Source organism: Tubulanus polymorphus, chromosome 3 (assembly GCF_964204645.1).
Source record: "Tubulanus polymorphus chromosome 3, tnTubPoly1.2, whole genome shotgun sequence".
NCBI classification, from domain to species: Eukaryota; Metazoa; Nemertea; class Palaeonemertea; order Tubulaniformes; family Tubulanidae; genus Tubulanus; species Tubulanus polymorphus.
Window position 1 is genome coordinate 15,143,906 of NC_134027.1, and position 72,089 is coordinate 15,215,994.

General features: G+C 35.4%; 3 protein-coding genes and 1 long non-coding RNA gene across 5 annotated transcripts; 2 read left to right on the plus strand and 2 right to left on the minus strand.

Annotated features, from left to right (window-relative positions):
* The first annotated feature begins 3,194 nt into the window (after positions 1-3,194).
* Positions 3,195-21,026, plus strand: LOC141902297 (uncharacterized). Its single transcript, XM_074789957.1, has 2 exons — positions 3,195-3,239; positions 19,152-21,026. The coding sequence occupies exons 1-2, from the start codon at positions 3,227-3,229 to the stop codon at positions 20,639-20,641; spliced, it is 1,503 nt and encodes a 500-aa protein (XP_074646058.1). The 5' UTR covers positions 3,195-3,226; the 3' UTR covers positions 20,642-21,026.
* Positions 21,027-29,171: 8,145 nt separating this feature from the next.
* LOC141902303 (uncharacterized) lies at positions 29,172-30,222 on the minus strand. The gene is made up of 3 exons (XR_012618888.1): positions 29,977-30,222; positions 29,585-29,685; positions 29,172-29,433 (listed from the first exon to the last, which is right to left on the minus strand). It is a non-coding gene; the product is annotated as an uncharacterized LOC141902303 (long non-coding RNA).
* A 32,952-nt stretch (positions 30,223-63,174) lies between these two features.
* On the plus strand, positions 63,175-64,256 carry LOC141902119 (uncharacterized). Its single transcript, XM_074789759.1, has 2 exons — positions 63,175-63,434; positions 63,836-64,256. The coding sequence occupies exons 1-2, from the start codon at positions 63,175-63,177 to the stop codon at positions 64,254-64,256; spliced, it is 681 nt and encodes a 226-aa protein (XP_074645860.1).
* A 63-nt stretch (positions 64,257-64,319) lies between these two features.
* On the minus strand, positions 64,320-69,535 carry LOC141902298 (uncharacterized). Of its 2 annotated transcripts, none has more exons than XM_074789959.1 (9): positions 69,267-69,535; positions 68,829-69,114; positions 68,526-68,706; positions 68,051-68,223; positions 67,746-67,914; positions 67,260-67,417; positions 65,689-65,860; positions 65,402-65,547; positions 64,320-64,980 (listed from the first exon to the last, which is right to left on the minus strand). In XM_074789959.1, exons 6-9 carry the CDS (start codon positions 67,357-67,359, stop codon positions 64,685-64,687), a joined length of 714 nt encoding a protein of 237 aa, XP_074646060.1. In that variant the 5' UTR covers positions 67,360-67,417; positions 67,746-67,914; positions 68,051-68,223; positions 68,526-68,706; positions 68,829-69,114; positions 69,267-69,535; the 3' UTR covers positions 64,320-64,684. The 2 variants fall into 2 exon arrangements, with proteins under 2 accessions (XP_074646060.1, XP_074646059.1); XM_074789958.1 differs by having other exon boundaries at positions 68,459-68,706.
* Between the last annotated feature and the right edge of the window lie 2,554 nt (positions 69,536-72,089).

Here is a 72,089-nt window from a genome sequence, read left to right on the forward strand (position 1 = left end):
TCACAAAGATTTAAAATCTCTAGAATTTCTGGTCAATAGGGAATTATCAAATTTAGATCTGTGGTTTAAAGTTAATAGACTTTCGTTAAATTTGAAAAAAACTCATTATATGGTTTTCAGTCGAGTAAAAAAGAAAAGTTAATTGAAAATATCTATATGTGGAATTAATATTGAAAGAGTTTGTAGTACAAATTTTTTAGGTGTTCAGATTGATGAAAATCTCAACTGGAAGGAACATATAATGACTATTTCTAACAAGATCTCAAAAAACATTGGTATTATTCGAAGAATTTCATATTTTATTCCCTCAAAACAATTGTTACAACTATATTATAGTTTGATTCACCCATATCTGGATTACTGTAACATAATTTGGACAAGCACTTACCAGACCTATCTTAATAATTCGTTTTTACTACAAAAGAAAATTGTAAGAATTATTTCTAGAAAAAGCTACTTTGATCATACTTCTCTACTGTTTAAATCCCTAAAAATATTGAAATTATCTGATATGTCAAAATATTCAATTGGTCAGTTTATGTATCTTTACTGCAATTCCAAACTACCCAATATTTTTATAAATTTCTTTAAAAGAAGTTATGATTTACATAACCGAAATTTACGTTCTGCGAAGCAAATTGCTATCGGAAGATTTAATACTGTATTAAAATCACAATCTTGGAACAATCTAGATAAAACAACTCAAACTTCTAAATCATTAAACATTTTTAAAAGAAAATACAAATCTTACTTACTTTCATCTTATTAAAAATAATGAACCTGTATGATTCAACTTTATTTGGATATGCATTTATATTCAAACATGCATTTATACGTATGAGAGATTTTGATGTGATTGTGTTGTGTGATTGTGTTGTGTGAATATGTTGTGTGATTGTTGTATGGCTGTGAAAACTGGGGTTCGGGATGGGTTTAGGGGCCAGTTTCTTACAAGCCTCGGCTTTTTACTGCTCCCTCCTCTCTATTTCTGTTATATATACTGTGAAATAAATCCATTTATTTATTCATTTATTCATTCACTTATATTGAAATATCTATTCGTGTATATCTGTGTATTACCGGTAATAATGATTTTGCATTATATGTAACTGAAATTGTAAAGGAAAATAAAGATGATGATGATGATAGTAACACCGAGAAAATTAATTGTTGTCAATGAAACTGGAAAGAAACTCAGATTAACTTACTCTTAAAGTCTATCAATTTTATTTCGATATTGAAATTGTTCTGTAGATTTGGGCCCCGAGCACAGGGACTTACTAAAGGATTTTGACCCCAGTATCCTAGGTTCCATTTGAGTTCTATGGAATAGTTTAACAATCAACCGCGTTGATCGAACGATTGGAAAATAGCTGAAATTCCCTTAGCAACGGGAGCGAATTCATAATAACATTAACCATAGAAGTGTACACTTCTATGCGTTAACAAACGCGGCCGCCGCGCGTGCGGCGCGCAGGTTCGAATCCCGGAGAATTACGCTTTCGCGAGCGTAGTCAAATCCCAGCCGCAGCACTGAAATGCGTTTTTTTTTATCAAATTTAATGACCCTACAAACTGCGGCGAGAGTCGCGTTAGAGGTATAAACATTTCACGGCAGCGCGGTGGATCGGCACGGCGTCTCCTCTCGCTCGAGTACTGGAGCAACATCGCGTGAAAATGCGTGCCGCTGAAATCGTTTTCACGTAGGTGGAAAAAGCCGCAGGAAAAAGCTAGCTGGAAACCGCTCGTGAAAACCAGCCTTTCGGCAAAAACATTTGTCCCCGCCCCTTATTCACCAAAAAAGGAATTTGGTACCGCTGGCCCCGTGCACTGCTTATTTTGAACCGTAGATTCCCGGTACTCCCGATACTGCTAATTCATTTTTTTCTAGCAGAACATAATTTTCCGATTGATATGCGTTTCAACGCGTATTCGTTTTTTTTTCTCGTAGAAGGTAATTAAGAAATGCATTGTAATCTTCTCGTCTTCCTTTTATTTCAAAATGGAGCTAATTTCTAAATTAACCACCAGATCAAAATTCTTCAATATTGCAAAAACCTCTCTCAGTTTCCACCATAAAAATGTCATTGGTTACATTATGGTTTCACAAAGAGTTTAAAACCATTAGAAAATTCTTGACACTTTATCTATACCGAAATATACATCTTTTAAGCAGATAATGGCACCGAGACCTAGTTTATAAGAAGTTTATTTCTCGCAAAAAGTAAAAAATTAAATTTCATTTGATCCGTTTCCTCATCATTTTCTAATCTTATAAGCCCACATTTCAGAAATGAATCAAACCTTAGAGTTACAGATTCATCTTCTTTCCGCCGACCCCTTGTGGCATTAATTTTCAATTTTCCAAGTTTTAACTAAGAATTGATTTAATTTCTTCATTTATCTAAGACTTTTGGTCCAAATCTACAGTACAATTTCAATATGAAATGAAATTGGAGCTGATTCTCTTTCAGTTTCATTGACAACATTTAATGTGTTCCTTGTCGCTGACAATATTTTGAGTGTTTTCGTTACCCCTTACTTGAGGTTGTTTTCAAATAGCTATGATTGCTTATACTAACTATGAAAAATCTAGTCAAGCTGTGATAAGGCGTCTGTCACTTAGATTTCATATATTACATCCTTATACAGAGGCTTTAATCTTAATCTTTAATGACTTTATTTAAGATTAAGATTAAAGCCTCTGTATAAGGATAATATTTCCTTGTAGAAATATACCTTGTCTTATCTAAAGGCGTTTTTATTTAAGCAACTCGAACCAACACGGATCGAATCGTCCATTTATCTAAGCAACGCGTCTACAACGATTTGCCTAACAACGTCCATTTATTTAACCAAATCGCCAACGCGAGTACCCAACGCGGCCAAATCGCTCATCGAAGCGCTTTGATTCGATTCGCTACGACAGTGGAGCGTTCGGTGATAGATCAAAAACAAAATGGCGGCTTTTTCAATCGCAGAAAATTTAGGTTCCGGTTGTGGAGAGTAGGGTCATATATTTAAGGCGATTCGATTTGTACCACGTGACAGTAATCGACAGAGCAAAGCGATTTTATACGAGTTGCTTAAATAAAAACGCCTTAAATGTACTACGTTACAGAGCAATAAAAATTTGAATTGAATTGCATTACCCTTCGGGTGGTCTACGGGTGCTCGAGAATTTATCAAAATGGAGGATGCAGGATAGGGCCGAATTTCCAGTTTTATGATAAGATATGGTGAGTTCGTTATTTTGACAATCGTTTCTCCGAAGAAGAGACGATGGAGGTATTGTGTAAATGTTGCCGACCTATATCAATTAATCATTCGACGTTTTATTACCAACGAAACCGAATGTGGATGTTCCCAACACTGACACACACACCATCTCACTCACAAGACGCGGCTTGTCTCGCTCTTGTACTTGCAGTAGTAGGCCTACTGTCTGTCACACCTACTCTCCGTGCGACGTTTTGGTCCGTAATTTCGTTAATAATCGGTTTATCTACCTTTATTATGCATCAATTTGTTCAGTGAGGAATTTGCATTCAGAAATAAACAACAATTTTCACTTAAGTTGTTTTTGTTTTCATTTATGAGCGATAGTTTACTCAGCATACGCTCGCGTAATGCTGAAAAATCCGCTCCGCGGACGCTCGGAAACGTTACAGTGACGTCATCACCTGCTCATTAGCATATCAAAATACAGTAGGTGGCGCCACGTGACGGGCCATAAAAGCCGTTTTTCAGCATTACGCGAGCGTATGCTAGGTAAACTATCGCTGATAGAAGGAAACACAAACAAATTTATGCCAGTTCATGATTTATTTCTGAATGCAAATTCCTTACTGAACAAATTGATGCATAATATTTACAGATCAACCGATTATTAACGAAATTACGAACCAAAACGTCGCACGAAGAGCATGTGTGACAGACAGTAGTCTATAATATGTAATAGATGAAATCTAAGTGACGGACGCTTCGTCACTGCAGCTTGATTTAATTTTTCATACTAAGATTCACACGTATGGAGTGTAAGAAAAAACACTCAAAATAGCGTCAGTGACTAAAGGAACACCGAGAAAATTAATTGTTGTCAATGAAACTGGAAAGAAACTCTTACTAACTCTTACTAACTCTTAAAGTCTATCAATTTTATTTCGATATCGAAATTGTTCTGTAGATTTGGGCCCTGAGCATTAAATTATTGAAGAAATTAAATCAATTCTTATAGTTAAGGTTGGAAAAATGAAAACTAATGGCATATATATTTAAGTGGAGGGGGAAAGAAGATGAAACTTCAACTTTAAGGTTCGATTAATTTCTGTTATTAAAAATTTTGGCTTATATTTTGATTAGGAAAATTATGACGAACCTGTTCATTTGATCTGTAGATCAAATGAAATTCAATTTTCTATGAAAAAAACTTGACCCATTTCTTAACTAAATATAAACTGGTCTATTTGGCTACCCGGGGTAGGTCGGTTTACCACTGCAAAAAAGATTACTATTTCGATTTAGATTGTATCAGGAATTTTTTAATGGTTTAAACCACTTTGTAAAACCAGAAATGTAGGGTAACTCCACGTAATTTCGGAAATGTACTGAAAAACCGACATTATGGTGAAACTGAGACGGTTTGTAAGATTGATGAATTTGACCTGGTGTTAATTTAGAAATTAGCTCCATTTGAGTAAAGGAAGACGAGAAAAAATGAAAGACACGTTGAAACGCATCAATCGCATAATTTTTTTCTGCCAGAAAAAAAATCTAATAAATTATCAGCAGTAAAATTCAAATGTCAATACAAAAATTGATTTCTCTCGCGAAAAATATTTATTTGTTTCTGATCTTCCGGAAATCTACGGCTCAAAATTGATAGTGCACGTGGCCAGCGGTACCGAATTCCTTATTTGGTGAAAGAAGGGGCGGAGACTAATGTTTTTGCCGACCGCGATGTCGCTGCTCCTCGGGAGCGAAAACGTGCTGCCGATCCGCCGCGATGCCTTGAAATGTTAAGCAAATCGTGACAACGCGACTCATCGCAGTTTTAGGGTCATTAAACTTTATAAATGATTACATAATTCAGCGCTGCGGCTGGGGTTGACTGTCGTCGTGTGGGGTTGATCGGCGTCCGTCTATTAAACATCTGCAGTTTAGGGGAAAAGTCAAAGAAGTTAAGCTAATCCTCCAATATAACAGTAACTTTGTTTGACAAGATGACCATATAGTCCGAGATAGATGCATTTTACTCTTCCACTCATTGAGTGCTTAAGAACACCACATGGGCTTGTATCAGAGTTGTAGGTAATGTAAAACGATAATCTGTTAATCCAATGTATATAGTATATATAAGTTATTTTATATATACTATATACATTGGATTAACAGATTATCGTTTTTACATTACCTACAACTCTGATACGAGCCCCTGCCCTGTGCTTGAGAAGAAGGGCTTGTCACAATGATGTCGGACTGGCTCTTGAATATGGGCTTTGACCTTGTTGGTTTGTTGATAAATAGGGCCAACTCTATTTGGTATGTTCATATTCCCCCGGGGCGCCACTATCGATTGTGACGACCATTATTGATTAGGAAAAGTGTGATGCGCGTTTTTACTATGTGTTTTGACATCGCCTAGTAAAATCATTCATAAAACCTGTCTATCAATGCAAATGAGCTAAAATCTTTTGGAATCAACCAATAAGATAGATCTTCATCACTTGGGGGTTGGTTTAGTGTAGGCCCTATAAATCCGCATTTTAGTCGAAGAAAATAGAAATCGAAAAATAACCTTTTTTCAAGAGCAAAATTCGTCAGCTTAGGTCCCCGAATAAGCGACGAATATCAGGAATCGGAAGGTTTAGGATCTTAAAATTCAAATACTGAAGACCGCATGATTTTATTTTGCGTCGGGGCTGAGCGATCACTGCCGGAAAAGTTGATGTCTAATCATGGTTCCTACAGCCCCTCAAATCCCTCAAAAACCCCTCAAATTCCAAAATCCATTTTTGAGGGTACAAAATCCCTCAAATTCTGAGTTTTAGCCCTTGGTCCCTCAAAATCCCCTCAAATTCTGACAATTATATCTCTCAGAGAATTTTGTATCACCTATTTCTAAAGTACCTTTCTTCAAACATTCAATGTAGGCCTAGGCCCCTAAATCATGAATTGTGAGACATAGTGAATTATACATTGTGTTGTTTGATGATAATCACAGCAGATCATTGTTTAATTACTGTGTACACAATGGATTTGCATTTTATACTGCAATTGTCTTGTTGGGCAGATTAGTTTAAACAATGGTCATATGGGCTATGGGCCTTGTTATCATGATCCCCAAGTGTCCAGACTAACTTTCTCAATCATTTTGGAAGGCTTGATTATTTGATTGCAAAGAATCAATTAGACATATTTATCAAGGAGTTTAGCAACAGTTACTTGAAGTTCCTAGTTGAGCTGGGACCCAGTTCCACAGCTGTGAGTTAGCCTATAGGCCTAGAGTTAACTCTTGAGTTAGAGTTAGATTATTTTCATTGAGTTAAATCATAGTCAAATCTTAACTCCGAACTGTAGAACTGGACCCTGAATGTAAAAGTCATTCAAAATGCCAAAATCAAATGTTCAGTTTGTGACAGAAAGTTGGCAGCTAATCATAGAAAGAAGGCACTTCAGTGGTGTGTGGCCTCCTACCGTAGATGATTTCTTTCACTCAAAACAAAGTCCACAGGAAATTGAATTTAGTGTCGAATACAGCGGCGGATCCAAAAAATTAGCGAGGACTTAAGGGGGTGCACCCCCTTAAGTCCTCGCTAATTTTTTATGGACTGACCTTTTTTGTGAGAACGAAGACAAGCATGTGAAAATCCCTGAAAATGCGTAAACTGATGTCGTCGTTCACAATTACTAGCGCTTTTTACGGCAGTCCTACATCGTTCATGAAAGTTGTTAAATTCACTATTCAAATTGTGAGTTAAATTGTACTCTGATCATGCCCATATCGCATCTCCGCGCGTCTAATTTTTAAAAATTTTCCAGACCCCCCTATTTGGATTTGTGCACCCCCTCCATGGAATCCTGAATCCACCGCTGGTCAAAATAGTTGAATTTAATAAGGTTATTCATAGGTGCCTAAATGTATTTTTTGCTTCGTGGTATGGGCTGATAAGTATTCTACTGGTACTGTTTTATGTATCAATTAGGTTTTCGTCGTGAAAAATGACCCTCAAATTTGGTGATCATACCCTCATAGCCCCTAAGCCCCTCAAATACCCCTCAAATTTCATATCGATAGTCCTGTAGGAGCCCATTGTCCAATGCAAGCCCTTCATTTAGGCCCTATTGATAAAGTAGACTCCTCTCTCTGAATCCTATTCAGTCGAAAATCCGATCAACTTGGCATATGTTGAAATTTTTTTTCTGTCTCCTATGTTAAACCATACATTAAAATTCACTATAGGCCTACTCGGAATTGATCAACTCGAACTATTTTTGACCAAAACTACGTTCAAACTTCTCTCGACTTGAATATCTGCATGACCTCCCGGGGGCAAACATAATTATTGATCAAAAATATGCATGTGTTTACTGCTATAATTAGTAGGTTACCGTAGAACGATCTGCGCTACAATTAAGACGATACATTACATCGCTCACAAAGACATTCAGTCATCCAGTACGTACATAAACACACTAACTCCAGCACGTTTATTTCTACTTTTTCACGCCAAAATAATACACAGTACATGTAATTCTAGCTGCTGGTTATGAACGTTCATTTTTAGCCCACTTGGGACTTTAGTCCCAGCAGGCTATTGCGTTCATTTTTCATCTGTCATCCGTCCCTCCGTTCGTCCGTCGTAGCGTTTGTCCGTCCGTAGACGAAATCCAGTTATTTTGGGAGGTTTTGAAGACGCTTCAAGGTAATGTCTTGATATTTGGTTTATACATGTATCTACCCTCGATACATCTTCAGGCCAAAAACTGGCCCTGTCAGATTCAAGATGGCCGACTGGCAGCCATTGTTGTTCCCCAAAATCAGCACGTTTTACACATTTTCGAAGTTTTCGAGGGAAATTTTGAAGATGCTTTTATCAATTACATTGATTATTTGTATATTTGAATCCCCCAAGGGCCCATCAACATAAGAAAAATTGGGTCGATCAGAATCAAGATGGCCGTCCTATGACATTTTTAGTGGCCAAAAATGTAAATTTTGGCCCAAATTCTGAGTCCTGTAGCTTCCTACAGGTTTGCCATTTCTCATTGCAATTTGTGATGGGTATTCTTTGAAAAGGGATGTTTAATACCTGAGACATGTATTTTTGATCAGCCAATTATGGCGCAATTGGCAGCCATCTTGGCATCATCAGTGCTCATTCGTAGGAAAAAGTTTTTCCACATTATATTGATACCTAAGCATATTGTGTTACCACAATGTATTGAAAAGTTGTAGCTCATAACGTTTTCTATGATTTTGGTGAGTTTCAAGGTCATTGCTTTTTATATATGGCCACCAGGGGCATTGAATAATACAATAACTTTGTATTTCTATATTATATTAGTACCTACGCATTTTTTGTTAACAGAATCAATTGCAAAGTTGTAGCTCATGACATCGTCTATGATTGTGGTGAGTTTCAAGGACATAAGTTATTCTATATGGTCACCAGGGGGCGTTGAATAGTAGAAGAACTTGGTATTTCCTTATTAGATTGGTACCTAGGGATATTTTGTTACCATGATCAATTGCAAAGTTGTAGTTCATGGCATGTTCTATGATTGTGGTGAGTTTCAAGGTCATTGGGTTTTGCATATGGTCACCAGGGGGCGTTGAATAGTAGAATAATTTAGTATTTCCTTATTAGATTGGTACGTAGGGCTATTTTGTTACCATGATCCATTGCATAGTTGTAGTTCATGACATGTTCTATGATTGTGGTGAGTTTCAAGGTCATTGGGTTTTCATATGGTCACCAGGGGGCGTTGAATAATACAATAACTTAGTATTTCTATATTGTATTTGTACCTACGCATATTTGGTTACCACAATCAATTGGAAAGTTGTAGTTCATGACATGTTCTAAGATTGTGGTGAGTTTCAAGGTCATTGGTTTTTGTTTATGGTCACCAGGGGGCATTGAATATTGAAATCGTTAGATTGTTGAGTATTTGAAACCACTTCCCAAGTGGGCATGGTGTCCCTGGACCCCTAGTTAAGTCTAAGCGCAGCATATTAAAATGACTCGAAACGTAAGAGTAACCTTTTGAACATCTCCGCGGTAACTGCTGCGAATTGAACGCTGAAATTTCTCATGAATAACCAGTGGGTGGGCGAGCAGAGAGTTATTGTGGCAGATTTTTGATAAATGCCCTCATTTTTGTGGGCTGGGGTGTGGGAATTTTTGTATGGCTCAGATCAATTAATGAGTCACTAGCACTAGTGGCGCCACGTTTAGTGTACTATCGGAGATGTCTAAAACTAAAAAGAGACAATATTGATTAGGTTTGTCAGTTTTATGGATAATCTATTAAAATATAAATCTATCCAACGTATTTGAAATTTTTATACTAATTCTTTGCAAGCCAGTAGTTATATTGATGAAAAAACTTTACTTTTGATGTGCGGACGATTGCTGCACTGTACTAATTTGCATAATCAAACACCAATCATAAACACCAGATTTCTTAAGGATATAAACATAAAATGTATGGCTTCAATAACGCCTTTAGCGCTGCAGGCTCAGGTTTGACTAGGCCTATATCGTATCACTCGCAACCACCTTTTGATGGCTAGGTCTAGTTCCTATCCATCGATTCTGCTGCCCTCTATATATAGTAAAATATACTAATATAGGGTTAGGGTTCTATGTTAGGGTCAGAAAACACCTCAAGAGGGTGAGAAAAGGGTCCAGGGGGTTAGGGTTAGGGTCCGTTTTACCCCTAGGGTTAGGGTGAGGTGAGGCTATATGTAGTTAAAACAATCGGTGGGATTTCGTCGTTGCTCGGTGGTCTAGTGGGGAGACATTATGCTAGCAATCTACTGACTCGGGTTCGAGACTCACTCTATGCACTCTATTTTCTCTTAATCATCTTTCCACTTTGGTTGAATTTTCTAAGTCTTACACCTCTGTGCGCATGCGTTAGAGGCACTGAATTGGAATTAGACCTAAGCCCCCACTAGCCTACTAAAGGTGGTTGTGAGTGATACGATATAGTCATACCCTGCAGGCTCTGCGGTTTATGACCGTGCCTGCTCTCTAGATGTTTATCCGGCAACTGGCGCTGGCTGGCTGGTCGAACCTCAAGGTTGATGCCTTGAGCTGGACAAACTAGAGACGCTTGCCTATGCAATTTCTAATGGCAGGGAATATTGTCTTGATACGAATGGTAGCAAGTAGTGCGTCATGAATACAACAACTGGGTGGATATTGTGACCAATTAGATACGAGAAATAAAAAGAGTTACCCGATTGTAAGTCAAGCCGGGCACAAAATGTTTTTCTGATGAAAACATGAAGGACTAAAAGAATTTTTTTGAATTTAATGAATTTTGCAGAATGGGGGAGGGAGAATCTGTACTGAAAGTCTTTTTAAAATGTCTTGGCTATGCAAAGTACTTCACCTGATGCTTAGACTTCACAAGGCCCGTGGGCCTCTAGTTCATCACACCAAGTAAAATTTTTGGCGGTAAAAAAATGAGACAAAACACGCTTTATTTTAAAGGAATGTTTTTGGAATTTAGCGTCTAACACACACAAATGAACCATGTAGAATTGATACTGAATCGTTCATTGAGGTTTATTTTCTTAATAATTTTTGGCCAATTTCGTAAAAATCCCAACTCAAATTCCACTTAACTCGTTGATTTTGTTCTGGTCCCGATGAATTTGAGGCCTACTATAGGCCTAAAGAAAGGCAGTGGATATTTTACCGTACACAGCAGGGGCCGGTTTTATAGACTGGATTAACTTTAACCTGGGGGTTAATTCGCTTAACTAGGTGTCCAGGGACACCATGCCCACTTGGGAAGTGGTTTCAAATGCTCAACAATCTAACAATTTCAATATTCAACGCCCCTGGTGACCATATACAAAAAGCAACGACCTTGAAACTCACCACAATCATTGAACATGTCAGCAGCTACGATTTTGTAATTCATTGTGATAACAAAATATGCCCTGTTACCAATATAATGGGAAATACTAAGTTATTCTACTAGTCAATGCCCCCTGGTGACCATATTCAAAACCCAATGACCTTGAAACTCACCTCAATCATTGAACATGTCATGAACTACAACTTTGCCATCTATCATGGTAACAAAATATGCCTAGGTACCAAGATAGGCTAATAAGGAAATACTAAGTTAATCTACTATTCAACGCCCCCTGGTGACCATATAGAATAACTAATGTCCTTAAAACCCCACAATCATAGACGATGTCATGAGCTACTCCTTAGCAATTGATTGTGGTAACAAAATATGCATTGGTACAAATATAATATAGGAATTCTAAGATATTGTATTATTCAACGCCCCCTGGTGGCCATATACAAAACCAATGACCTTGAAACTCACCACAATCATAAAATGCATTATAAGCTACAACTTTCTAATTCAAAAAATTTTTCCCAGCTACGAATGAGTACTGATAATTCCAAGATGGCCACCAATTGCGTCATGGGGATCCGGCACACCAGCTATCCCGTCAGAGGGCGCGCGATAGTACGACTCACAAACCCGGAAGTGTCTGACACTTCAATAGAAATCGTACAGAATAAATTTAAAAAGGTGTCAATAGCTCGAAATTCTTCAATGCCAGGCCATTGTTGTGTACCCACATGCGTCGAAAAAGATGGTCATCGTTTTCCAAAGGACAAAGAACTAAAAAAACGGTGGATTCAAGCTGTGAAAAGGGGTGAGCCTGGTTGGCTACCGAAAGCATGGACAACCATGTGTAAGTCCCATTTCGACGAAGGCAATTACATCTTGCAAACTAAAGAAAGTAAGTTAAAAGAACCATTACACATGTTTCAATGTGAATACTGAATTGCCTGTATCTAAACTGCTTTTCTTATTTGCTTATTTAGTTTAAAAAGCAATCCAGCTCTTGCTCCGATGTATGATGATAGGCCTACTCTAGATTCTAGAACAAAACCGTACACTTTAACCCTCAGAAATCGATAGATGTGAGTGCAACGCCGGTACACTATTAACCGCTGTTGCAACATGCATCACCGCTTGAAATACTTTTTAGCCCACTTGGGACTTTAGTCCCAGCGGGCTATTGCGTTCACTTTTCGTCCGTCGTCCGTCCATCCGTAGACCGAATCCAGTTATTTTGGGAAGTTTTGAAGACACTTTAAGGTAATGTCTTGATATTTAGGTCATGCATGTATCTACCCTAGACACATCTTCAGCCCTAAAACTGGCCCTGTCAGATTCAAGATGGCCGACTGGCAGTCATTGTTGTTCGCCAAAATCAGCACTTTTAACACATTTTTGAACTTTTTGAGGGAAATTTTTTGAAGACGCTTAAATCAATAACCTTTATCTGTTGTATATATTTCAATCCTCCAAGGCCCCATCACATTAAGAAAAATTGGGTCGATCGGACTCAATATGGCCGGCCTATGACCTTTTTAGTGCTCAAATATTTAAATTTTGGCCCGAATTCCGAGTCCTGTAGTTTCCTACTGGTATGTCATTTCTGATTGCAATTTGTGATGAGTATTCTTTGAAAAGGGATCTTTTATACCCGCGACAGGTATTTTTGATCAGGCAATTATGATGCAATTGGCGGCCATCTTGGTGTCATCAGTACTCACTCGTAGGTGGAAAAAGGTTTTCCCACATTATATTGATACTTAAGCATATTTTGTTACCACAATCAATTGCAAAGTTGTAGCTCATGACATGTTCTATGATTGTGATGAGTTTCAAGCCCATCGGTTTTTGTATATGTCCACCAGGGGGCGTTGAACAATATGATAACTTAGTATTTCTATATGATATTCGTGTCTATGCATATTTTGCTACTAAAATCAATTTGAAAGTTGTAGCTCATGACATGGTCTATGATTGTGGTAAGTTTCAAGGACATGAATTATTCTATATGGTCACTAGCGGGCGTTGAATAGTAGAATAACTTAGTATTTCCTTATTTTATTGGCACCTAGGCATATTTTGTTACCATGATCAATTGCAAAGTTGTAGCTGATGACATGTTCTATGATGATGGTGAGTGTCAATGTCATTGGGCTTCGCATATGGTCACTAGGGGGCGTTGAATAGTAGAATTACTTAGTATTTTCATATCATTGGCCCTATTGGTACCTAGGCATATTTTGTTACCACAATCAATTACAAAATTGTAGCTGCTGAAATGTACTATGATTGTGGTGAGTTTCAAGGTCATTAGAATTTTTGAAGGTCATTGGATGGGCATTGAATATTGAAATTGTTAGATTGTTGAGCATCTGAAACCACTTCCCAAGTGGGCATGGTGTCCCTGGACCCCTAGTTTGCTATTAATTTATTCATTCTAAAAAGGCAAATAAGGCCACGCAAAAAATACCCTTGTTTCTCGTCAGCCCTTTTTGGAAAAGTGACGAGGGTGGCAGGTCTTTATTTTTACCTCTCTTTAGAAAAAAGGAGAAATAAAAAAGTAATATTCCAAATTCCAAAAGTGATGAGGGCAACTATTTTTCAAATGGGGAAAATATAGGCTGAAATACTGAAATACCTGCCACCATGAAGAAAAACATGAACAAGTGTGATTAGGTTGATTATCAGGATAGGTTGTTTATCAAGGAATGTTTAACTTATTCAAAAAAATGGGAACAAAAACTGATTTCTGCATGTGCGATGCGCATTTTATTTTTGATTTTTACTGACAAACTATTTTTTGATGAGCGCAGAAAATGAAATGATGAGAAACAAGCAATTTTTTTGCATGGCCTAATTAGGGATTGTTTTTCGTTTTTGTTTACTCCCAAAAAGCTAGATAATTAGGGATTGTTTTCATTTTGTTTTGCAGAGGCGACCGCTGTTAATAGAATTTTAAAAGCTTGAGTAGTGCCACACATTTTTCCATGGAGACAGGTTTCTTCTTCTGCTGAGAAAAGAAAACAGCGATTTAAGAAAAGGTTGTTTATAGAGGACAGTTTGATTGTGCCTTTTGACATTGGAGCTGACATTGAAGTAATAAATGAAACACCAGAAACTGAAAAGATAAGTTCTGAGGGTAAGCACTACTAGATCTAAATGGCAAGCTTTTGACAAAATTTCTCTTAAAATCAAATGGCTCCCCTTTTCAGGTTTCTATAGATATTTTCAAAAAGCTGAAAGTTTTTCTTGTAATTATATTTCAGGAACTAAAAAAATTGGGAAAACATGCCTGCAAGATAGTTGGACACAGACATTATCAACTGGCGGAATGAGTGTGTTGAATTTCATGTATAAGCCTCAGCGGATACAGTATTATACCGGGCTCGAATCCTACGAAACCTACCTGTTGGTATTTAATAGGCCTATCTTAGGAGATGCTGTTGATACACTTCAATACTACTATGGGGTCAAACCCAGGATGGCTCCCATCGATCAATTATTTCTGTAACTTGTTAAGCTGCGTTTAGCTCAAACTAATTACGAATTGTCGTGTTGTTTGAAATAAGCAAAATAGAGGTATCAAATATCTTCATTACGTGGATAAACTTTATGTATTGTCATTTTTGCGATATGGACTGGTGGCCTTCGCGTGATTTGGTGCGCTTTTTTCCACCTTCGGATTTTTAGACAAAATTTCCCTCTACACGTGTTATGATTGATGGAACAGAAATGCTGATAAAAAGCCCCATCAACCCCTCGCGCAACAAGCCACATACTCAACCTGCAAAAATCGCAACACGGCTAAAGTTCTCGTTGGTGTTACACCAGGTGGCTGCGTGTCGTATGTGTCGAGTGCTCATGGTGGTGCTGTAAGTGACCGACAAATTTGTGAACGGGGACACATTTGTCAAATATGCGATGAAGGCGACTCTATGATGGCGGACAAAGGATTTTATGTACAGGACTTCCTTACTTACAATGTTCAAATCAACATACCAGAATTTTTAGCCCACTTGGGACTTAAGTCCCAGTGGGCTATTGCGTTCACTTTTTGTCCGTCGTTCGTCCGTCCGTCCGTCCCTAGACGGAATACAGTTATTTTGGGAAGTTTTGAAGATGCTTCAAGGTAATGTCTTGATATTTGGTTTATACATGTATTTACCCTAGACACATCTTCAGCCCAAAAACTGGCCCTGTTAGATTCAAGATGGCCGACTGACAGCCATTGTTGTTCGCCAAAATCAGCACTTTTTACACATTTTTGAAGTTTTCGAGGGAAATTTTGAAGACGCTTTTATCAATTACTTTGATCGTTTGTATATATTTGTATCCCCCAAGCACCCATCAGCATGAGAAAAATTGGATCGATCGGACTCAAGATGGCTATCCTGTGACCTTTTTTGTGCCCAAAAATGTCAAATTTGGCCTGTATTCTGAGTCCTGTAGCTTCCTAATGGTTTGCCATTTTTCATTGCAATTTGTGATGGGTATTCTTTGGAAAGGGATCTCTTTTACGGGAGACAGGTATATTTGATCAGGCAATTATCACGCAGTTGGCGGCCATCTTGGTGTCATTAGTACTCATTCATAGGTGGAAAAAAGTTTTTCCTCATTATATTGATACTTAAAGCAATTTTTGTTACCACAATCAATTGGAAAGTTGTAGCTCATAACGTGTTGATTTTGGTGAGTTTCAAGGTCATTGGTTTTTGTGTATGGCCACCAAGGGGTGTTAAATAATACAATAACTCAGTATCTCCCTGTTATATTTGTATATATGCATTTTTGTTACCACAATCAATTGCAAAGTTGTAGCTCATTGTCTATGACTGTGGTGAGTTTTAAGGTCATATGTTATTCTATATGGCCACCAGGGGGCGTTGAATGGTAGAATAACTTTTTGTAGTATTTCCTTATTAGATTGGTACGTAGGCATACTTTTTTTACCATGATCAATTGCAAATTTGTAGTTCATGACATGTTCTATGATGGCGGTGAGTTTCAAGGTCATTGGCTTTTTCATATGGTCACCAGGGGGCGTTGAATAGTAGAATAACTTAGCATTTCCATATTAAATTGGTAACGAGGCATATTTGGTATCACAATCAATTACAAAATGGTAGCTGCTGACATTTTTTATGATTGTGGCGAGTTTCAAGGTCATTGGTATTTGTATATGATCACCAGGGGCGTTGAATATTGAAATTGTTAGTTTGTTGAGCGTTTGGAACCACTTCCCAAGCGGGCAAGGTGTCCCTGGACCCCTAGTTATATACAGGGATACTGGTGTCATCCAACCTCCATCAAATTGTGACAAGCTCCTGTGCTTGTGCCCACCCTATACCGGTTGTATAGTACTGGCATTAGCCTTGTGGTGATGCCTTATCCCAGGCACTCACTGATGGGCTTGGGATTCATAGTATGTATGAATTGAAAATCGCCCACATGGAGAACTTTGGTTTCTGCGGCAATGTAACCTTCCTTGCATTTGATCATTCAGATCTGTTCTACCCATTATAGCATTTTACTGGACAATGGACAATTTACATCTACCCTCCTATGTTTCTCTAAATTGTATCGTGGGACTTACGTATTAGGCAAGCTGATTGATGTTGACGCGACAAAATGTATTGGTTTCTTATCATACCATGCAAGCGCAGCACATTTGCCATTGTAAAGAATTTCAGAGGCCCCATGCTATGGCGTTTGTTACTTTTTAGCCCACTCGAGACTTTTGTCCCAGCGGGCTATTGCAATCACTTCATCAGTCCTTATACTGTCAGATTCAAGATGGCAGACTTGTAGCTATTTTTGTTCACTAAAATAACAGTTTATAATAGTTTAATAGTTATTATAGTTTCAATTGAAAATCTGAAGACGCCTCAATCAATTATATTAATCTTTCACATATGTTTGTATCCCCCAATGGTGCATCAGCATGAGAAAAATCTGGTTGATCGGACATAAGATGGCCGTCGTGTGACTTCGTTCGCGCCCAGAAAGTTCAGTTTTTCCTTGAATTATTAGACCTCGAGCATCCAAATGGTTTGCCATTTTCATTGAAATTCGTGATGGGTATTCCACGGGATGGGATCTTGAACATATCAGATAGATCTTTCATCAGTCAACTGGACGCGATTGCAGCCATCTTAGTGTCATCAGTTCTCATTTGTAGATGGTTTTTTGAGGAATATATTGACAGGTTTTAACTTGATAGTGATGGTATTTTTCTACGGGGACTGCAAGCAATCATAAAACCCTAAACTTACCTCCAGCTACCTGCATAACGTACATCTCATGTAAGTTTCATGTAAATCTGTCAAGCGATGTTTGTATACTAGCAGTCTGTCTGTTATATAGTATGCACGCTCACATTCGCACGTGCGCACGTGCACGCTCACACACACACACACCATGCTGTGGGAGTAAGACACGTAATACAGATACTCTTTGAATGTCCCTCTAATTTTGATGTTTAAGGGCCTGTAGTGGGGGTCTGATCAATATTATGCGCTGTATTTGTCAATGCAACAAAGTACTTTTAATAGTGTTCCTACTGAGGCATTTTAGCTCGGCGGCCCGCCATGTTACGGCACTTTACCACCACTTAAATAGAAGATAGGCATATGCCATGTTACAAAAAAATGATTGGGAGTTTATTTACCTATCTGGCTTTCTAAGACTGTCAGGTCCACATGCTCAATTTTATAACTGGCACATCAAAACACTGACTTCATAGCTACATGTCACTTAGTCAAGATTCTGTACATCAATAATTGTATAGTTTTGGGCAAGCGCATGTTGAACTACTGGTGGTATTAATATCCAGGGATTTCCCTGTGTGTTAGAAAAATTAATTCCAACACAAAAGGTCACACTGCTACGCTCAGCGCACACTGAACAGACTAACCAGCGGCCTCAAACTTTTCTAGTCTCTTATCGATATGAAAAACTTAATCATCGTAACTTATCAACGTCACCAAAATATTTTGCAAATCGAAATTAATAAATACTAAGTTTTAATGATAAAATTAGATTATATTAATAGATATGAGAACATGGACCTATTTGATGCGCGTAAGCCTACCAATATACAGCAGAGGAGTGCCTCAAGCAAACTGCTGATGATCGCTGCTACATAAGAATCTGAACTAGTTGATTATGGCCCCCAAATGCTTGGAAACTCATCTGAGAATCTAGATATATAAAATTTGTCTGGGGGGATGCCTGGTTGGGCTTGCGCTTTCGGCGCTCTTTTTCTGAGCACCGCCATGCTTTAATTTTGACCCAGCGAGGATGTTGCACTTGGAAAAGTGCACAGAAGCGTACCAAGCACTAAATCACAATAGGTTTTCGAAAGCAGAGGAGACCCTGATAAAATATGTATGTGTAATAGAGAACAAGATTTAAGAATGTCGTCCTTGATAGTACGGATAAAAAATGCACTGTGGACCCCTAGTTAATAGTTGCACTTCGAAGGGTCTGGTGCGATTTGAGTTCCCTGTATCATGATACAGGTCGATTGAGTCGACATTCCTTATGATTCATTCTTATGGATCACAAATGCCAGTACATTTAAAAAGAAATAGGGGTCCAGGGACACCACACCAACTTTGGAAGTGGTTTGAAATGCTTAATAATCAGAAAATATAGATATTCAATGCCCCTGGTGAACATATGAAAGAAATGACTTCGAAACTCGCCACAATCATAGAAAATGAAAAACTCAAGAAAATACTGACAATTCAAAAATTTGTGCTGACAACATATTTCTGGGTTTGGCAGGTCTGTCGGCCTCAGTTGCTTGGAATCAGAGCGCTGTCACCATTAGCTGGGCTGCGAATTCGAATGCTCTCAGAATTTAGGGCAAAAGCGCATTTTTAGGTACAAAAAAGGTCATGGGACGACAACCTTGTGTCTGGTTCACCCAATTTTTCTGATGCTGATGCACCATAGCGTAGGTGGATACAAGTAAGATCAAGATAATTGATTAAAGCCTCTTAAAAATATTCATCAACATATTCTTTTTTTTGTAGACATCCCCACAAATATGAGAAGAGTAAGTTTCAAAGGTCTGCGCCTTTCCTTTAAATCAAGGGATGGTCAGAAGAAAAGTTCGGTCTCGGATGAAGAAAATGAAAGAGTCCAACCGACCAGTTTTGATAAAGTAGATAGTGCGGCAGGTCAGCTAATGCATGTCGACTGCAGTCACGAAAGAAACTTACTAGTGGCACAAAGTGAATCCAATTATGTGACGAATAGTGAAATTCAGCTTCCTCAGCGTAAGGAGAAGCAAAGCATATTAAAAACAATTCGAAGCAGGATTACCGCAAGTTTTCACAAAAAACACACAAATCAAGACGAAAGTGTGAATTTTAGAACTAATAGGAGTAAGAAAAAGGGGAAAAAGAAATACAAACCCAAAAGATTTCCAAGATGCTCTCTAGGAATACAGCATCTGGAAAAGCCTTCAAATACATCAGACGAATTGTGCTCAGAGATTTCAGTTCATGCTTCATCAAATTCAAAGAATTCATTGAATATTGCATCAGATAAGAGAGAGACACATTCCTCATGCAGCAGTGATAGCTGCGAACATGAAGCTACTGATGCAAGGTGCTCAAATGTATCCGTTAATATTCATTCGGGTGACAAACGACTTGCCAGTGCTAAAAACCTGACTAATACATCGCCATCAGTGTCTGCATTACGTAAAGTTGATTATTCTAGTCCTGCGGGAGTTGTACTTTGTTCCAGTTCTCTGCATTCTGGAACATCGCTGATAAAGAATTCTGAAACTATGGCATCCTGTCCTTCTGATGCAGAACCAAGTCAGTCTGATACGCATGCCCCATCTAGGCCCGATATGCTTATGGTCAACAATATCTTTTCACCACAAACTCTTAACTCATTTTCCCTATTTAATTTAATGGCATTTCGTACTGATAATATACTGATGATGGAACGTTATGATGCATCATTACAGTCTCCAGTTTATGATGAAGTTAGGGATGTGCCTAAAATCTGGAGTCTTACGAAGGAACTATTGAAACTTTCACGATTTGGTTGGTATTGGGGACCTCTAACAAGAGTTGAAGCTGAAGAAAAACTATCGCTACAGCCTAATGGAGCATTTTTAGTTCGTGACAGCTCTGATGATCGATACCTGCTGAGCTTGAGCTTCCGCTCAAATGAACGCACACTTCACACTCGAATTGAACATTGTAATGGGATGTTCAGTTTCTATGCACAGCCAGAGTTAGAGGGGTATACTTCCATTGTTGATTTGATTGAACATTCTATGAATGATTCTCTTTCTGGGGTTTTCTGTTACTCGCGTGCTCGTACACCCGGTGAGCCATCATTCCCAGTTAGGTTGACTAAACCTGTGTCTCGGTTTACCCAGGTACGCTCTCTTCAGTACCTATGCAGATTTGTTATTCGTCAGTTCACAAGGTTGGACCATATACAAAAACTACCTTTGCCCAATCAGATCAAAGGATGGCTGGAGGAAAACCAATATTAGATGTATAAAGACGTTTTAATGTTTACACCGTCCCTTCACTGCGATTTTGATACTATCAACTATGATTTTGCTTAAATGTAAAGACTAAAAAGTCCAATGGTTAACGTATGGACTCGTATGGTAGTAAAATGAGCGATTGCTGATATTTATATGGAATATAGACTTAATTTATTGTTCATTTTTTGGATGAAGATCTGAATTTGTTTTGAAATATGGCATTATAAAGGGGCCATCCATAGAATAAGAACTTCGTTGTGTTGACAGTTTGCAAAATTGATTTTAGTACTGTATGTTGATTATTTTAGTTTATTTCAGCAGATCTTTAATGGAGTAGGCCTGTTTTTAATTACATGGAGTACAGATTTTTTTCGTGAAGAATGGAGGAGTGAATGAAAAATATTAACATTAAAATTCTTTTATTGTTCTTAACCATTATTCTAAAATTCTTCTGGTGTTTTCCTCATTAGATTTTGGAAGGCCTGCAGCAAAAATTAAATTAAGGCCGAAAATTGTGTTCAATTGGATTCAAATGATGAGTGAAACATAGGAAACTGACTCTTTGCCAATCATCAGATCAAAAATTAACAAGGAAATATCAAGAAGAGAACGATTTTATTTGATTTTCTTACAGAAACAATTAACCTATGGGACCATTCATAAAGTACATTTGCAATTCAGATAGGACTTTGACGTGAAACCATATATCTGAGTTTATAGCTTGGTAGGTGTTCAAACTCGGCGTACATAGGCCTAATTAATGAACCAGAATGCATCAAGCTTTTATTATATTTAGCCTTATGTTTATTTGCCCGGGCCAACTTCAAAGATCTTGTTTACCAGCCTTTATTTTTAACCCTTTCAGTACTGGCCATTTTACATGGTATATCGCATTTTCCGGCTAATAAGCCAAATTTCTAGCCTCATATTTTTACCCCAAAATATCAATCATAGGCTTATTGGACGGATACAATCTGACCTAAATAAATACTTTCCAAACTATGTCACTTTGATGCTCCCGAAGATCATCAAAATGAATAAGAGTGTTCCATATTTATTTGAGGTCATTATTTACTACCAATTATCTATTTAGAACTATTTTGTAACCTTGTTTCTTTCATCACCTCACAGCTGCAATCTAATACTACTGCAGCGCTAGACATTTGTATATTCGCGCATCAACTGTCAGCTGCGTGTGTGCGAATTTAGGTTATAATATATGCCTCTGTGTGTTAGTAATCACCTGAGCGAGTGTATATATAGCAGTGACTCGGCAATGATAGTATACACAGCACTCTCACACATCGACAGGCATGAATTGTCAGCCTCATTCATTGTGAATTAAGACAAACTAAGACAAATCAGTGAATTAATATCTGATTAAAGGCCTCGGCTTATTGGGCGAAGCATTAAGAAATCCATGTTTCTTAGGCTAAAAGATCGCCGGAAAATACTGAGATGATTTTTGGGTGAAACTAGTGTCTCCAGTTAACTAAGCAATTCTCAGAAATCACTCAACCTAAAGAAACAAACTATACACCAAATTTGAAATATGAATCAGGCTACATTTCAAAATCATTTTCCTTGGTCATGTGACCAATGTTAGCCATCTTCGATTCGAAACTACCATGAAAATTCATGGAATCGAAGCCTGGATAAATAGTAATCCTCAAACACTTGACTTAACTACACTTGACGAGAGAAATCCCACAATAACAAAGCCAAAATTGAAAAATTCTATATCAGAATGATTGTATTTGAGGAGCAACGTTTCGGCTAACTACTGTTAGCCATCATCAGGCGTACTGGGAACAAAATCAAACATCAGGATATTTATACAAAAATATGACAAATGATTACGATTAAAGGATTAAGATTGAAGTAATTAGATAACAAAAACCGGAACACTAAGGAAGAAAACAAAGAAGGCAAACGACAAACTAAGGGGATGTAGATTAAAGTAATCTAAAAACAAAGCCCAGAGGGATCAAAGGCAGACAAACTAAGGGGTAATCGGACAAAAAAAAGGCAAGAACATCAAAGGGACAATCAAGAAGTGAGTGAGGGAGTGAGTGAGTAGAAGTGTCAAACGGAGAAAACAAGCTAACGGGATTAGAATAATGGGGGTACAAGTGAAGCGAGAAATTTAGAGATCAAAATATTGTGAGGAGAAAAACCGTTATTCAAATTAACACATTTATCCAAATTTTCAATAATAAGGGCAGATACCATGTGACGTTTGGTTTTATCGGGACAGGGAAAGATTATAGCGGCATTATCAAAATCAAAAATGTGACTAGTTTCATTAACGTGATTAGCTGCTCCACTCTCGGGTTTGAAATTGTTTACACCATTTTTATGTTCTCTGAGGCGCTTGCTCAAATCACGCCCAGTTTCACCAATAGGGCCTATATATTTTATTACAAACTTTACAAGGTATTTTGTATACACCAATGTTCAAAGGTTCCGTTTTGCAGGAATTGTGAGTTAAGTTATGACAGTTTATTATTGTAAGTGAAAACGAGCGGTTTGTTAAGGAGATGAAGGAGTTTTTTGATTTTTCCAAAAAAGGAACAAAAGGTATGACGATGAGCTTTATTCAAAAGGTCGTTAGGATAAGCTAACTTACAACAGCCATCAGTGAAGCCAAAGACGACTGCGATTATCATTTCTTCAGATCGCGGCAGGCTTATAATTATCTTAGATCACATCTTCCAGACCCGCATCTATTCCATTTACTCAAAAATGTCACAGACTCTGGTAACCGTAATTTTTCTGGAAATTCTAGCAAACTCAGCTCGAAGTTACATCAACTCATCGGTGCTAGTCCTTGGACTAAGTATAGTAACACTGACATCATCGTGAGTCTCTCCCCAGCTACGCTCTCAACATATCAACTTCAACTTCTTGGATTCGGTTTGAATTTCAATTTCTCTCTACCCCAACGTAAGTCGAATATTCTGGATTTTATGTCGGATTTAGAACTTCGCAAAAACTCGTCGTCAAATTTGGACTATAGTTTTTTGTTTATGAACTTACAAACTATCTGTGATAACCTTCGGAATAACTATTCTGAATTCTTACCTCGCCGTTTTAGGATTGCCCTCGCTGAAAAATTGGACTCGTATTCGTATTTCTAAAGTCGATAAAGGTGGTAAAATTGTTCTGTTAGATATCTGTGACTACAATCGAAAAATGTTCTCCCTTCTCGGTGATTCCAATGTATACAAACCATTAAAATCCAATCCTCTCTCTCGGATGCAAGCTTCATTCAACACGAATCTTTCTGATAATATTAAATGTTTCCCGGATTCTAAATTCCATTCTCGCCTTCCGTCTCTCCCATATATTTACGGGCTGCCTAAAATTCACAAGCAAGATGTTCCCCTGTGCCCTATCGTATCTAACTGCAACTCTCCCTCTTATCGCTTATCCAAATTTCTGGCAAAAAATTATCCCCGGTTCTTTGTTCCTTTTCCCCCTCGAACTTACGGCACAACAAAGATTTACTCGAACGTTTCAGAAACATTATTCCTGGTAATGATAAATTCATCTCGTTCGACGCTAGCTCTCTGTTTACCAATGTCCCCCTCGCGCCTACCTTGGATTTTCTCAAACGTAAACTACCCTTGTTAGACTTCAATTTTGATATTCCTACTGATTGTATCATTGAATTAATTGAAATTTGCACTCAGAACTCCTTTTTCAGTTTTAAAAATTCATATTTTGAACAGGTCTTTGGCATGTCCATGGGGAACCCCCTTAGCCCCATTTTATTTCTCGAACATGTTGAAAATGAATTATTACCTCTCTACACTAGCACTCCCCCTTTGGTTACGATATGTTGATGACATTCATGCGCTTATTCCTTGTGATTTTGATATTGATTTATTTCTCTCATTCATTAACTCTTTTTACCCCTCGTTGAACTTCACATTTGAATTGGAAGTTGATGGAAAAATAGCATTTTTAGATGTGTGCATTCATGATTATCTGTCATGTTTGAAATTCTCAGTTTATAGGAAACCCACTCAGAAACCCACTCATTCTGGATCCTACTTGCATTTTTTTCCTTTGCCACTTATAGCATAAAACTAGGGGTTGCTCAGGGATTATTTCTTCGTGCTTTTACGATTTGTGACCCCCTTTTTCTCGATGATGAACTCACCCAGATCAGGAATTCCCTTAATATGTTAGCTTATCCTAACGACCTTTTGAATAAAGCTCTTTTTCGAGCCCGTCGCACCCATTTTTGTAATTCCCGAGTTTCGCGCCCTCAGAAACAGCCCATCGTTGTACCTTTTGTTCCTTTTTTGGAAAAATCAAAAACCCCCTTCATCTCCTTAACATACAACTCGTTTTCACTTACAATAATAAACTTAGTCATAACTTAACTCACAATTCCTGCAAAACGGAACCTTTGAACATTGGTGTATACAAAATTCCTTGTAAAGTATGTAATAAAATATATAAGCCCTATTGGTGAAACTGGGCGTGATTGGAACAAGCGCCTCAGGGAACATAAAAATGACGTAAAAAATTTCAAACCCGAGAGTGGAGTAGCTAATCACGTTTATGAAACTAGTCACATTTTTGATTTTGATAATGCCGCTATAATCTTTCCCTGTCCCGATAAAACCAAACGTCACATGGAATCTGCCCTTATTATTGAAAATTTGTATAAATGTGTTAATTTGAATAACGGTTTTTCTCCTCACAATATTTTGATCTCATGTTTTCAGGCACTATTTCCTGATGGTGTGCCTCAAACATTTGTTTCCTTTGGATCCTGAAATGTGTTTCGAATATTCAATCGTACACATTGAGTATTTTCTGGAAAGGACAAAAAATTGGGATAGAATAGAATACATATATAAGTACTGAATAAGGTATGTTGAAAATTAAAGGCGAAACAAATTGAAGAAAAGTATGAATATTATAAGACCCTTTAGAATTTTCTTGCCTTGAAGGACTTTCATAGATTATGCCGGAACATAATCATTTGCCGATACATCTTTTTACGGTAAATTGGCAAAATGGGGCAGGAATGTACCCCTTTCTGGTAAAGTTTGTGCGTTTATGAAAATCTTGGCTACGGGCGCGTTGAGAAAGGCCAGAATTAAAAAAACTTAAAATGCAAATGGCATCATATTGTAGTCCGGTTGCTTAGAAAAAACAACAAAAATTGTTGAAAATGACTGTTACTGTGCTTTGGGTTTTATTCCTATAATGTGCCCTTTTTCTTTGGTGAGGCAGCCAAAATTGGACCTTGAATCTGCCCCTGGATTATTGGCTCTAGTTTGTTCTATTATCCATCAGGATATGTTAGTCATGTACATGATAAAGTTTCTTTGGTGCTATAATATTTTCAATTTAAACCATATACCGGTACAATTGAGGTTTTTGGGAATGAAATGTTAAGATTGTACAAATGACCCAGTGCACATGCGAATCCAATTCTTGCAAAAGTTCAGGTTCATCCAGCCAGGGTCTATCAAGTCCATCGGGGGTGGATATGGGGGCAATAGAGGCCTTTGACTTGGATGCATTATCCACGAAATGGCCGTTCTTTCCTTATAACCTGGGCCTTCCAATTTTCCTAGCTGTGCCTCTGTATATACCGGCGCCCTAGCCATTGAATATGAGTGAACATATTTTAGAAAATATTTACATTAAAGAACTTAACTAATTTCAGACCTAGAATGTACAACCATTTTGTAGATGGGAACCTGAATCTTAGATTATTTTTTTGTATTACTTATGTGTTACTAGTCAGATCCTGTTTAACACAATACATGTACATAAACCATTTGTCATACTGTCTTCTTTGAACTGTAGTTTTGAACCTATTGGTGTCAGATAATTTGCATCGCATGCCATGTCTGGTCATTTGAGCCTTGTTGGTTGGGGGCTTGCACAGTGGAATATCATTAATACGAGACAGCCTATTACAAAACTCTGATTTTCAAACTGTTTTTGATGATTTTCGTATGTCCCGGCAAAATGTAGTGCAAGTTACTAGTAGAAGATGAGTTTAATACAAACACGATGATCAATACGATTGCTGTTCGAGAGGATCACCATTTACCGGACATAATACATATGTAGAATAACAATAACATTTGACATTGTGTCGAAGATTTTTATAGATCAACGAATGAATTTGAAAAAAATGTTATTTCGTTTTATGTCTTAATTTTCATTATTCAGAATTGTGTACTTATAGGGCCCCATCAAGCCGAGAACATGGGGGCGTGCTAGGCAAATATTTGTGGGAAATTTACTTTGGATTGCATGTTACAAATTTTAGTTGATACACATGGTTTTCTATTGCCCCAATTATTTTTATTTTTATCAACGAAGCTCAACCGTGTATGCATGATACATTGAGGATTCCACTAGTGCCAGACGAGGCGCTTTATGAAGGCAACTCAGTGTTCCGTATTCAATTTCTTCTACATTTTAGATAAAAATGAATTTTTTTCTTGGATAAATCAATAATAATCATTATTTGACGTCATGCCAATGCTAGTAAAATGGATTTAAAATAGCAGTTAGAAAAAATAGCGCCGGCTCTTCTCATTTTCATAGTAACTTCAAACCATAAATTTATGTACACCCGGTATATGTAACCCACACTTGCCAGATGTTATTGGCTACCGTGTGGTCGGTCCTCCAAATCCAATTACCTTAATCCCCGATACCAATAACAAAATACAAAACGCAAACACTGGAATAAAATATACAATATATTCACAGTTTATTATCAATCAGGAAAATATTTTAATCATCAAATTATTAGATAGAGAAAATTAAGATCAAATTACTCAACTACGCCAAATTACTAAAATCAATCAATGACTTCAAATAATTAAAATTAACCAATGCATATGAAATCTATTCATTAGACAAAATCTAAAACAAATAAAATGATACAATGAATCCACGAATCTCTTGACGAACCTTCCTTGCTGCTGACGATCTTCCAAGGTTATAATTCAAATAATTCCATGACGCAAAGATATACACACGGACACAGAGACACAGAAACACAGTCAGTAAGTCAAGTTTTGCAAAACACTAAACAAATTTTCACGTTGAATAATACATGTACCGCTTCGAACGTACGCAAAATTACAACCGCTCCCGCAGTCCACCTGAATTCCGTGCCTTATCAAATGCTTTGTCGAAATCCACCGTTGAACAGGATTCTAAGACTGTGCAGAAAACCCGTCATCGCTGCTTTGCAGCTATATTTAGTCTATGGATTTCGACAAAGCATTTGATTAGGTACAACATCAGCCATTACTAAACAGGCTATTTAGAAACAGTATCAATGATAGGTCGCTCAAATGGCTCAGCAGTTATCTCTGAACGAAAACATGTTGCCGAAATCAACGGAACGCCTCAACTCGGTCTAACTAGTGGAGTCACGCCAGTTAGTATCCTAAGTCGTCTTCTCTTTAATGTCCTGATAAACGGTTCCTGAACTTCGCTGAAAAAGCTGAAACACTGAAACGCTGAAATAAAAACGCTGAAATTTCAGGGAATTTCCGAAAAACGCCGAAATTTCAGGGAATTCCCGAAAAACGCTGAAATCGTGCTAGGTACCGACAATACACGTTTTGAAATGTTTTCCGGGCCGGTGTCCGCTGACGAGTCCTGAACCGTGTTTTATGCTCTACCTTCGGTTACAGAGACATGCCCTAAGGTCGTCGTCATGATCGACTTGATCGATTGCGGATTGCGTGGATTGTTAGATGTGTTTTTTGCCATAGTTTTATGTGCATATACCGGTACGATCTAACAATGAAGTTATCACTTCATTTGAATAAATTCTTAATCACAGTAATATTAATTCACAATATTTTTTCTTATGTTTGGTGATTTCTTGCAACTTATCATTGCCAAGTCTCATACAAGTAGTAGCTGAATGAAAGTACAGTTAGGCTGAACCTGATAACCCAAATTAAGTGCTAGCATGGAACTAATGATTATTTTGATTCTATTTTCGGTGTCATTGAAATTCGTTAATAAAGGTTCAACCGTCATAGTATACTGTACTTAGCATTGCTACAATTGGGTGCCATATTTCTACAATTTCTACAAGGAGGAAGGAATCTTTAAGTGTCTTTGTTCCCGGGTAGGGTACGGGGTAAAACCTGGTTTACTTTCTCTTTCGACTTGCCGGAGACTACTATCTGCAATGTATTGCATGCTTTGATGTGTCTGGCCTATAGGAGTCGAACGATATTTTTTTCCCATACACAGGCATGGCTTTAGTGTTGATGAAGGCTAGGCACTGCACATTGTGGATTGACTGGAACTCTTAACTCACAAAATTAAACGAGTCAACAAGAAAGATCCAATAATTGGACATTTGTCTAACTATATTATTTAACAGCTTGAAATAATACATAACACATTCTGCAAGAGTATACAAAGGAAATCAGTTCTTACATTATATCAGAATCAATAGTTCGCTTAACTAGAATTCTGGTTCCATTGCTTCGTATTCTAATGAAATCCACTAGTATACCTTAGAATATCGCTTAGCTTAAGACTAAAAATTTGGTACCAGGAAACAGGGAAGAAAAGTGGGTGTACTGTACATCCGCAATTGACTTATTTCTCTCTGGTTGAATCAAGTTATTATTGAAATAGCATTCGAATAGCCATTTTATTTTTAAAAATTGTGTCGTTCAGCTATCCTGCTGCAAATTTCGCAGTTGAAGTTTACTGGTGCCATCTGATTTCTCAGTATCTCAAAAAATTTGCACATTCTAAGCCTGAATCTAAAAATAGAAAAAGGTGCATTTTAGTCGGATATAAAAGAATAATGGCTAATACACCCTGGACTATATAGCCTATGGGGTGGGCCTAGTTTGAAAGCACTGAGGTCCGAGAGAACAGCACTTAGTAAATAAATACTGAAATTAAACTTACAAAACACCCAGTACTTGAGATGATGTACTTGACAAGAAGTGTCACCAGCTAAGCAAATCAACTTTGTCTATGACTCCTCCTTTTATAGATTCAGTAGTAGTCTAAAAATAAGAATCGGTACATTTTTCTAACAGTTGGTATGTCATTTCTTCAAAAAAACTAATTATTATCACGCCACAGCAAATAAATTATTCACAGTTGTTGAATGGTTAGCCCGATTTAGATTAATTGGTTGACGCTAATCTGTATGACCCATACGTAGGGGCCTACTGCATGCCATTGGCGTCAATCCATTCCATTCCATTCCACAGTGAATTAAAAAGAAATTTAGTTAGATCCCTTTTGTCCAAAAGCTGCATCATTTATATAACTAGCTGTCAAATTTAATTTACCTCCTTCAGAGAATACCATAGTGACATAGTCCGTCGCCCATCAACGTGTTGACAAAAGAAAAGTTGCTCCATGTTTTATACATGAACGTTCAAATAAGATATTTTGCGTCTTGCAGGGAATATTGAGCATAGTGTTTAAGTTGGCTTGCACGGTTTGTGAATGGGTTTTCCTCATTATGCTGCCTGTATGCATTAAAAATCCGGATTTCAAGCGAATTAATTTGTCCAACAAGTGGCCCTCTAAAAGTATACTCCACACATACTGTCCATGCGTGTCTCTGTAACCGAAGGTAGAGACTAAAACACGGTTCAGGACTCGGCAGCGGACACCGGCCCGGAAAATATTTCAAAACGTGTATTGTTGGTACCTAGCACGATTTCAGCGTTTTTCGGGAATTCCCTGAAATTTCGGCGTTTTTTCGGAAATTCCCTGAAATTTCAGCGTTTTTATTTCAGCGTTTCAGCGTTTCAGTGATTCAGCTTTTTCAGCGAAGTTCAGGAACCGCCTGATAAATGACATACGCAGTAATACAAAATGTACCGGACCGAGTAAATTTCCAAAACGACCTTAACACGCTGTGTTCCGTACATGGACAGAAACATGGAAGATGAGCTCCAACCTAAAGGGCACGATATGGATATTGGAAACAAAGAAAACCCGGGTTCAGATTATACCTTTGTTTTGCAAAAAAATTCTATTTAATCGAACAATACGCTTTTTGTTCGAACGAAAACCTTTCTTCATTCTGACAAAAAGATATGTTCGAATAAAAAGCTATGTTATTGTTGAAATGAAAAACTTGTCCTGAAAAAAACATTTGGTTGAGCGAAAACAATTTTTTTCGAACGAATATTTGAATGAAAAGAATTCTGTTCGATTGAACGAAATACTTAATACTTTTGGTTCGGACAAGAAACTTTTTTCAATATACTTGTTCGAATGAAAAACTTTCTCTGTTCTGACTAGAAAATTTTGTTCAAATAAAAGGATTCTGTTCGATTGTTCAAACTAAAAATTCCGTTTGGACGAAAAAAGTTTGTTCAACTCTGTCCTTACGATTTTTTCAGATCAAACGGAATATTATTGGTTCGAACGAAAAAATTTTTGTTACAACAAAAAAATTTTCGAGCGGAAGGTCTTTTGAACGAAAAAAGATCTTTCTGGGGCTCTGCAGTAACTTAAAGCCGGACGAAGGTCGGCCTTGCGACGCAATGCGATCCTAGTGTCGCATCGCAAGTTTGGGCACAAATCGGTTGCGACACAATTGTCAGCGACTGTGTGCGACTTGTTTCTGCCAGTCGCAAGAGCGCGTAGGTCGGTTGTGACGGTCGTGTTGTGTCGCAGAAAGTAGAACACTTGCGACTCCTTGTGACTGGCGTTGCTGACAGTCACAACCCGTCGCTGGCAGTCACAAGGGAGCGTAGGTCGACGAGTCATTGCGACACAATCGTCGCTGGCGGTCGCAGTGAATGGAGTCGCAAGGCCGACCTACGCCCGGCTTAAGTCATTAATGAAATACCAGTTTCATTTATGATGAAAAAACTCAGATGCAAAAGTCTGGCTTATAAAGCTGTCTGCTCAGACGAAATGTTCCAAAATGCTTTTTATCTAGAGGGTAGGCCTATTGGGTAAACTTCTTCATAGGCAGAATACAGTTATTTTGGGAATTTCTGAAGACCCTTCAATATATACTGAGGATTGATATTGACATGTATCTATTTTCACTCGAGCATTTGGCTAAGTGGGCCTGAACTCATAGTTTGCACTAAAATTGAAAGTTATTGGAAAGCAGTGAATAATTAGAAGATGATTAGGTGAAAACAATATTTATGTATTTAACATTTATACTTCTATCAGAAAAATATAGAATTTCTTATAAATACAACTTGAAACTGAATTACTACATACATAATGTACATACAATTAGTCAGATCCTTCATTTCGTTATACATTTACTTACAGTTGACAATAAGTATAAACAGATTTTCCAGTTAATAAGCTAAACATTTATCTACAATTAGTTAGGTCCTTCATTTAGTCAACTATACATTTATTTACAGTTGACAATAAGTAAAAACAGATTTTCATCTCAGAAAATAGGTTTCAATATGAAAATTGGTATGGAAATGTAGACTGTAGATTGAGAACAAGCTCCAAAGTGACGATGAACTGTATTTTTTACAGTTGATAATTAGATATGAAGTGATATTTTGTATTGCAGCCATTACGGCTTTTTACCCTCACTACACTGAGTTTCATTGAATTATGATGGATAAAGTGATTAAATTTTAGTATTTCATGATTGAGTATTGATTAACTGATGATTGACAAAAAAATATTTATAGTTTCATGATTATAATATTGAAAGTTATCTAATTTACTGTTCTAAAAAGTACATTGATTGTGTAAGAATGTTTTCACATTTTTTACATTTGAAATTATGACCTGATCATTCAAACATGAGACATGGAACCATAAATCACACATTTCAAAGGCAACCCAAGCAACGTCTCCACTCTCACATCTATCACTCTTCTTACCACAGATTTGACAAACTTCATGATCGCTCTCCTCATCCTCGCTCACATAATCACTCTGCTCATCCTCGCTCTCATAATCCATCTCATCCGCGCTCAAACGATCACTCTCCTCATTCTCGCTCTCATTCGGATTTATAACGATTTCATTGATTCGTAGATTATTTATAAACGCTTCTGACAATTTGTCTTTATTCTATAATTCTTTTTCAATTTTTTGAACATGATTGATGTAGTTTTTCCAATTGGTTGATGTGACATTTTCTCTACCCTCAAGGATCAGTTTTTTGACGTTTGTGAGCTTGAATGTTGTATTTCTCTTTTTCGCATAACTTTTGAGCTGGTTCCAGACCATTTCGATAGGGTTCAATTCACAGTGGCAGTATCAAAAAGCTCGTGGCCCGCCTCGTTCAGTAGTTGTTGCTACGAATTATTTTTGTATCTCTGTGTCGATTACACAGATTCACAAGTTCAATTCACAATTTTTTTCATGGTCGAGTCATGCGGTATGTTATGTTTTTGCAACCACTCCTGCAATAGAGGGATCATTCATTTATTACGTACGCATACAATTTGAATTGTTCAACTCATCTTTGGTAGGATCACGATTGCAGAGCCTTCTTTCCCCGATTAGCTGCCAGAAAACTTTCTGTCACAAACTGAACATTTGATTTCGGCATTTTGTAAGAATAACTTTAACATTCACCCAGGGTCCAGTTTCACAGTTCTGAGTTAAGATTTGACTACGAGTTAACTCAATTAAAATGAACTAACTTCAACTCACAATGTGGAACTGGGTCCAGCTCAACTAGGAACTTCAAGTAACTGTTTCTAAAACTCCTGGATAAATATGTCTAATTGATTCTTTGCAATCAAATAGGCCTTCCAAAATGATTGAGAAAGTTAGTCTGGACACTTGGAGATGATAACAAGGCTTACAGCCCACTTATGACCATTGTTTAAATTAATCTGGCCAACAAGACAATGCAGTATAAAATGTCAATCCAATGTATATTAAAACAATGCATTCACTCTGTCTCACTACTATTCATGATGTAGGGGCCTAGATTAAATGTTTGAAGAAAGTTCCTTTAGAAATAAAATAGGTGATACAAGATTCTCCGAGCGACACAATTTTCAGAATTTGAGGGGATTTTGTTGCCTCAAAAATGGATTTTGGAATTTGAGGGGCTGTAGAAACCATGTTATATACATTAAGCATTACAGTACGCAAATCAATGACCCTCCTTATCTCCCCTAATGTGTACCTAATAAATGAATGACCCCAGAGAAGATAGTCAATTTTAGTATTGGATTAAGTCAATTCGGTTATAGTTCCGATAAGTAGGAGGTAAATGCACTATGTCCAAATAAATATAGAAAATCCAAACTGGTTATCAAAACAATCTTAATTGCAAATATAGCTGCAAAGCAGCGATAACGGGTTTTCTGCACAGTCTTAGAATCCTGTTCAACGGTGGATTTCGACGAAGCATTTGATAATGCACAACATCAACCATTACTAAACAGGCTATTAGGAAACAGTATCCATGATAGGTCGCTCAAATGGCTCAGCAGTTATCTCTGAACGAAAACTTGTAGCCGAAATCAACGGAACACCTCATCTTGGAATAAGTCGATTTAACTAGTGGAGTCACGCATGGTAGTATCCTGAGTTGTCTTCTGTTTATTGTCCTGACAAATGGCATACACAGTAATCCAACATATACCTGACCGAGTAAATTTCCAAATCGACCTTAACGCGCTGTTCGACCAAAAAACTTAATGTTCCAACAAGAAAATCTTGTTCGAATGAAAATAATTCTGTTTGATAGAACAATACGCTTTTTGCTTGAACCAAAAATTTTCTTCATTCTGACAAAAAATGTGTTCGAATAAAAAGCTATGTTATTGTTGAAATGAAAAAAAATTTGGTTGTGCGAAAACAATTTTTTTCGTACGAATGTTTGAATGAAAACAATTCTGTTCGATTGAACAAAATACTTAATACTTTCGGTTCGGAGAAAAAACTTTTTTCAATATACTTGTTCGAACGAAAAACTTAATGTTCTGACAAGAAAATTATGTTCAAATTAAAACGATTCTGTTCAATTGAATGATTGTTCGAACGAAAAACCTTTCGTTTGGACAAAAAAAAGTTTGTTCAACTTTGTTCTAACGATTTTTTCAAATTGGTTCAATTGTATAGAATATTATTGGTTCGAACGAAATAAATTTTGTTCCGACGAAAGAATTTTCAAGCAAAGGTCTTTTGAACGAAAAAAAGATATTTCTGGTGCTCCGCAGTAACTTAAAACCAGACGTAGGTTGTTCTTGTGACACGATGCGATCCTCGCGTTGCATCGCAAGTTTCGATGCAAGTCGCTTGCAATACGATTGTGTGCGACTAGTTTCTGCCAGTCGCAAGAGCGCGTCGGTTGGTTGTGACAGTCGTGTCGCGTCGCAGAAAGTAGAACACCTACGACTCCGTGACTGGCGTTGCTGAAAGATGAGGACGCCAGTGATATGATGACTGAGTTTCAAGTCGTCAAAACGTCACGATATGTCGACATATTCATGTCGAATTGATGCGATATATCGACATGAATATGACGACTTGTCGAGTTGGAACGCAACAACTCGAGGCCCTTTATCGCTTCCGTAGATCTTTCATTAAGTAGGATCACTTGAATGATCGCTTTAATATCACTCTAAAAAAAAAGAATCTGCCAAAATGACCTTAATATTCGACACTATATCTACGGAAGCGATAAGGGGCCTCGGAGATGACGCGTTCCAACTCGACAAGTCGCCATATTATTGTCGACATACCGCGATGTATCGCGTCAAGTCGACATGAATATGTCGATATATCGTGACGTTTTGACGAAATATTTCGTTTCCTTAACCATTTTCCTCGCGACAAGTCGACATATTCATGACGACTTGAAACTCAGTCGTCATATTACTGGCGTCCTCATCTTACATTTAGACATGTCTTCAAATGACGGCTTGTCCCGTGGAAAATGAGCAAATAAGCGAAATTTGTCGTGAAAACGTCACGATATGTAGACATATTCATGTGGACTTGACACGATATATCGCGATATATCGACATAAATATGGCAACTTGTCGAGTTTGAACATGAAAACTCGAGGCCCTTTATCGCTTCCGTACTATATCAGATTAATCGACTTCAAAATAGGCGAAAGCATCAGTCTTTATAACGTTATTAATTGGCCTAATTATTCAAAAGCTAATAATATGGGCGACAAAACCAAAAAAATTAATTGTCGCGGGCGATAAAACCAAAATAATCAATTGTCGCGGGCGATAAAACCAAAATATTCAATTGTCGCGGGCAACAAAACCAAACTAATGAATTGTCGCGGGCGATAAAACCAAAATAATAAATTGTCCCAGGCGATAAAACCAAAAAAATGAATTGTCGCGGGCGATAAAACCAAAATCATGAATTGTCGCGGGCGACAAAACCAAAATATTCAATTGTCGCGGGCAACAAAACCAAACTAATGAATTGTCGCGGGCGATAAAACCAAAGTAATAAATTGTCCCAGGCGATAAAACCAAAAAAATGAATTGTCGCGGGCGATAAAACCAAAATCATGAATTGTCGTGGGCGACAAAACCAAAATATTCAATTGTCGCAGGCGACAAAACCAAACTAATGAATTGTCGCGGGCGATAAAGCCAAAATAATGAATTGTCGCGGGCGATAAAACCAAAATATTGAAGTGTCGCAGGCGATAAAACCGCGACAAAAAGAGAAAAAAATTGTCGCGGACGATAAAACCAAAATAATCAATTGTCGCTGGCGATAAAACCAAAATATTCAATTGTTGCGGGCGAAAAAACCAAAAAAAATGAATTGTCGCGGGTGATAAAACCAAAATAATGAATTGTCGCGGGCGACAAAACCAAAATATTCAATTGTCGCGGGCAACAAAACCAAACTAATGAATTGTCGCGGGCGATAAAACCAAAATAATAAATTGTCCCAGGCGATAAAACCAAAAAAATGAATTGTCGCGGGCGATAAAACCAAAATCATGAATTGTCGCGGGCGACAAAACCAAAATATTCAATTGTCGCAGGCGACAAAACCAAACTAATGATTTGTCGCGGGCGATAAAGCCAAAATAATGAATTGTCGCGGGCGATAAAACCAAAATATTGAAGTGTCGCAGGCGATAAAACCGCGACAAAAAGAGAAAAAAATTGTCGCGGGCGATAAAACCAAAATATTGAATTGTCGTGGGCGACAAATCCAAAAAATGAATTGTCGCGGGCGATAAAACCAAAATCTTGAATTGTCGCCATTGTCACGTGCGACAAAACCAAAATAATGAATTGTTGCGGGCGATAAAACCAAAATAATGAATTGTTGCGGGCGATAAAACCAAAATATTGAAGTGTCGCAGGCGATAAATCCGCAACAAAAAGAGAAAAAAATTGTCGCGGGCGATAAAACCAAAATAATGAATGAATTGTCCCGGGCGATAAAACCAAAATATTGAATTGTCGTGGGCGACAAATCCAAAAAATGAATTGTCCCGGGCGATAAAACCAAAATCTTGAATTGTCGCCATTGTCGTGTGCGACAAAACCAAAATAATGAATTGTCGCGGGCGATAAAACCAAAATATTGAATTGTCGTGGGCGACAAAATCAAAATATTGTTTTTTCGCGGGTGACAAAACCAAATTAATGAATTGTCGCGGGCGATAAAACCAAAATAATGAATTGTCGCGGGCGATAAAACCAAAATAATGAATTGTCGCGGGCGATAAAACCAAAATATTGAATTGTCGCGGGCGACAAATCCAAAAAATGAATTGTCGCGGCAGAAAAACCAAAATCTTGAATTGTCGCGGGCGATAAAACCAAAATAATGAAATCCGAGGGCGATAAAACCGCGACAAAAAAAAATTGTCGCGGGCGATAAAACCAAAATAATGAATTGTCGCGGGCGATAAAACCAAAATATTGAATTGGCATGAGCGACAAAACCAAAATATTGATTTGTCGCGGGTGACAAAACCAAATTAATGAATTGTCGCGGCGATAAAACCAAAATAATGAATTTTCGCGGGCGATAAAACCAAAATAATGAATTGTCGCGGGCGACAAAACCAAAATTATTGTTTTGTCGCGTTATTTTAGTTTTGTCGTTTTGTCATAATGTCGCCCTCATTTGCATATACGTATTTTTTTTACGCATGGCCTTTATCAGCCACCATACTAAAGCCTTAAGGTCGCGTAAAACTCGATAAACACTTCAAGCGACACAGCGAACGATCTCCTTTCCCCCACAGCGAACGCTTAACCTAGTAGAGGCTACTAGCCTATGTAGGCCTATGTATATGCGTAGGCCTAACATCCGGACAGATTGGTCGTAGGCCTATTGAATTTAACAACCCACTAAATATCGTAAATTTTGTTTTGAAGTTCAATCCAATGAGTCCGTTAATAAACGCAACAATTGTACTGTGTTTGTTTGAGACAGTAAAGCTCAGTACCGGTAGGCCTAAAGCCGCGTCAAACTCGATAAACACTTCAAGCGACACAGCGAACGATCCCTTCCCCCACAGCGAACGCTTACTCCGAATGTCAAGTGTGAGTCCAGCATACGGAAAGGATTATGTGTTATATACTTGTATTAAATACCTTGTGCATTTGACAATGATCGGTATGTACTGTAGGAAATATAGAGTATTGATGGTATTGATATAGAGGTTGAAGCCCGCGGCCGAATAAAGTAATATATTCTTTTATTTTGATACCTCGTCGACATAACAGCTTTTCTCCGCTATATCTCTTCGGCGTGTTTAGTTTAGGCCTACGATTCCCCGGTACACTAAAGATTTATCTTAGTAAATACACGGTTAATTCGGTAAAGAAAAATAGGTATTGTTATACTAACTCCTTGAAACCCGCAGCCAAATTACTGGTAGTAATAAATTAATTTGTACTCGATTTGATTCTCATGATGAGGAGAAACTCGCAGCTGATCCCCGGAACGACGATGTAGTAACACACGTCGATTCGTCGATGTTTACGGCTCGACAGTGCTTTTAAAATCTAAAGTAGTAAATTTCCAGTGTATCGGTAATATGATTTGATGAGGAAAATGGGCTATTGTTAAAATCACTGTTTGAAGACCGCGACTGAATTTGAAGTCTGCGGCAATAAATTAGTTCATTTATACTTGAATTGATAATCGAAGTGACAGTCGGCCTGCGGGTTGATTTCGGGATGACGACTCGAAAAACATGTCGCCCCATTGAATGGGGCTAAATTTTCGATGTTTACGGCCCGACAGCGCTTTTGTAACGATGATTCGTGAAAAAACACGCGGGCCATTTGTAGATCTCAGTGAGCTGAACGATATTATATGGATTGTATATGAAACAGCGGTAAGGTTACAAAGCCTATGTTCTTTTGGTAAAAATAGTGTGGAAGAAAATAATAATAATAATAATCACGCGGATATCAATAGGGTTTTCTGTGAAATAACAGAAAACCCTAATAATAATCACGCGGATATCAATAGGGTTTTCTGTGAAATAACAGAAAACCCTAATTATATAGGACTCGACTCAATAGCTGCGTTCACACTAGGATTTCAGTACGGTACTAAGCATTTACACTCAATTTATTCGAGACCTATTTGCGGCTTATTCGGTTCCGCACTAAAATACGCGGTTTATTAAGTACGGAATGCGATTCCACGCCTAAAACCCGATCTCAGTACGGAACTGAGCTGGTCGCGTATTTTCTGTAGTGCTAATTATGGGCCACAACAATGGCCACAATGCAAGTATCAAGACAATCCATTGAAGGGTCTTCGTAATTTCCCAGTTCTGTTTACAGATGGGCACAGTTTCTACAAATAACTGTCATTAAAGGGCAAACTCAATCAATTGTCAATATTGATTGAATCATATCGACATTGAGACTATGAATTATACATAATGCATTGATATAAATACAAATTACGTATAATGTCTAATTTATATAAAAAACCATGGTACCAAGAGATACGAATTAAGCGAGGTTGATTGTATATACCGACCTGAAATCTGACTTGTCGAAAAATGAAAATTGCCGATTTAAAAGTCGTTTTTCGCAGTAATGGCTAATCAAAAATTCAAACTACAGTCAACCCCGATATACATATATTGAGATGTACATTGAGAAAACCTGGCGCTAGGCGGGGGTTCATATTTGTGAAGACATCACATTTGAAAATGAATTTCACAAGTTTTTTGCAAGTTTGGTTTTCTCGCGCGAGAATTCGAAACTTTTTGCTTTCTCGCATGAGAATTCAAAACATTTTGGTTTTCTCGCGCGAGATTTCAAAAACTTTTGGTTTTCTCGCGCGAGAAAACTAAACATTTTGGTTTGAAAAATTTTTCCGACTGGCTAGAAGCTGGATAAAATTTTTTTTACAATGGCCAATTTTTTGTTTTCTCGCGCGGGAATTCAAAACTTTTGGTTTTCTCGCTCGAGAAAACTAAACATTTTGGTTTGAAAAATTTTTCTGACTGGCTAGAAGCTGGATAAAATTTTTTTACAATGGCCAATTTTTTGTTTTCTCGCGCGGGAATTCAAAACTTTTGGTTTTCTCGCGCGAGAAAACCAAACTTTTTGAATTCTCGCACGAGAAATCCGAACGAATCAGCCACCATAAGATGACGTCTGGAGGACCTGGTTTTTATTTAAGCCCGAGTTCCGTGCTGTGGCTGAGTCTAGCGATGCCCTCCGGTTCGAATCCCTGCCGAGGGATCATGCAATAATATATATACTGTAAGGCGTACGCAATAGGGTTGGGGGTGGTGAGTGAATTTCATTTTAATCGTAGTGCTTAATGTGTATGAAAAATGGGCCAATTTTGCATACACTGGGAGGGGATGAAAAATTCAAATTTCATGTGTATGCAATAAATGAATGATACTCTGTAGAACAAATTCAGTGGAAAAACAAGCAAAAAAGTTTTTTTTGATGAAAAAATTGAAAAACAAGGTTTTTTTGACGCCTTATAAAACGTTACCGTTATGAAACCTAAACAATGCTAACCATTCAGCGTCATTTTACAAACGACAGCCGTAAATCGATGTGCAAAACGTCACAGGTTTATGTGTACACAAACAAGCTATCTGGCAAAATATAATTGACATAGATGTAGAATGGCTTCCTGTGATTATATAATGACCTATATTTGAACGTCGAAATGTTATATTGCATTGAATATCATTAGAAGACGTATTGTAATAGTAAAGGATGTATGATTATATCAGAAGCGGCAGGCATAAATAGAAATGATAAGTAAATCGGATTATTCGGTTAAATGGCGGATGTATACACGATTTGGAAGTCTGATATAAAAGTCAGACCCTGACGTGGGCATGCCGGTGGAATGACGAAGCTATCTACGATGTGTATAGGGCCGGCGTGAATTTCATCAGCGGCTACAAGCGGTCAATATGAAAATGTGTAAACATATAATTTCAATATTCAAACGTTTTAGAAAATATGTTTGATATTAGGAGTATGCAAGTTTCGTGAGATTAGCAATTTATAATAGCATAGCTGTCATATACGGCTCCGTGTCCTCTGATGGCATGTGTATTAGGTGACAATTCAATTCCATTCTTTATTGATCCTTATTACATTGAAACTCCGGGATAAAATTCCCAAATTCAATAAATACAAATTTTAAAATAAATTAATACAACATACATGACGCACGGGTAATTCATACAGAACAACATAAGCATGTTATTTTAAATGACAATGTCTATTTCAACCCACCCAGACTCAAGACTCTAGGATATCGAGTGACAGCCAAACCCGTGGCCCGGGCCGGCTGGCTAGGCCACACGATATGCTCGAAGTCATGATGAAGCAGACATCAGAAGAGCTCTTTCTTCATCCATGGAGGCAATGAAGTTGCAGACCAGCTTAGAGGCATAAGTAAATGAAGTCGGTCGCAAGTTCGCGATCAATTATTGAGAATTTTCAATAAAAAAATTTAAACCGAAGACCTGTATCATCTACCCAATCGCCAAATCTCATCATTCCCCAAATTTCTTAAAACTTCGATTTCAAATTTGCAATTCCACATTAGCTTAGCCCAGAAATTCTACATTTTTTCCCCAGGCGTCAAATAATTTTCTAGAATTAATTTTCTTGTTTCTATTACAGTGCAGAATTCAAACTTTCCAAGAATCATTTGTTTGGACATATGTATATTGCCCTATCAACAGTTCCCACTTCAAAAAGTGATTTTATCTCAGAGGGAATTTTTTTGAATTTATTTTTCCTCAAAAATGATATTTTAATAGGTCTACCCCGTAAACCAAGCTATTAAAAAAGCCCTAGTCGGGTCCGATCTTAGCACTTGTCCGATTGCCCGATTTTTGTTAAAAGTGTAAAGGCTTCCTTACCTTACCGCTGTTGCCGATACAATCCGTATGATATCCTTCAGCTCACTTCAATCTCCAGATACTGCATGGGAATTTTGATAAATCCACGTTATAAAGGCACTGTCGAGCCGTAAACATCGGAAATTTGGCCCCGTTCAATTAGTAGCCATGTTGTGTTTTCTTAACGATATTTCTCTTTTCTTTTTGAGGAAGAGCTATCGAATTATTCCCTCTCTTCTCCACAATCAATTTCAAAGTCAATTCTATGAATTTATTGCTCAGCCGGTCCGAGTCAAAAATTTACGAGCCCGGCGTTCGCGAGTCCGACAGGTTTACGGGCATTTGTTTGTTACCTCTTTTATATTATTGATTTCTTGTTATTCCGGTTATTTCATTTAAGTATATTGCTGATCAGTTCATGTAACCAAAAGCGACAATAAATAAATTTTGAATTGATCAAGTTTAAATCAAGGTCGTTGAGTCGCAGGTAGCTACTAGAATTACGTTCGTCTCAGAGAGAAAACAAACGACAGAAAAGTAGTTTTCTCAAAAAGATGTAACTTATGTTTGAATGCTGCTTTGTAGGGGAAACCGGGGCACAGTGAAACGCAATTTTTTTGCGTCACCCAAATGAAAGATAAGAAGTAATACATAATATTTCTATATGTCACGTGATCCACATGGGCTATGTCTATAAAATAACCTTACTATAGGATATGCATCACTTAATCTGTATATGGCCGATAGGAATTTCAAATGGAAATTGGAAATGTTCCATTGTACCCCGGATGAGGGGCACAGTGGAACATCAAGTAGGGCACAGTGGAACAGGGGTTTAAAAGGTCACAAACAAACCACTTTTTGCAAGTTTGATGAAGAATATTTGTTTTATAACCAATCATAGTCCAGAATTGACACTATTTCGGTAAAAATGAATGTTCACACTCAAATGCATCTAAATCAAACAGACACTTGGCTAATAGAATCAGTTAACTTTGTTAACTTGACTTCAAAAATTAATTTTAGTAATGTTAATTGATGTTGAAGTCAAGTTAACAAAATCCCAACTTAAACTAGAATTCAAATAACATATATAACATGAAATTGAATAACGTAACACAAATCTATTTCATCCATAAAAATAATCATGAAAGTTTCTCTAGGCCAACTTTTATCTACGTAACAAAGATTTATTGTTCAAATCGATAGGCTACATATCATTGAAAAGAAATCCAAACACCAAATAATTACTTCTCATATCTCAACTAATGCAGAAGTTTAGTCTTCTATGCTTATGCCTATCGAACACAAAATCAGATAGATTTTAACACAAACATAACACATCTACACCCTAACAGTTATCATGGTAGCAGGACAATTCCCCTCGGACAATTGCCCCCGGTTTATTACCTCCCGACAATTACCCCCCGCCCCAGAAAATTAGGCTATTGTTAAGGGCGCAATAGACCGGTGTAATAAACCCGGGGAAATTGTTTGGGGGGAATTGTCCTAGAACCAAGCATCATATCATATTAGCGCAAAATATCTGTGTACGTCATCAGATCGACTGGAAACATTAAATGCCTGGCAGTTCGGGCAGTTCCACCATGCTGTAGCGGTTTTGGCAACTTTCCTGCTATTTGATCAAATGTGATATCTGCAGCATCATCAACCGCTGTAAAAATAAACGTGAAAGATTTAGGTTTCTCACGGCGTAGAAATTTAACTTCAAATGTGCATTCATCATCTTCATCGTCATCATTCCGGCTCAATATTTGACCAGTATACATCACTGACTGCCTCTTCGTTGTAAATTTCACAAGAACAAAATCACCCTCTGCAATAGCGGCAGCATCGGGAAACTCCAAATCTTCAATGTGGCTATCGGATATGGCATCATTTGAATCTGATTCTATCATCTTCATCGTCATCATTCCGGCTCAATATTTGACCAGTATACATCACTGACTGCCTCTTCGTTGTAAATTTCACAAGAACAAAATCACCCTCTGCAATAGCGGCAGCATCGGGAAACTCCAAATCTTCAATGTGGCTATCGGATATGGCATCATTTGAATCTGATTGTATCATGCCATCATCCTCATCATCACAACTACTACTTGACACACTCTCTGTAGCAGCACGAGACATTTTTTTCTTTGGAATGTTTGATTGGCCAACTGGCATACTAAGTTTATTTACAGCTTTAGACGATTTCTTGTTGGCCTTTTCTTCAATCGCTTGTAGAATATTCTGACGCACCGGAGTATCTGTGAGAATTAATGTTTTACCCTTCTTCCGGCCACCTTTTGTTTTACGTTCAGGTGCCTTTGGAAACGGACTGATATTCTCAGGGGTGACAAATGGTTTGGTAATCGCTGGAACGGGTTGCATTGCATCTGATGTTGATGGGATAGGAACAACCTGTGTCACTGCCAAAGGTTGTTCAGTATCAGTCGCATTATCTTGATTTTCATTTGGTTGCTTGTTGCTTTCAACTCGATCTGTGACATATGATGACATGAATTCATCTTCTCTAAACACGTTGCGAATGAAGGGAGAGATTCCTGCAGACTTGAAACCGCTGCGGATATTCAATGGAGTGAAAGCCCGTGGATAAGCGGCACCAACTATTTGTGCTATGTCATGAATGCTTATGGTGCGGCCCGGGTGATGTAGCATCCATGTATTGCAGGCTTCATTGTAATACGTTTTGAATGGACCATATACTGACCTATCCAAAGGCTGCATTTTGTGACTACAATGTGGCGGGAGGGTTAACATTACTACTCCGTTATTTTTGGCCGAGTCGATTGTTGCTAATGATATGTGTGTGTCATGGTTGTCCAATATTAACAGGACAGGCTTATCTTTAGTACACAGTTTTCTTTTATACAGTTTGGTCAGTGGTCATCCAACCAGTAGTGTATGCTACACCAACAGATTCACTCGGGGCTCCAAAAATCATAGTTTCTTTGAAGTGTACACGAGGAAACACAAAGAAAGGAGGGATGGAATTTCCGCTTGCAGATATCGTTCCCAACATAGTAACCAATGAGCCTCGTTCGGCTGACGTTATTTTACCCACTTGTTTTTCCTTTCTGCTGGCTATGACCCTTGTGTTTCTGACATTCTGAACAGTAGTGCACCCAGTTTCATCTGCATTAAATATCTGACTCGGCGTGAATTGATGTTTTTTCATGTGTGACTCTAAATTATCGTAAAAGTCATTCACATTCTTTTTATTGAAACTTGTCGCTCTTGAATAACTGGTTGCTTCAGGACGACGCAATGAAAGATTGGGATGGCGTTCCATAAAACCACAGTACCAGTCCTCTCCTGCAAGGTTCTTGTTAGTCCAAGACACTGGATACACTTTATAGTTCCGAACAGCCATTTCATATGCCAATTTACGAACATCATCTCGTGACAGCCCAAACTGAATTTTTGATGCTTTCAACAAATACTTTTCCAGTATGTTTTCTTCATCAGCAGAGAAAAGTTGTCTACAATTATACTTTGGCTCTAATGAAACGTTTTCCATGCTTTCAGCAGCTCTTGCTTTCTGCACATATCTCGACAGCGTAGTTAACTTCACTCCATCCGACCTGGCAACTTCACGCACTTTTTTCCCTTCTTTTAAAACTTTTTTCACAGCCTCCTTCATAGCTTCACTGGAGGTTGTGCCTATCTTCCGCTCCTTATTTCGGTGACGAACAATTTTTCAACTTGAAATGGAAATAACAATGGATTTGATTGGTCTTATACATGTACATGTATAACCAAACCTGACCTTTAGTCCTTAGTCTAATAAACACCATTCACATTTAGCAATATCTAGTTAATGGAATCAAGTAAACTTTTGTTACACTGATTTACTTAGGAAATATTGGAACGGGGCACGGTGGAACACCTAACAATTTGTTCCACTGTACCCCGTTCCACTGTGCCCCAAATGTACTCATTGAACTTAAGTTACGTCATTACATAGTAGAGCCAAGCTATCTAAGAAAATACATGTCATATGTAGTCTCATATATCATACTTACAGACCTAGGTTTTCTGGTTTCCTTCACCTGCCAATTCACTAATAAATAACGAATAGTCAGTAACCACAAATATTTACTCTGAAGCACATAAAGTGATAAGGGAATCCCTTATGGGTCATACTAGAGATAGAGGTCATGTTCCACTGTGCCCCGTGTTCCACTGTGCCCCGGTTTCCCCTACACCTTTCGTACATGTTTTACGCATTCACGCATTATTAATCGGTTTTTCGAGGAGCGATATAAAAAGATGTTGATAATAGTAACACTTAAGGCTAGTTGGATTCAAAAGTGCCAACGCCAACACAAGAAGCACTGCGAAACGCAAAAGGTTGAAAGCTTGTTTTGGTCGATGGCGAGTGACGTCACTAGTACAAATTCCGAGCGGTTCGAATCCCACAATACGCCAAAATCACTACGGCCACTATGAGCGCATATCGCATTTCAACGTTGCCGTTTAATATTTTAAAAATAACTAATGATAGTTTTATAAGGGTTAGAAGTACATTGTATTTACTGCTAATGTATGTATATATCATGTACGGTTGCGAGAAACCTCAACCTCTGCCCTGGTTAAACACGAGTCCCCTAAACTTTTAAGTTTTAAATTGTTTATAGACACTACATGTATTAAGTTTTAAATTATTAAAACTGCAAACTGTGGTTGTCACAGATGTCACGATATGCATCTTCTTCACATCCTTTGAAATCCTGGATACCATCGCTCTCGGCTAAGACCTTCAGGTCTGTCTTCAACAATATGATACTGCACATCGCTTTAGAACAAGCGACTACCGTGTTATCAAATGTGAACTAGATAAGAAAATGTACCCCAAAAATAAATTCAAGTAAACGGATTGTTTTGAGGTTTGAATGTTTTTGTTTATTTGTTGGTTCAAATCGAACCCTCGTCATCATGATCTCCATAAATCCAGGAAAAATATTCGCACACTTAAAACAATTAAATATAAGCAATAACCAATAACATCAGACTGGAGTTAGTAACTTAACTTAAATCACAGATACAATCCTACACAAAAAAATAGTGGTGGATCCACCCCTCGATTTTTTACCAATGTAGCCGCAAATCTATGCGTTACAGAGTAAAAACCGAAATAAATCTTTCTATTAAGTATGCTCAGAATGCACCTGATTGCATCTACATGTGTATTCTTCCAAAAAATTTTTGGGGAGGGTCTTCGCGTTATCGGTGCTTGCTCTGGAATGGCTTAGCCATCCTGTTGTTGCTGTCATTTGCCCCCCCCCCTTCAAAATGCTGGATCCGCCCCTGAACGTAGACAAAACGATCGACAAAGACATACAGAACTCTAAAACAGATGTTAATAATTTAAGCAACGATAGACACAGACACAGCTGATTACTTTACAAACCTGTTGTCAGAACCTTAACACTTTTTACATGTACATACAGAGGACTGTTAACAATTAGACCAATGAAATTGCGATAGAGATACAGAACATACAGCAATTACAGTAAACAATGCAACCAATGAATTGCGATTAACTAAGACATACAGGACATACAAGACTAACTTAATTGCGATAGACATACAGAATATACAGGACTAACAGCAGACAATTCAACCAATGAATTGCGATTAACTAAGACATACAGGACAAACAGGACTAACTTAATTGCGATAGACATACAGAATATACAGGACTAACAGTAAACAATTCAACCAATGAATTGCGATCACGAAGACATACATGACATACAGGGCTAACTTAATTGCGATAGACATACAGAATATACAGGACTAACAGTAGACAATTCAACCAATGAATTGCGAATAACTAAAACATACAAGACATACAGGACTAACTTAATTGCGATGGACATACAGAATATACAGGACTAATAGTAAACAATTCAACCAACGAATTGCGATCACGAAGACATACAGGACTAACAGTAGACAATTCAACCAATGAATTGCGATTAACTTAGACAAACAGGACTAACAGTAAACGATTCAACAGACGAATTGCGATCACAAAGACATACAGGACAAACAGGAATAAACCACAGTAAATTGCGATAAAAAGACATAGAGGACTAACTGCAGTAAATATATAGGCCCTTAGGAATGCAAAATACATTCATTTTGTCGAATTTAAACATTCAGCAACTTATTTCATCATGTCACATCCAGTTTTCAGAGGGAATTTTCTTAACTGCAGATGCCTCGAGGACGTAAACATATAGAAACATCTGTCCCAAAAAATGTCAAGTTTTTTCTTAGTGCAATGGGCCCTTGTTTCCACGTTTATATATCACATATAAAATTCTACAGAACATTTCAATGAATAAGTGAAAATTTCCGAATAAGAAACAAGACATTCAAGCAGTTGAGTTAGTTAAAATGGGACCAATCTATATGTATTATATACGGATTATACAATTTAATCAGGGACAGCTTTGAACCGAGGTTGGTGTGTCCATACACTCTCTGAACACAGCTGCCGATTGATGGTAAGTCAAGGATGTTGAAGTGCTAAACATGGTCAGAATCATCCAGAGACATCGGCACACATCACAATAACTGATGATTTTTACAGTTACCTGTTACATAAAAAGTGACGGTCATTATAGGCTTTTACGTCCACCATGGGAAATGAAAATATTTCTAACGTCAGGGATTCATTCGAACCTGATCAAAACGATTCAATACAAACTATTTAGGAAATCGGGTCACAATGAAAACAAAACCACCTAATATGTTCAGGAGCCTCATTGATTGGAGCACATTTCCAATGATACCATCTATGGAAATTATCACATTCAGTTGAGAATTTGGACCTTTTCTTAGGATAAGCATTGCCGTTTTTGTGGCAGACAGGGCAGGTTTCAGCAACTAACTGAGAAGGGTTTTTTTCAACTTTTGATGACAAAAGATTATTAAGTTTCAATTTTGTTAGGTTTTGGAGGCATGCATTTCCAGGTTGATCTATAAGAATTTCTAATTCTTTTTCACAATTGGAATTATTAATTTCTGTAATAGGAGAATTGTTGGGATAATCATCTCTATTATTATTATCGATTACAATAGATTTTTTCTTATGATGATTATGTTCAATACGAATGTGCTTTTGAAGGAATGTTTAACTTGCATATGAATTAATAACCCCATCTGCCCAACAAATAGCACATGCGATGAATGAGAAGTGGATATATGCCTATCTAGTTCCCTGCGACATGAACAAATATATGGAGGATTTATTTTGTCTTTAATACAAAAGGTACAGACAACACTTTAAAAAAAAAAATAAAACAGACTTCGAGTCATTTTTAACATCTGGTATTGACTCAATATCTTGGTTTGGTATCTTTTGATTTTTTCGGTAAGGATGATTTATTCTGACTTAAAATATTTGCTGAAAATTCGATACCATTGCCAGGATCTGGGTCAGTGGAGTCCATGGTTTCAATTTCTGATATTTTAGCTTTTTTACCTAGTTTGATAGCAGCACTTTCAACCATAGCAGAAAAGGATACATCTCTGTTAGTAGGTCTTATTATCTTTCGCCCTCCGTGTCTTGCATTCTCAGCATCTTTAGGCATTGTAACCTTAGGGCAGTAAGGGTCTATTACTTTAAGTTCAGGAAGGTTTATGGCAACTTGATTGGACCCTCGGCAAGCCTATGAGCCATATTGTGAGGTTGTCGTTTTGCAGGTCGTCCGCTTATTAACTTAATTCCACAGTGGCTTTCATTATGTAAAATCCTTTGAATGTGCCCTTTCCGAGCAGCATTGATATCATTCAAGCTAGCAATGTGGAAATGATCTTATCAATGAGGGTAGATGAAACAGAATTATTTTGTCGAGTAAAATTGTAAGTTGGCATAGGCTCCACAATTGCGAATTTATATGCATCAATTAAAGCCTTCGTTGAGGTTATATTGTTTTTTTGGGCAAAACAGGCAAAAAGATGTTTGCAAAAATATGGTTGTCCAATCATTATAAAAGCTTCACAAGTACATATACCTAGTTTCAAATTGATCTAATGGCAATTACCATTTACATATGAAAGAAAATTTTCAGGAACGATTGTAATAACGTAATTGAATAAGGTACTACTGGATATTGAATCTAAATTTCCTATGTACGTTCGGCATTTTTTGAAATGTCATAATGTTCCTCAGATCTTGATACTTTATCGGAGAATCTTTCTTCTAAAACATCAAGCTGATTGAATGTATATTGAGTATCACCATTGAAAAAATTATCATTATCTTCTAACCTATTTAAGTTCTTTCGTGAAGAACTCTTCACAATAAACCAACTAGTTTCTTCATCATATTTTGAAATCTCATTATTATGTAATAAATCAAAGGCTCTTTTGCAACACTTTTTTATCTTTTCAAGGTGACGTATATTCTTAACTCGTTGGTCAAGTTGCTTAAATTGGAGATTGTTCATATTTGTCGCTTTTATCTCATCGTTAAAAACATTTTCAAACAGTAATCGTACAAAAGATGATATCAATTTATTTAGGTGTCCAATTAAGTAGACATCATCTTTTTGTTTGTACTTGCGCTCAGTAATATTATCAGTTAATAGCAAAGGGTTATTTCTGTTAGATTGGTCTGACTGATAAATTGATTCAGCATTGAATGCATCAGACCAAATTTGGGAATTAAACCAATTCTTCTTTAGGTATTAATCAATAAATAATGTTTTCGTATCCTGTGTTACCCAGTTGTGTTACCCAGTTATTGAATAGTTATGGTATGTATAGTGTTTATATGGTATACTGACTTCAGTCTGTTATAAGTGTGAATCATTCAGTGTTTATACTTGACTTACCCCTATAGACTGTACCTATATAAATATCTGTTTACTGACCACAGAGAGTCCCAGCCACAGTACTTTAATGAATGTACGTGCTTTGTAATATTATACGTCTGGTGTCGTCGTTAGTTTTATGGGTTTTAGTTCGACCCTGGAGCTTGGATCCAAAAAAGAATTGGGTATTTCGGCCCTGGAGTTTCATCCGTAACATCTGCGACATAAGGTCTAAAGAAATATCATTCTCAATAAAACTAATAAATGAATTGGCTATATGAAAGGCTGAATCCAAGAACATGTCTATCCCACTTTTGAGCCCAAACGTCTACTTTTACTTAGTAGCCACTTGAGAACAATAAGCAATTAACGATATCGGCTACTTTTCCAGTAGTATACATTTCAAAACAGTCACTCTGGAATAGTATTCCTTTCAATTCGGTTGGTTTTCTATAGTAGCTGTTTCGAAGAGTCTACTATTGAAAAGTGACCATTTTGAAACATCTGGTTTCGATAGTGCACACTAGCAGTTGAGGTGACTGTAAAACCACCCGCCCGTTAACAGTGACTTTGTGATAGTAACTCCTACCATAGCAGCTACTCTCAAAACACATCGTTTCTAAAAGTTAACTATTGAAAAGTGACCATTTTGAGATCGCTTGCCAGATTCCCTGTTATAAATACACTGTAGCAACATATGCTTCAGATTTGCAGTGATACGTGACAATATAAACATACGGAAAACTCTACTCACGCTATAGTTTGGGGTATAGTTCTATTTAGAGTGACTCAGTTGAGATCTGAAGATATTGTAGATACTCTTTGAGGATGTGAAATGTAATGAGCGATTCCCAGCTCTAACCAATAAAAGTCGAGATTGGAGTTAAATTTTTTTGCAAATTGTCAATAGTTATGTAGTTTTTAAGATAAATCAAAATTTCCTTCTTTTCATGGCGATATAATTGAATAAAGAATTCAATTTGAACAAATGCAGCTATTTTCAAGCATAGGTCTGCATTTATTTTTGATTTAAATTCTTAGATTAAAAGCGCAATCATAAATTCAGGCTTACCTCTCATTATTGAAATGGTGGTTTATTTTCAACGGGGGCCTGGATGTCTTTGCATCTTAAATTAAGATGTGCATTTCGGAGTGTTCGAATTTCCCTGAATTCTAATTTCGCGAAATCATTGATTTTTTTCAAACATGCTATATCCATGTGGACTTTTAACATTCTAAAGAAATCATCAAATTGTGCCCATATTTGATCGAATTTAATAGAAGAAACTTTGTATGGTATTCAAGATTTCATTTGGATTACGATAACGGCGTTTGGTGATCGTCCCTGGGGTCATGAATGAAGAAATCCCGTAATATAATTTTAAATATGATAAAATTTGTTAAGGTGAAACCGCAACGTTTTGACTGTAGACTAACAGCCATCATCAGGTGGAATGTAGACATTCCTAGTGATAAGGGCTTTTAGTCAGATGGCTGTCAGGCAACAGCTGAAACGTTGTGGTTTAACTATGATAAATTTCATGATACAAAATTCTATTGTGGAATTTCTCTATTTATCTACAGTTAACACGCTTTAGAGTATTTTATTCGACTTCTTCGGGTCCTGTAGTCGTTTAGATCGAAATTTTTTTACTAATCGGCAAAGAAGGGATATACAACCGTGTTGGTCGCTATGAGAGGGATTCCCTGTATATCTGCACCTTAAACCGGTACCTTTGTTGGTTCTAGCCCGCATTCACTTCCAAATTCAAGTATTGGTAACGTTGGTTTACGATAATTTGAGAACAAGAGTTTAGTAGGAGAAAACTGATAGTTATCTTATAATTCAGCGATTCATTGGTTCATCAATTCAGCGAAGTTCAAACACCGTACATTTTGGCATATTATTATATTGGCACCTTGAAATAAAGTTTCATAGAGATATTGCCAGTGCTGGTTTGTGGTCTTTTGGTGGCCAATGCAGTTTGTTCATTCGTTCATCAATCACTGTCTAGTTAGCCAGTGTAATTGACCTGCTGACCGATAGCTGCTGCTGGGTTTTTGATAACCTATATAAACAATTTACTTAACAAAGTAGGAAAGTATGTGAAACTAGAATTACAGCCTATCGCATTTCTTTCACATCTTAAGCCAAAAGAAGTTTTCTCTATCAAATGAAATTGCTGACTTCAAAATTAGGTGAACATCTCAACACTACACTTTTATACGCTAATTGTTTGATCTTTTACAATAAGTTGGTAATTTCAAATCAACCAAACTGTATTACTACGAAATAAGATTTTGATTATGGTATCACTTCTTGCGAGCGATAAAAAGATTCAATATTCATTAACGAACGAGCAGAGAACAGCGTGACAAAGTGAACATCACATGGATTTCTTAAAAATCGTTTGTTTCGAAATAAACAATAAATTCAAGGTTAATTCTAAGTATTTTAGATACATTTTTTTCGTAATTCATTTTTTTTGAACATATGATTTTATTTGTATATTCCTCTCTCATATACCCTTAAAAACAAATTAAGCCTAATAGACAAATTTATTTTTTTTCTACCAGAATGTTTTATAATCGCAAATGTAAAACAAAAATCTTAAAATTCTAAGAATTCTAGGACTGGCACCATATTTTAGTATTAATGGATTTAATCCATGATAATGTTATATGAATGAATAGTTTCCATTTTGTTGAGCGTAATATAATTTAGGGGATTCTTAGCATCTCAAAAACTTTGATTTTTTATTCACAGAACTGTATTCAAAGCATACAGAGTTCTGTATACAAAGCATATAGGGTTTAACAGTACCTTTGAACCTGTCACGTATCACTGCAAATCTTTAACAGATGTGGTTATTTTGAACAGGAACTAACCAAGCCATCTCAAAATGGTCACTTTTTAATAGTCGACTTTGAGAAACGATGTGTTTTGAGAGTAGCTGCTATGGTAGGAGTTACTATCACTAAGTCGCTGTTAACAGGCGGGTGGTTTTACAGTCATCTCTACTGCTAGTGTGCACTATCAAAACCAGATGTTTCAAAATGGTCACTTTTCAATAGTAGACTCTTCGAAACAGCCACTATAGAAAACCAACCGAATTGAAAGGAATACTATTCCAGAGTGACTGTTTTGAAATGTATACTACTGGAAAAGTAGCCGATATCGTTAATTGCTTATTGTTCTCAAGTGGCTACTAAGTAAAAGTAGACGTTTGGGCTCAAAAGTGCGATAGACATGTTCTTGGATTCAGCCTTTCATATAAGTTCTAGAGGAAGCATCCCATGATCTCATAATGCATTTGAAACCTGTTTCTAGAGGCTTGCAAAATAAGCGAAGTTCTTGATTTTCATTCATGAAGCGACGAATACACTGCAGGACATGAAAATTACATAGTTGTACTGATTTAAGATTATTGTCAGATGCTCCTTGCTTTAGACTTGCGTCTTTATCATGTTGTACAAAAGGACAAAATCTAGATGTTGATGAACATGGCTTGATTCTGAAAAAACCATTGCCATCATTAAATATATAGAATTCAGATGCTGATTACATTTTTCGTCTGTACGTGGTGTATTGGCTTGAACTAACTGGATGGTAGTGCATGAGTAGCCCCTTCATCACTACTAATGCAGCAGCAATACGTCCTTCATTTTTGTTGTCTGCAAAAGTTACAAATGAAGTTTTGAATTTCCACGAATTGAAATCATGTTTCACGTCAATACCAATGACAGATTGTCCAAAGTTGGATAAATGTTCGAGAGAACGAGGATCAGAGAGAATAATGTGATAATTACGTTTGAGTGTGGCATCCCCTCGTTGAAATAAAAGGACAGATTCATAGTTACCCTCTAATAATTTTTCAGTATTTCTCAAATCAGAACTTAGAATAGGTATTTCGTCTTGAGATTTTGTATGTAATTTTATCGAAGATTTATCAATATATTTCAATCTATTTGAAATTTGATCTAGGGTATGGTCATGGCCGGCGACATCACTTACATTTGATACATGAAGGTTATTGTGTCATTGGTGGCAGAAAGAACCTTCATTGCTGTGGCTTTCATCATGACTCTATTTTCATCCCATCTATCTCTAGTAGATAAATTAGGGCGCTTTTTAATTTGTACAGGAATATTGTCATGATATTGACCATTAAGTGGTTTGCTGAAGATTTTCCACTTGGATAAATCAGTACTAAATAATACAAGTTTCGTTGCCAAATAACACATAAAATGAGGGTGAATTAATTTTCTTGGCTCAAACTGCTGCCCTAACTCCACAGGACGATCACGTTTATTCTCCAGCTTATAGTTGTAACAGTTTGAACAAAGTGTTTCACCATCAGTATTTTTCCTCTATTTGTTAGACATGGTAATGGAGCAATGAACACATTGTTTATCATTTAAAACAACGTCAATTTGACATGAGGGACAATTAGTGATGTTACTGGACATATTCAACTTTGAAAGATAATTTCCACACGATGATTTACAAACTGAAGACTTTGACGAACATTTTATGAGCATTTCTGCAGCCACAAATTGAGAAGTATCCTCAACAATTGGCTCAATAAATTCAAATTTATTATCTAATCTATGGATTCGCAAATTCTTTTTAAATGTTGAGGAAGCATCCATTCATCGTTGTCTGGTTACCAAAAAATGAAGGCCGCACGTTCTTATGAAGACGAACTGTTTTTGTGAAATAAAAATTGAATCTATCGAAATAATAATTTGTGTCAGCACCAGTCATTACTTCCCCATTTTCAACCCATTCATCACTAAGTGGATTCTGGTTCTAGATAATGCTTTCCTCTCCTGATGCGATGGGAGATAGTAGTGTTAGAACCATTAATATGGGAAGTCAATGGTTCAGCTGAATTTATAGTTAATGAGGATTGAGGATTCAAAATTGACGATGTAGATTCAGGTGTAGATTCAATAGTCAAAATTGGTGCAGATTCACTATTCGAAATCGGTGTAGATTCATTCGTCAAAATTGGTGCAGATTCACTATTCGAAATTGGCGTTGATTCAGGTGTTGATTCATTAGTCAAAATTGCTGCAGATTCATTGTTCGAAATTGGTGTAGATTCAGGTTTTGATTCATTATTCAAAATTGGTGTAGATTTAGATTTGGCTGTAGTTAAGACTGATTTTCTTTTTTATGATTTTCTCGCACACTCGAATTTATTTTCCGACCGTTCAACCTTTGATATGAAACAACTTATTCCCTATTACTCTTATAATATTCATAAATATGAATATCAATAACATATAAAATCAATTTTAATAAAAAATTGGATATTAAAATGGAAGCAAATATGAAGTACTACTGTCCAACATGTAAAATCAATATAGATAAATCTCAAAAAGCAAGACATAATAAAACTAAATCTCACTAAGAAAATAGATTAAAATTAGAATATAAAGATGATATATTAGAAAAAAAATTAGAGGAATTGAAGAATGAAAAAGAAACATACAAATGTGATACATTTAATCAATCATTCAGTGAAAAAAGATATTATGAACATTTAAAATCTAAAAGTCATATTAGAAATATGAATAATGATATTTTAGGTGAAGATTATTCTGATAATGATAATAATGATAAGAAACAGAAGACAATTAAAAGAATAAAAAATAAATTAAACAATAAAAGACCATACATGGAAGATGTTAGATTATATTAATTCATTAGATAATGAAAAATAAATAGAGATAACCGAAGCATTTAAAAGTGATATTGGTCCAGCTGCTATCGAGTTGAAATTTCATAAAGGAAAAACATTTAGAAAATATGAAAAAATATTATAAGAATAATTACAGACGTAGAATATCCTAAAATTAGTATATCTTCTAAAGTTAAATTCTTTAAATCTGAAGATGAACCAATTTATAATATAAATTCTCATTCACAACATATTTCAAAACAGCATATTGATGAAAAATTAGATAAATGTTTTGATGAAGTAAAAAGTAAAATAGAAGAGAAATATTTTGAAGGATCTGGTTTAATATTTGATGAAATAATATTTATGACTTTACATGTGTACGATACGAAATAAAATAAGTTAACTAAATCAAAACCAATAGATGAAAATAATTTATCATATTATAAAGATGATAATATTGATGGATCAAGTTATGTCAAATTACCATTTAAAACTAATGCTGTTATAAATGTACAAAATGAAGATGATAAATGTTTTCTATATCAAGTTGCTTACATCCAACAGAAGATATTACTCATAGTTTTAGATTAACACATTATAAACCATTTGAAAATAATTATAAGATAGATAATTATCCTGTTAGAATTAAAAATATCCCAAAAATAGAAAGAGATAATAATATAAAGATAAATGTGTTTGATTTAGTCAAATTACCAAAAACAAAAGGTAATAACATTAAACATTTTACATTAGAACCTTTATACCTATCAAAAGATTATGATTCAAATGGTGTTATAGATATATTATATTATGAGAATCATTATACGTGGATTAAAAGAATTGATTTATTTTTCAAATCTGAAAATGATTTTGATAATAAAATATATATCTATGTAGAAAATGTATAACTAAATTCAGAACCGAAAGTGCATTATTAAATCATAAACAATTATGTGAAAATCATGATTATTGTAAAAGAATTTTACCAAATGAAAAGTATAAAGTATTAGAATTCAAAAAAAAATATGATTACAAGAATAAAGTACCATTTGTAATATATGGAGATTTTGAATCACTAAATAAGGAATTAACTGATCAAGATAGAAAAGAAATATATTATAAAAGAAAGAAATTAAATTCTAATGCAAATGATATAATTGATTATTCAGATCCTCTAATAACAAATACTATTAAAAAGATTCATCAAAGTGCTGCAGCTTTTGGATTATATATAAAATCTGATTATCCAGAACTAATTAAAAGTGTATATTATCATTATAGAAATGAAAATGAAAATGTTATAAATCATTTTTGTGACATCAATTGAGTATGAAATCAAATTTAGTAAACCATTAGATACAAATAAAGAAATAATTATGACAGAAGAAGATAAAGAAGAATTTTGAGTTGCTGATATCGTGAAAAGATATTTAATCTTAAAGATAAAAAAGTTAGAGACCATGATCATTTGAATGGAAAGTTTAGAGGCGCAGCGCATGAGAATTGTAACTTACAAGCTAAGAAATTCAACTTTGTAATATTTCATAGTTTATCAGGATATGATGCACATTTATTCATCAAGCAACTGTGCCATAAAATAGAAGAGATCAATAATAATATAGAAGGAGTAAATTCGAATAGATCAAAAGATAAAATACCAACTTATAAATTTAAAATTTTAGCTAAAACCTCTGAGAATCATATATCTTTCCAATTTGGGTGTCTAAGATTTATAGATTCATATAGATTTTTAAGCAGTTCATTAGATAGTTTATCAAAATCATTAGTTGATGATGAATTAAAAATATTAAAGCAACACTATCCAAATAATGATGATTTTCAATTAATGAGATATAAAGGAGCAATCCCATATTCATTTTTATAAATCGCATAATGATTTCAATATAACTGAATTATTAAAAGAACAATTATATGATGAATTAAAAAATGAATATGTTAAAGATGAAGTTTATAATAGAACATTGAATATTTGGAATCATTTCAAAATAAAAAATCATGGACAATTAGTAGATTTATATCTAAAATCAGATGTATTATTATTAGCTGATATATATAAAAGGTTTAGAGATGTGAATCTAAAATATTTTAATATTGATCCATGTCACTGTTATTCTAGCCCGGGTTTAACTTAGGACTGTGGTTTGAAATTTACAGATATAAAAATGGATTTGTTAACAAATATAGATCAATTATTATTATTTAAAAATCTATAAGAGGAGGAGTTTCAGGTGTATTAGGTGATAGATATTTCAATGTAAATAATAATCCTGGATATAAGTTATTATATATAGATGCAAATAATCTTTACGGTTGGGCAATGATGGAACCACAGCCTTATGGAGTATTTGAAATAACTGAAGTTTTCGCAAATTGATAAATTTGATTGGAAGAAAAGAATTCTAGATATTGCAGATGATTCAGATACTGGTTACTTTTTTGTTGTAGATTTAGAATACCCTGAAGATAAAAAATTTAAATCTAGAAATCTAGCGTACTGCCCCGAACATAAAACTGTTACGCATGAAGAATTATCAAATTATAAAAAAAGAATTAAACCCGAAAATCATATTCATACTGAAAAGTTAATGGTAACTCAGGAAGATAAATATAATTATGTAGTACATTATCGGATGTTAAAATTCTATTTGAATCAAGGAATGATTCTCAAAAAAGTGCATAGATATATTTCATTCAGTCAATCTAAATGGTTAGAAAAATATATAGATTTTAACACCGAACAGAGAACTAAAGCTAAAACTGACTTTGAGAAAGATTTCTTCGAGTTAATGAATAATGCATTGGTAAGACTTGTGGAAATATTAGTAATGGGAAAAGAGTTAGACATTTACAAACATATCCTAAATTTATCGGTAACAGAATATTTGATACAAATTTAGCTGCAGTTAAAATGACTTCTATGAAATTCAATAAACCAATTTATGTTGGAGCAACAGTTTTAGAAATATCAAAACTATTAATGTATGAACTCTATTATAACGTATTACAACCTCATTTTGGAGAAAAGCATATAGAAATCTTATATTTTGATACTGACAGTTACATATTAACGATTAAAACTAATAATATAACAGATGATTTGAAAACATTAAAACATCATTTTGATTTCAGTAACTATCCAAAAGGTCATGAATTGTTTAACAATGATAATAAAAAGGTGCCCGGTAAATTCAAAGATGAATTAGGAGGTGAAGAAATGATTGAATTTATAGGTATTAGATCTAAAATGAATCTTAGATGAATACTTAAAATTTAAAAGAGAAGCAACAAAAGAGAATGAGATTATGAAAAGAATTATTACATGTTAATTCAATTTCAATAAAACATATGTTATTAAAATGGAGAGTAAACAAGCACACAGTGAGAACAACAAATCATTTCTAGATAGAATAGAATATATCACAAATGCTAAATCTGTAGATTATAAATTTAAGAAGTTAACAGAATTAACAATTCATAAGAAATATTTAATTACTTATATTGATACAGTTACTAACAAATATGGAGATAAATTAGTTATCCACTTTGAATATGAAGGATTAAAAGGTAATAAATATAAATTCAGAACATACTTACCAGATAGATTTCATAGATTATCAAGTGAAGATTTAGAAGAATTATGTTCAGGTGATTTCTATTTCATATATAAGGGTAAGAATGAAAAAGGGCACCATGAAATAGATTTCGAATAAAATATGTAAAATAAATGGTAGAATTAAAAGAATATAGAATATTTGTTGATTCGAGAAGAATTACAAATTATAAATCACATAGTTTACTAGTACAATTAGATAGAGAATTCAAAAACTGTGTAGATTTAAAATTAGTAAATATTAGTTTATGTAATTCCTTTTTCAATATATCGGATAAATCTGTTGAACATATAGTCTTTTTAATTCATATTAGAAATATAAATAAATGGTTTCATCTATTTTTAAAACCAGGATTATATGATTTAGAAACATTAGCCCAAGAAATTAATCGGAGAGCATGATTAAAAATTAGAAAGGAAGATAAATTTTCAATTAGATTCATAAAAAGTGATAGTTCTGATAAAATTGAAATAAAGTTAGATGTTGAAAGCAAACATGCATTTTTAGTATAAAAAACCAATAGCTAAATTGTTAGGAATTAAACGAGATACTGTTACAGGAAACGTAGACGGTAATTCAAATTTAATGCCTTTAACACACTTTTATATTTATTGCTGTTTAATTGATCCTACAAAAACATTTGAAGCAACTAAAGATACAATTTGTAATTCTAGTATATTAAATATTTTACCACTGAAAATGTTAAAAACAATTTGGAATACAAATAAATTATAATTTAGCTGAGTGTGATTTCAAACCATGCATTCCACATTTTAATAATTTTAAATTAGAAATAAGAAATCATAATGGCTATTTAATTGATTTGAATAACTTTCCTTTAAGATGTACAGAATTACATAAGATGTAAAGAATAATTTTTTCACTATATAAATGAATATAACTGTTGGACCGAGTATATGTTATGGGTTTGATTCTAAACGTGAGAAAGAAATGAGAATTAAACTAAATGATGTAATTACTGATATTAAACGTAAATCATTTAATAATGCATCAATGATTAATAAAGAAAATTATAATATAGAAAAAGTAATTGATTTAATTAAAACATCTTTAGGATATTATGAATTAAATGAAGATGGAATTATCGATGATGTTAAAAACATATTATCTAAAATATATAATAATCATAAAAGAAGTAATGAAATAAATGTTGAAATAATTATCACTAAGACAACTAAATATTTTGAAGCTGTTAATTTTTTGATTAATAAATGAGTGATAATAAGTGGATAATAACTGGATTATATAATGGTGCCTTACTACTATCAGTTGGAACTGTTGGTTATTCAATGGTATTAAAAAAAGTATTCAAAATGGGAAGTGTTAATGTTGATAGATTTGATATAAATGATATCTTGAAATTAACGTTAGCAGTTATTTTATCTAATTTTACTATTGATTATTTAGAAAAACAAAAATATATTCCTCGTATATAAATGCGTAATTTTTTTACTAAATAAATGGCATTTGCAATTATAACTATTAGAGGATCGGCAATTGTTAACGCTTTAGCATTTACTGGTGGTGGTTATTTAAACATATTGACAAAAATGGATCATTAACTGAACAAAGAAACATAATTCAGCGTTAGAAAAATTGAATAAAGCAGCAGAAGAATATAGAGAAAAAAGACAAAATGATATGGATTATATTAATAAAGAATTATATAATCAGAAAATAACACATAGAGATTTTCAATCAGTTGTTGATACAATGAGTTTATATAACGCAGTAACAAAATTACATCTATATAAACCTAAATTTTCAGATTATTATACCCCAAGTACTGAACGGAAGAAATATGAAATAATTTGGATTTTAGGTGGAACTGTTATTGTTATATTTGTAGCATATAAATTTACTAATTAGTAATTTTTTTGCTAAATAAATGGATGATAAAGTTGATGGTGTTTATATTATTCCTCATGATATAAATAAAACTAAATTAAAAACATATTTAGAAAAACAAATATTATAATTTGAAAATGTCTTAAAGATAAAAAAGAAAAAATATTTAAAAAGCAAAATGATATATTATTTTATTATCAGTGGTTCTGTTACAATTAGTTCTGTTTTCTAGCATTATTCTCACCATTAACACCTTTAGCTATCTCAGCTTTAGATCTCAATTTAGCTATCTCAGCTTTAGGTTTAAGTTCAAGTGCATTAACCGGCATAAGTTCAAAATTAAATATAAAAAGTTATTTAAAAAATAAAATCTAATATAAAAGAAATTAATGAATTGAAAAGTACGCTAGATTATATTATAAGTTTAAATGCTGATATAACAGTTGAAAAGCAAGATAAATTATTAAAAGAATTAATAAATTATTAATTTTTTTATCATATAAATGGTAAATAGTTTTCCAAAAGCTTTTCAATATAATAAATCAATTAAATATAATTTTCCAGCAATAGATTTTAATAAAGATAGTTTTAAATTCATTAATTAATTGAGATATCCAGTTACTGAACTAATAATTTTAATGCAAAGATGGAAAATACATTCAATATTTACGTTATTAATTTAAAAAATTTAAATGAGGCGAAACAATGGTTATTAAAATCTAATATGAAGTATTGGCAGAACCAATTAAATTTTGCAGTTTATTGTGCAACAACAGGGTGTGGTATAAAGTTGGAATGATCATTTAAATAAACCAAGTTTACCATCAATATTATCACTTTTTAGATTTCATACATATTTTCAAATAAAATTAATATTAGATGAATTAGAATGCCCTTTACCAGGTCCAAAATATTTTAATGAACTAAATTATAATATTAAAGGACACCTGAACACTTTTCACAAAAATATGATATTTTTTCATTTATATGTAGAAAAACATCCATATTTTTCATATTCCCTGGTAAAAATAAAATACGTGGCGAAATTACCAAAGAAAATTAACTTTTGTGATCATTCCGATGTTTTCGTTTACATTCGGTTACTACGGAGCACCTGTTTAAACAGTGTGACGTCACCGCCGGAAGTGCTTGTAAACGATCATGGCGGACAATACAGAAAACAGTGGGTCAGACGATTCCCCTTCCGCAAGCGAATGTTATGAAAATGTTAGTGAAAGAGAACACTCAGATGAAAGTGTGCTATCGTCTGAATCTGAGGCAGGCGATATTCAAGTGTTGAATGGTGCTGAACCGCCATATTTGTATGAACCCGATGTATCCGATGATGACGATGCCGGCGACAAGCCTGACAATAGACACGATAGAATGTTTAGATTAGATGTTCAACGGTTCGATGAATGGTAAGGGATTTCCATTGTGTTTAACAAAAAAAAACGGGGCGGGATTCATTCTAAAAATCTATATAGCTTAGGCTACCGGGTAAAAGTGCAGATCCGCACCTCTCCGCGTAAACGGTTCAATCAATTACATTAAATATCACTGTTTCAGATTTAAAACGTCATCAGCAATTCAATACATTGCCATTGGTTAATTTTAAATCTTCACTAGAAAGATTTTAGCCTAGATTCTGTCATTCAGTAGATTGCGTCAATCACGAGAGGTGCGGATCTGCACTTTTACCGGCTACCAAATTTATTAATCACCTCGTTAAAAATCGATTTGTTGTAGGCAACAACTAGCTGCAATGCTTTAAAATCGGGATCTTTCTTGAAATTTAAGATAGATTTGTCTATTTTTACAGGTGCACCTGTACGTATTGTCAAATACTTGACGCTGAACCTGAGTGTGTATGCTGCAAGGAGATAGGTGTAGTCGCTGGAAAAATACAAAAATTCGAGGGACTAGATGCTCAGCGTTATACGTGTATCACCGACACAGGGTCATTTAATGCGGTCTGCCTTCATGTTGCGGTCCTTCAAACAGCCTGGTATGCGTATCGGAGTCAGTATGGCAGCAAAACATTCGAAGGAACAGAAAATGATAAATTTAGACATATTGCTTATCGCCAGTTTGTTCGTTGGTGCTGGGGTTTTTGCGGGCCGAAAATCAGAGTTATTTTACCATCTTGTGTCGTGTCATGCATCCGGGCTCACTTTCCCGAAGATGGTGATGAAGAATTCGCCGTATATAAAGGTTTCAGACTGCCACCACTAGACGATTAATTGATGATAAAGATTCACGCATATCGTACAGAATATAACCAATTTTTATTAAATTACATGAAATATAAATCTTTTCTGAAATTACTAATCTTTTTCAATTATTGTTTGCCTGTCGATTTAGGTTGCTCGGGTTACACATAAACAAATAATTTCTGTTACATGTAATTCCTTGAAACGTTTCATCAATTAAAAATATGTAAAAACTTATGTTCAGTAAATACGTAGCAAATTATAACAAATTCTTTAGGAATCAAAATTTTAATTGCTTGCTTATTAAAGGTTCAGTAAGTTTCATTCCTTTGATAAGGTGAATTATTGAGACACATACACTGACATAAACATAAACAAGTGAAAACGTATAAATAAGTACACATGTAGAACCACTCCCACCTCCCTGGTATTACTGTCCATATTACTATTCTGTTCCATTACTGTGTTGAGCAAAGGACATCTTGAATCACCTGCTCCAAGTTAAAGGTGTCTGTAGTTTGCTTTTGTTTCTTTGGTGGGTTCATGGTACGTGAAGTAGAACTAACTGCTGGATGATACTGCGCAAATTCTACTTTATCTGTTATTTTTCTGAACCTTGATTGGTGTGCTGCAATCGCATCGTGCTTATTGGTCTTGGTCTTGCCATGTGAAAGGACTGGTGGGAACACATGTTTCTCGGATTTATTTTCCTTTAAATTTGCAAATACTGATCCAAGACACAAGTCAACATAATCTGAAAGACGAAAAAAATTAAAGATTGCTTAAACAATCTATGTTTATAGACTCATCCGATTAATATCTTTTCTATACCTATGGGTCTATATACCTATAGAAACCCAATGAAATAGCTTATATATATTGTTGGGATTGGAACCCGAGCTATATATTTACTTGACTTAACTACAGAATTAAAAATCATTTGTTAGGCTAAAAAATGATACCTCGTTTCTCCATCTGTTGAGCGATCTAACCTGTACCTAACTTTCTTTTTTTTCAAAATCATGATCATGCTAACAATAACAGACCCGGCAGCTAGAGAAATGAACTGATTACAAATTTTTTCATATTTTACAAAAATGACCGGCCGCTGCAGAGAAACAAGGTATCATTTTTAGCCTTAGACAAATTTTATGACCAAGGTAAAAAATACATACCGTCAGTGGCATTTGTCAGTACTTTTCTTACAACATGCCTTTCTTTGTACTTCGGATAAAATAATTTGTAACGCTTCTGGCCTTCTTTAGTAACCGCTTGTGCCCGTTCACTGTTTTCATTGTAGTGCATAATTGCAACGTATAACCTAAAATTTAGTTAAAAAGAAAATTTCATAAACTACCTTCAGGATTTCATGGTGGTTGAAATTTTAGTTTGATTTTATTGAGATCAATTTCTTATTTCATCAGTACCTTTATTTCAAAAAATTATGGTTATAGTTTCTTACCTACTTAACATTCCCGTGTACGAAAAGTGGATCATTTTGGGGGCGAAATGGTTGATTATCTTATGGAAGCACTCAATGTTACTCGTTTGCCCATAAGATGACATGCTCTTTATCTGATTTAAGACTCTAGTTTTGAGTGCAAGTTCCTCAAATTCTGCAGCTGCTGGAGTTCCTGCCAAAAATACAATTCTAAATCCATGGTTGTATACTCTATTGGCAAGAGATATAACAAGAAAATTAATTTTAGAAAATTATTTGACGCCTGCGAAAAAAATGTATAATTTCTTGGCTAAGCTAATGTGGAATTGCAAATTTGAAATCGAAGTTTTAAGAAATTTGGGGAATGATGAGATTTGGCGATTGGGTAGATGATACAGCGGGTCTTCGACTCTAGTAGTGGTTTAAATTTTTTTATTGAAAATTCTCAATAATTGATCGCGAACTTGCGACCGACTTCATTTACTTATGCCTCTAAGCTGGTCTGCAACTTCATTGCCTCCATGGTTGAAGAACGAGCTCTTCTGATGTCTGCTTCATCATGACTTCGAGCATATCGTGTGGCCTAGCCAGCCGGCCCGGGCCACGGGTTTGGCTGTCACTCGATATCCTAGAGTCTTGAGTCTGGGTGGGTTGAAGTAGACATTGTCATTTAAAATAACATGCTTATGTTGTTCTGTATGAATTACCCGTGTGTCATGTATGTTGTATTAATTTATTTTAAAATTTGTATTTATTGAATTTGGGAATTTTATCCCGAAATTTCAATGTAATAAGGATCAATAAAGAATTGAATTGAATTGTCAGCTAATACACATGCCATCAGAGGACGCGGAGCCGTATATGATAGCTATGCTATTGTAAATTGCTAATCTCACGAAACCTGCATACTCCTAATATCAAACATATTTTCTAAAACGTTTGAATATTGAAATTATATGTTTACACATTTTCATATTGACCGCTTGTAGCTGCTGATGAAATTCACGCCGGCCCTATACACATCGTAGATAGCTTCGTCATTCCACCGGCATGCCCACGTCAGGGTCTGACTTTTATATCAGACTTCCAAATCGTGTATACATCCGCCATTTAACCGAATAATCCGTTTTACTTATCCTTTTTATTTATGCCTGCCGCTTCTGATATAATCATACATCCTTTACTATTACAATACGTCTTCTAATGATATTCAATGCAATATAACATTTCGACGTTCAAATATAGGTCATTATATAATCACAGGAAGCCATTCTACATCTATGTCAATAATATTTTGCCAGATAGCTTGTTTGTGTACACATAGACCTGTGACGTTTTGCACATAGATTTACGGCTGTCGTTTGTAAAATGACGCTGAATGGTTAACATTGTTTAGGTTTCATAATGGTAACGTTTTATAAGGCGTCAAAAAACAGGGTGGCAAAATAATAAACGACATACCGGACCCGACAGTTGTAAGTGACAAAGTTAACTCTTGAGTTAAAATCATTTAATTTTCAATCAAGAGTCAAATGTTACTCAGAACTGTGGAACTGGGTCCAGTATCTTGAACAAAAATGTAAACAACTGACCAGGAAGAAGCCATTTTTTTTGTTTTGTGTAGGGACCATGTTTGCAGTTAGTATGCACATTCTGAATATGCTCGACGCTGACGAGATGGCTGAGATCCATGTTTTGATGCGTGATGTTTCCTTTCGTCTTGCCAGTTTCTCCAGTTTCTTTTCGAAGGCTGAAAAACAAATTTAATATATCATTTATGAAAACAAGGAATTCTTTGTTCACAAATCCTTTCAGAAATTAAACCTCACGCTAAAGGAAGAATCAAGCTAGGGGCACATTTTTTGATCGCGATGACATGACCAGCATGAATAATCAGCCGAAAATATCAAACATGTTTGATGTAGGCGAACATTTAAGTCTGATGGAAAAATCATAGTCACCGTGACAGGCAAATTTTTTGGACAATTTCTGAAAGCATCGAGAGCGGGCAAAGAAATATTCCTGTGTGGCCAAGTTTTATGGAGTGCAGAATTCTTGAAAGTTTTTTTAGTTTTTACCTTTTATACAGTACCAACAATCATAGAAATGTGGTATTTTCCAAACTTCACTAGTCCATTTCCGATGCATATCTGTAATAAGTGCAGTAATACTGCAGTCCTTAACCCTTTTATAACAACGCTTCAGGCCTTCCAACTCCATAGCATTCGATGATGAAACTTCATTACACTAAAAAATATAACACGCTTAAAATTACATATAAAGTCGTAAAAGTCCAATACCGTAAATTTACCAAATATATATTATTGACATAGGGGCTACTAAAAATGTTTTTTTCAAATACAGAATTTCATTTTAGACCCACCTATACAAGTTCTGATACAAGAATTTTATTATTTTCTATATCCATTAACGTGTAAGCGCAGTACTTCGCCGAATGTCCTGGTGTGTCACAACTTCCATCTCCGCCTAGCAACAATGATCTTGAACCAATCGAATCGAACAGACCAGACTGTTAAATCTCCCAACATTTCCTTACTGCGGTATGGACATATAAATGAAATATGAAAATGAAAAATATTAATTTCTATGTACATATTGATCGACGAGTGGACGAATTGGAAGAATGGTACGAGTATAAATATAATATTTGTATTCTATATTAAATTTAACATATATATATATATATATATATATATATATATATATATATATATATATATATATATATATATATATATATATATATATATATATACATCTGTTACATCACCATCAGTATCCGTATCGGACGACTCGCTGCAACTGGGAAAATATTCTTCATCCGTTTGTTCCCTTACCTCCTCTTCACTACTCGAGCTTTCACTATGGGCTACACAATTGAATGCTCTTTTTTTGCGGGGCGTCATCTCAGTGCTCCTTGACCTTGTGACCTTTCGTGTAACTGATTTGAAATGGTTAAATCTTTTTCAGGGAAATGTCGGCGGCAACATACAGGTCTCCACTTCAATGTCTGGATGCCTGTGATAAATACGGGAACACATACTATAAAATTATCACTAGTTGTAATCAAACAACTAGAAGTAAGGCCTAATAAAAAGTCAAGGACTTTTCTTAGGGCTAGGTATTAAAACTTTATTTACAGAGTTGAAATCTGTTTGTACCGCTATTGTCTGCCACTGATCTTCACCTTCTTCATTATGAATATCATCATCACCTCCATTTTCTGGTTCTAACACTTCTTCAGCCGATAAATCTGTGACGACTGTGCTGCATAAATCAATCCGTTGCCTTTTCTCGAATGCTGACCTGCCCTTGGGCCTGGGTGGGCTTAAAAAGCCTTGGTTTTGTAAGCCTATCTGGCCAGCATCATTCTCATTTTCATCAGTGACATGGACTGATGGTACTGCATCAGGTTTTAATCGTAAACTGAAAATGAAAAATGCATACTTTATTCATATTTTCAATTCAATCCAATAAATTTAATTTACTTTAGGCCTATTTCAGTGAATCGTCGAAATACATGTCAATAAATACCCATACAGAGAAGGAAAACGCATGAACAATAGTTCATTCATCACCTTTTACAAAACCCCGAATTATACTCTATCCAGTTGGAGAAATCGGCTATTGTGAAGTGTTTCCGACACAATACACTCCTCGAAACCGGTTTCCCATTGTCCCTCTTTACACCGACGAATTTAGTCCACTGTCTCGCTCTAGGCGCATCAGTAGGCCATTTAAATAATCCTTGGTCATGTGTTCTACAATTGTAGTACACACATCGGCTTGGCATTGCTTTATTTACGACTTTTAAACGATTTTTAGAAACATTATCACTGCACGAACAACGCTATTATAACGCTATAGAAAACTGCCGTTTACTTCCGTGATCTGGCGGTGACGTCATCCCGAAGATTCCCGGAAATAGCCGAACGATCTAGAGACTATTACTCGGTGCTGAAAATCGGCGTTCAAATCCCTCAAAATCGACTTTGTTTAATAAATTTTGAAGTCAACGTATTTCGATTATGATATATACAAAGATTTGATGTCTAGAAAAAATTCAAAGTGTTCAGGTGTCCTTTAATTTTTCTAAGTTTTATAAAATACGTAATGAATTCAATATTAACTCAAATAATGATTTTAGAGCAAAAATTGGTACAATGGGTGGATTAGGAATATTATATACTAAAGAATTTGGTAAAATAATAACAAATACAGATAACAAATACAATAAGAACACTAAATTGGAATGAATTACCAAAATATTATAATAATATACAACAACAAAACAATAATGGATGGATTAATTTTATTTTAGAAAATAGTGAAGGTTTTACTAAATCAGGTATACGAAGAATAAATCAATCTATTAGAACTTATTTAATTTGTATTCTAGGTGCACAGGTTGAAACAAGATCACCAATAGTTGGAAATGATAATACTTCATTTGACGCGCAGAAACAATTTAAATTTTTAATTGAAGATTCAATTCATAATGATAAAAATAGATCGATTCCAGTAAATATAGTCAGGTACCAAAATTATTTAGATAAATCTCATGTAAGATTAAATTATTGTATAGGCCCTAATTTATTAATTATTTCTGATGATTTAATATTAAAAATGGGAAATATAATTGGTTATAATAATTTAATTTGAAAAAACATATTCAATCAACAGAAACTAAAACTCAGAATATTAAATTGGATAATGATTCTAAAATAAAAGATTACAATACATCAGAAAATATAAAAACTGATATTATTCAACATGAAAAAATTAAAACTAATAGTGATAATAAATCACATGAAAATACTAAATCGGCTATAACTTGTATAGGAATTGTAATAGGAGGAATATTATATTTAAAATTTTAATTTTTTATTATATAAATGGATGAAGAAATTCCATTGAATGGCATGGATCCTTTAGATGAACCTGGTATAAGTGATGAACCACAACCTGAATTTAATTAAACTAATATTGATAATGATGATGGATCAGCATATAATACTAATTTAGGTGAAGATGATTCTAGTGGGCCTATATTATATGATTATGATGAATTTTAAGGATTTTAATTTTAATGAAAAATTAATAGATTATTTAGAATCCCTCGATGAGAAAATAATTAAAACTAAGCCAGAAAGAAAAGATAGATTAGAAAGAACAAAAAACCCTGAATTGAAAAACCAATTAGTAATTATAAAATATAGTGTAACAAATACAGTTATTGAAGAATTATTACCAAAAAATGTAACAGATAACATTGAACCGTAAGATATTTCAGAACAAATTAGAAAAGATGACATACATTTCATGAATAATTTAGAATTTAGAAATGATTCATGGTATTGTTGAATTAAATAACAAAACTGTATCAATTCAATTATCTAAAATGGGACAAGAAGATCTGTACCATCCTGAAATGCGAGCAGGATCTTCAATTGAACATTCTAAAGGTGGTACAAAATTTTTCAGAATTATATGGAATGCACTCGATAGAATAAATGAAGAAGAACCAAATGTTGGTATTGATATTAACAAATATTCACCATTTAAAAATCCAAATTTAAATCCTACTTATGTTGATCCAAAAAGGGAAGAGTATGGAGATCGATTAAATAAATTAAGAACTTCAACACCAGAAACATCGAGAAGAGATATTCAACCAATTGATAATGATTCAAGTCAATTACAATTAGGAAAACATTTAGATAACTTACTGGATACAATGAATTCATTTGAAGAAGATATGATTAGTATTTTAGACACACCCGGTACTGAAACTGGAACAAATCGAATGCAACCTTTATTAAAAAAGTGATTACTTGATTTAAATGAAGAACAATTAAAAATATTTCCTGAACAAGCACGTAGAGAAATTAAAGGTATGCAAGAATCAGCTGGTGGAATTGCTAATATTAAGATGAGATTTTCTAAAATAACCACGTTAGAAAAATAATTAACTGACGCAAATGAAAACAATTAGAATTAAATAAAGATCTTCAAGTGATTGCTTAGCTTTAGAAAAAGAAATTGATGATTTAAAATATAACAAAGAATTACAGGAAAAAGAAAGAGATATATTATTGAAATCATATGATCTTAATCATATCAAACAATTATTTTTTAATTCTAAGTTATTTTTAAAGATTTAATAATACAACCAGATTCTAAAATAACATTGAAAGACAGAATAAGATTATTATTTAAGTTAGAAAGTATAACAATTCTTTCAATTCTAACAGCTGTAACTAAGATATTTACAACAATTGGTTTAGCCCTATCAAATTCACTGAAATCTACACCAAATCTAAAAAATCTGCTGCAGCTTTACCCGGAATTATTGCATCAATTGTTGGTTTTATATTGAAATCTGAAATTTGAAATATTCT

What these genes read in the sequence shown, in the direction of transcription:
- LOC141902119 (XM_074789759.1), top strand. Translation starts at nt 63,175, where the DNA reads ATGGCGGACAATACAGAAAACAGTGGGTCAGACGATTCCCCTTCCGCA. An exon ending in GTTCAACGGTTCGATGAATG is followed by an intron (nt 63,435 to 63,835) that starts GTAAGGGATTTC and finishes CTATTTTTACAG; the next exon opens with GTGCACCTGTACGTATTGTC.
- LOC141902298 (XM_074789959.1), bottom strand. Translation starts at nt 67,359, where the DNA reads ATGGATCTCAGCCATCTCGTCAGCGTCGAGCATATTCAGAATGTGCAT. An exon ending in TACACGGGAATGTTAAGTAG is followed by an intron (nt 65,548 to 65,688) that starts GTAAGAAACTAT and finishes ACTAAATTTTAG; the next exon opens with GTTATACGTTGCAATTATGC. An exon ending in ACTGACAAATGCCACTGACG is followed by an intron (nt 64,981 to 65,401) that starts GTATGTATTTTT and finishes TTCGTCTTTCAG; the next exon opens with ATTATGTTGACTTGTGTCTT.